General features: G+C 41.9%; 6 protein-coding genes across 11 annotated transcripts; 3 read left to right on the top strand and 3 right to left on the bottom strand.

Moving 5' to 3' along the window:
- Positions 1–3,000: 3,000 nt before the first annotated feature.
- On the bottom strand, positions 3,001–9,834 carry LOC308106753 (long-chain fatty acid transport protein 2). 2 transcript variants are annotated; one of them, XM_080458665.1, is made up of 11 exons: positions 9,073–9,641; positions 7,407–7,616; positions 7,109–7,267; positions 6,319–6,443; positions 4,842–5,036; positions 4,528–4,618; positions 4,231–4,429; positions 3,886–3,983; positions 3,614–3,744; positions 3,299–3,475; positions 3,001–3,223 (listed from the first exon to the last, which is right to left on the bottom strand). In XM_080458665.1, exons 1-10 carry the CDS (start codon positions 9,551–9,553, stop codon positions 3,299–3,301), a joined length of 1,866 nt encoding a protein of 621 aa, XP_080314791.1. In that variant the 5' UTR covers positions 9,554–9,641; the 3' UTR covers positions 3,001–3,223. The 2 variants fall into 2 exon arrangements, with proteins under 2 accessions (XP_080314791.1, XP_080314790.1); XM_080458664.1 differs by having other exon boundaries at positions 3,001–3,475; positions 9,073–9,834.
- Positions 9,835–16,704: 6,870 nt separating this feature from the next.
- Positions 16,705–22,174, top strand: gatm (glycine amidinotransferase (L-arginine:glycine amidinotransferase)). Of its 3 annotated transcripts, none has more exons than XM_080458436.1 (9): positions 16,705–16,929; positions 17,521–17,739; positions 17,839–18,034; positions 18,178–18,368; positions 18,540–18,677; positions 20,296–20,460; positions 20,550–20,613; positions 20,707–20,823; positions 20,983–22,174. In XM_080458436.1, exons 1-9 carry the CDS (start codon positions 16,861–16,863, stop codon positions 21,093–21,095), a joined length of 1,272 nt encoding a protein of 423 aa, XP_080314562.1. In that variant the 5' UTR covers positions 16,705–16,860; the 3' UTR covers positions 21,096–22,174. The 3 variants fall into 3 exon arrangements, with proteins under 3 accessions (XP_080314562.1, XP_080314564.1, XP_080314563.1); XM_080458438.1 differs by having other exon boundaries at positions 16,782–16,869; XM_080458437.1 differs by having other exon boundaries at positions 16,782–16,941.
- Positions 22,175–26,397: 4,223 nt separating this feature from the next.
- Positions 26,398–33,561, top strand: LOC308106661 (long-chain fatty acid transport protein 2-like). Its single transcript, XM_080458537.1, has 10 exons — positions 26,398–27,032; positions 30,473–30,682; positions 30,794–30,952; positions 31,169–31,293; positions 31,401–31,595; positions 31,796–31,886; positions 31,976–32,174; positions 32,623–32,720; positions 32,829–32,959; positions 33,043–33,561. Exons 1-10 carry the CDS (start codon positions 26,567–26,569, stop codon positions 33,214–33,216), a joined length of 1,848 nt encoding a protein of 615 aa, XP_080314663.1. The 5' UTR covers positions 26,398–26,566; the 3' UTR covers positions 33,217–33,561.
- Positions 33,562–33,770: 209 nt separating this feature from the next.
- hdc (histidine decarboxylase) lies at positions 33,771–38,149 on the bottom strand. Its single transcript, XM_080458561.1, has 12 exons — positions 38,051–38,149; positions 37,726–37,898; positions 37,490–37,603; positions 37,284–37,406; positions 37,053–37,190; positions 36,818–36,961; positions 36,092–36,158; positions 35,802–35,964; positions 35,424–35,514; positions 35,224–35,322; positions 34,989–35,090; positions 33,771–34,669 (listed from the first exon to the last, which is right to left on the bottom strand). The coding sequence occupies exons 1-12, from the start codon at positions 38,076–38,078 to the stop codon at positions 33,941–33,943; spliced, it is 1,971 nt and encodes a 656-aa protein (XP_080314687.1). The 5' UTR covers positions 38,079–38,149; the 3' UTR covers positions 33,771–33,940.
- A 10,847-nt stretch (positions 38,150–48,996) lies between these two features.
- usp8 (ubiquitin specific peptidase 8) lies at positions 48,997–59,549 on the top strand. 3 transcript variants are annotated; one of them, XM_080458245.1, is made up of 19 exons: positions 48,997–49,079; positions 49,755–49,920; positions 50,705–50,849; positions 50,975–51,060; positions 51,192–51,333; positions 51,695–51,737; positions 51,832–52,003; positions 52,132–52,294; positions 52,399–52,540; positions 53,002–53,288; positions 53,376–53,816; positions 54,285–54,359; positions 54,452–54,750; positions 55,189–55,410; positions 55,499–55,709; positions 56,850–57,086; positions 57,388–57,530; positions 57,656–57,788; positions 58,014–59,549. In XM_080458245.1, exons 2-19 carry the CDS (start codon positions 49,817–49,819, stop codon positions 58,170–58,172), a joined length of 3,204 nt encoding a protein of 1,067 aa, XP_080314371.1. In that variant the 5' UTR covers positions 48,997–49,079; positions 49,755–49,816; the 3' UTR covers positions 58,173–59,549. The 3 variants fall into 3 exon arrangements, with proteins under 3 accessions (XP_080314371.1, XP_080314372.1, XP_080314373.1); XM_080458246.1 differs by having other exon boundaries at positions 57,388–57,534; positions 58,014–59,365; XM_080458247.1 differs by having other exon boundaries at positions 57,388–57,542; positions 57,669–57,788; positions 58,014–59,365.
- On the bottom strand, positions 59,249–64,192 carry LOC308106476 (ubiquitin carboxyl-terminal hydrolase 2-like). The gene is made up of 7 exons (XM_080458248.1): positions 62,691–64,192; positions 61,763–61,969; positions 61,482–61,677; positions 61,170–61,385; positions 60,946–61,088; positions 60,170–60,305; positions 59,249–59,944 (listed from the first exon to the last, which is right to left on the bottom strand). Exons 1-7 carry the CDS (start codon positions 63,944–63,946, stop codon positions 59,756–59,758), a joined length of 2,343 nt encoding a protein of 780 aa, XP_080314374.1. The 5' UTR covers positions 63,947–64,192; the 3' UTR covers positions 59,249–59,755.
- Positions 64,193–69,200: the final 5,008 nt, after the last annotated feature.

Genomic DNA, 69,200 nt, shown 5'->3' with positions numbered 1-69,200 from the left:
AAATGAAGAAATATGTTTTAATTGCTGACAAAATGACCATAAAGTAATTTTAATCTTTAAAATATCTATAATCTCTCTTCCTTTTTTTTTTCTTTTTAATCATTGGAGTAATGAACAACAGCAGTGAGATAAAGTTGTATGTCAGACAATGAGGAAATATATATTTACTGTGCACTTCATGGTGTGAAGTGGTGAAATGGTGGTGGTGGGGGGGGATAGAAGTGTGACTCAACAGACTTCCCATCCCACCCAAGCCCCCGGCTCTTGCCTGGAGTGTTACCTAATGTTACAAGGAATCTTAATCCAGCAGCGGCTGTGCTGCTCTTACATAAACATGTGGAAATATGGTGCCAGTGCATGTTTTACAAAAGCAATGAAATAATGAATTATGATTGTTAAGATGCAGGGAGTTTCAGGTTCTTCCATGATGGCTTATATGGGCGTGTATTTTACACGACATGGCATCTTCTCTGAGTACACGTGATCTGTTTCATGACTTGCACTCTGCAAGGGACAATCTCATATTCCAAAATAGTCTGTTATATATTATTCATCACTTGTTCCCCATTGCATCGGGCAGTTTCACCGTTATGATCCGAAACTTATTACACGGTGACAATATTGCTTCGACGTGAGTGATTCATTCAAGAAGTGAGGACAAAACACATTTCAGCACATTTCATGTTTAAAGGGGTGAGTAAAAGTAAACACATTTATTATGAATTTCACACAAAAACTATGCTGAATACTCCTCGTAAAACAAAATAAGTCACGTTGTTGCCATCAAATACAATGAAGTTCTTAAAGTAAAGTGTTAATAATGGGATGTTTTATCTTTGGCTATATGAATAATTTATGATGCAATGTTCCCTCCGCTGACATATCAGCCTGGGTAATGTTTACAGACATAAAGGTTTTACAGTATATGTGGTGCAATCTGCAGTGCTGTTTATCAAACAGGGGGAAAAGCTCACTCCCTGTAGTCTGAATGATCCACCCACTGTCTGCTTCTTTATTCAACTAAATGTGAGTTATCTGTGGTGGGAAGGGATTTTTTTTTAACTATACTGAAGTACTGCACATATATTCTATAAGTATAGGGTATTTCACAAACTTTTTTTTGTGTTGTATCATTACTTTCAGTCATAACTATTAACTTTAACAGATGTACCTTTCATTTTCCACCATGGAGACAGCTTGGGGTCTCCCTTTCCTCTTGTTAATCACACATGTTTTTATCATTAATGGATTTGATCATCTAGAAAGCTGCTCTTAAACAAGTTAATCTGAAGCACGACATAAAAAGCAGGATATGTGTCGTACCTGTTTGAACTAAAGGATCCACTAGAGGGCAGCGCAGGATCTCGATAGAAAACACAATGAACCCAGTGGACCTCACTAAAGTGAAGACCCTGGAATAACACCAACATATTTAACCCAGCAGCGACTGCGACTAGTAGGTTTTCAAAAGCAACTTGCCACTGAATATTTTCACTAGCAACAACATTTTAATTATAATTATATTAACTGATTAAAGTTGATTGCTGTGTTACTATTTTTTAATTTTTTCAAAAAACAAGTATTGTACTAGCTATTTCAAATGATGCTTAGGCATCCGCAGGCCATCCGGATGAAGCCAGTTAGGGTTTTTATTCTGGCATACAAATATATAGTAACACTGGATGGTATTACTTTGATTTCTTTGCACTCTCGCTCCCTCAACCTTTCATCAGGATCTCAAACAGGAACTGAAACATTGCGGTCTGAGGCTCCTGCACCCCCCCCCCCCCCCCCCCCCCCCCCCCAAAGTCTGTTTTTAATGGATCCATGACTTTGTTATGACAATCTATTTGTTGCTTTTTGCTTGTGCCCCCCAAAACCTCATACCTTTGAGTAAACTTACCAGTGTCACCCCAGATGGATCACCAAATTTATCTGAAAAAAATGTCAGGCTGCTAAAAATAATTCCATAATAAAGTGAAAGAGCAAGGGGACGTGAGCAGTTCATTACATTTATGGAGGAAAGTGGTCAGGATCAGCAGGTCTTTCCCACTCTCTGATTAAAGTTTGGCCCAAATATGTCAATGAGCGTGCGAGCTCAAAGATTAGAAGGAGATTAGTGTTTGCTTTTGTTGTGGACGTGAAGCTCCTAGGAAAGGCTAGTTTGTGCACAACTTATCCATTTCCAGGGATGTATTCAAATCCAAGCTGACTTTATTATTGTTTGCCCATGTTCCCACTTTCCCATGTGGTCTGATCTAACAGACAAAAGCGTAAACAGTAGAAGTTAATGCTGGTTCACCAATCATGAGGGAAAATATTAGAATATTTTCAGTACCTTAATGAATGTCTTTTATTTTATTTTTATTTTTTTTTGCATTTTCTCAAACAGACCACACCGGGGACACAAACCCAGAGCTATACAGAGGTCCTGTAGTGGATCTCCAAGTAAATCTTTTACATCCACACTGCCTGACACACTTTAGAAATCTAGAATTTCAAAAAAAGCAAATTTTATATGGAAAAATATGAAACATGAGACTGAAACTTTTCCCAAGGATGGCTGGGGGTGACAGTCAGAGAAACTTTGAATCATTCTACTACTATATATACTTGTGGCTGAAAGTCACAGACTCAGCAGGCGGTTATACATGCTGACTTTTTGGATTCCCAACAGACTCACGGCTGATGCTTCATTTGTGACTGTCCTGTACAGTAATATTGTCTTTAACAAGTAACTATTTCTTTTTACTTTTAATTAAATCTGCTCCAACCTCAATCCTAAGACATTTCATGATGCTTGTCTGTACCTTTTATGCAAATGCTTCTTTTCCAGCAAGACACATTGTTGTGTTCTTAAAATAGTGATTGATGTGCCACCCCAAGAGAATCACGTTTCATCTCGGCCCCCCGCAACTGAACTTTTTGGCTCTCCCCAAGTCTCCCATCTTGTCACAAACATAGAGCCACTTTGTGAAATCAAAGAGACCGGACAGTGTCTAAAAAAAACTCCAGACATTTTATTTGCAGCTGAAACAACAGACCACGTTACAATTACAAACAGACAGACGCGATGTAAAAGAGAGAGCGCCCCCAAAGCAAGCTCTCTCTTTTACGTGGCGTCTGTTCGTTTTCGACGCAGCCCAGGTGAGCTGGATGTCAGCCGTCGAAGTGAACACATCAGCTAGTTCCTCTCGGGAAAGCCAAGACAAGAAGGGGGGACCTACACAATAATGAGTCAGTGGTCATAATGTTGCGGCTGAACCGTGTGAAAGCCCGTTGAACATCGGGAGCTCACTCATAGTTTCATGCTTCCCGACACGATGGCAGCGTGAACCTCGGCCGTCAGCGGTTTGTAGCGCCGCTCACGATCATCCAGGATGTAAAGTGGGTCCTGGACGAGTCCTGGATCAAAACTGTCCTCCACGAGCTTCATCTTCATCTGCTTGAAGGTCCCTGTCACCTCCACAGCGTTCTGGGTGGGAGGAGAGTACGCACACTTCTTATGCACGTCACAATACATGGCCACTGCCTTTTTTTTTTTTACAAGATGTTTGGATTTTACTCCTTAAATTTCACCCTGACTTCTCGCAAAAGTGCAAAGTGGAATCACCTGTATCCTTATGAAACGAGGCCGCGCGTATGAAGGCAGGTAACCAGCCACATGCTCATATAGTTTACTGCCGTCAAACTGGGTGTCTTTATTCACAGTGACAGCGGCCATCCCGATACGACCCTCATGTCCTACAATGCCAAAGAAAAAAAGAAAGAGAGTAACAGGTGAAGTACGTTACGACCATATGAATGTATTTTCGTAATGTTCTGCCATTTAGAAGTCATTCAACCCCCTTTGAAGTAAAAACATGCAGGGTGAATAATCATCACCTGGCACCTGGACTCCATACACGTTAGCTTCTTTGAGACAGCCGCTGATGGTCAAGATGTCAGACACCTCGGTCGTGGCCACATTCTCACCTTTCCATCTGTAGGCTCAAGCATTTTAATTAATAAACCAAAAGACTGAGCATGTATGGAAAAAAAAAAAAAAAAAACCTGACACAATAAACACGTCTGTATAAAGTCTGAATACAAAGGAGCTTTTTGTAGCAGTTACATTATCAATAGATAAATTTTCTATTAAATTTGTTAGAACTTTTTGATAGTTTATCACATTTTATTAAAAAGGACAATGACCTTTGTTGCAGTAAAATAAAAAATATAGTTCTGTACCTGAACGTGTCGCCTACACGATCCTGAAAGTAAATGAAGTTGTCTTCATCCATCCTCATCAAGTCTCCAGTGTTGAAGTACAGATCTCCTTTCCTGAGAACATTACGAAGTCTTTTCTTCTCTGTCTGCTCTTCATTTCGGACGTAGCCGACAAAAGGAGCGATATCTGTGATCTTCGACACCAGCAGGCCCGTCTCACCTCAAATAAAGAAACCAGGCTTTCTCTGAAACTCACAGTATTCAAGAAAAACAGCAGCAGCAAAAAAAATTAATAAAATCCAACTATTCATTCCTCACCTTTGGGAGCCTCCATGCAGAGTCCATGAGCATCTCGTATGGGTTCGTCCTGCTCTGTGTCGTACTTCACAAGAAGGTAGGGAAACAGCATCTGCAGGTGGGAATTAAAAGTATAAATCTTCACAACATGTTAAAATAATCTTGAAAAAAAAACCCACTGAATGCATGCCGTAAAATTCATATTCTCATCATTTAAAGCTACAGTGGCAAAAATCTCGTCTGATGTGCATTTAAATCACAAACCTGACGAAAAAATAACAGAAAGAGGAATGATGGATCGGGGATATATTGTTGCTGAATGAACACATTCTTACCCTGTGGAAAAAGTTGACTCGTCCAATTGCTCCTATTTTTCCGGCATAGTTGACAAATCCCACATTCCCCTCAGTGGAAGCATAAAACTCTCGGATCTCGATGTTTCCAAAGCGCCTGATAAACTCTCTCCATATCTCCGCTCTGACACCATTACCAATGGCCAGGCGCACGTTATGCTCCTTGTCATTGTCTTTCTGCGTCGTCATATGGGCACAGAAATGAATACAGATTACACTTTATTAATAAGTATAAGAACCATACATGGCTTAATATAAAAAAATATATATTTAATCAGTTCATCAAACCAGTTGCTTTTGCCATGAAAAGAAAAGAGTGAAAAAAGCAGATAAAACCAAAACTCTCATAGCCTGACATTTTTGTATTGGATCATTAAGAACATTCAATACAATACATGTGACCATGATATCATATAGTAGTACAGGAAGATTCGCTGCCAAGTTACTTGATATGGTCTTTCTGAGTGAAGGCCAGCATCTATTCCGAGAGGTGACCAGATAAAGACAAACCTCCTGTGGGGATTCATGTGAGGGGGTCATGCAGTAAAATGAGCCTGCACTTCATGTGATGCAATTAGATCCTCTGAATGGCATACCTAAGGGAAGAATGCTCACACCACTCCAAAATAAATAAATAAAGAAGAGGCACATCTTTTAAAGGAGCTCGAAACTCGGCAGCCACTGTGACACTTCAGAAATGTGAGTGAGATTTAAGCAGTTAAGAAGGCCACAGGTAGTGACGCACAAGGCTGGAACATGATAGTTGAGATTTAACGATTTCTATTTTGGTAAGCCAACTTTGTGAATGTACAGATTTGGAAAGTAATCCAGACTAGACTAGTCCAGATCTGGCTAAATAGTGGCCTGCTGCAGCCGGTTCACTGCTGCCTGTCCCTGCAGCTGTCCTGAGGTTAAACAGTTCAGGGTGGATACAAAGAGAGCACAGAAAACCCCTTTTGTGAGCAAAGCATCAAGTATTTTTGAATAAGGAAAAACTTATTGAACAACAATTTAAATAAAAAGTCATTAAAAAAAAAATAAAAAAAGCTCAACCAATTTATATCGATAACAACAACAACACACTGTTTACTCGTGATTTAGAACAGTATCTGAACTAAACACACATTATTTAACAAATATATTTTTGAATTATAGCTGAATTGCGTCCAAAATATCTACATTTTTCATTCAAGTTATTCCCGCCCCTGAGAAAAAAAATAAAAACAAACACACAAAAATAAAAATAAAAACCTGGGGAGGTCCCTTCCTCATTCCAACCCGTTAAGATTGTGTTTCACTTGAGCGTCACATGATCAGGACACGGCTGGGGAGTCTTTTCCCCAACACAGACCAATAAAAAACTCAATGAAGGAAAACGTTCCAGAAAGATGTGCACTGAAAGGCAGCAGGAGTTGGAGAAATGCAACGTTTCTGTTGGAAGCAGTAAGGAAAAGTTTACCTTTGGTGTACTGCAGAGGTAACGCATCACCTCCCCAATGTACTGAACGACAGTCACGTTGTGTTTCCTGCAGTCATCCCAAAATTGAGAGGCGGAGAATTTTCTTTTCAAGATAATAGTCGACCCTTAAACATAAAGCAAAGGACAACAAAAAGATGGTTACACTTTGATCACACACTGCACCTCCATCGACCTGTGAACGCACCGTTCCTGCAGGTTTCCCATTACAATTTGCACTTTGAACCGATTCAACTTAGTGCAAATTAACTCACTTCAAGGCTTTAATTTTTCCAGAGCTCGTGTCAACTGTCGGTCACGCCGGCCACATGCACTGCACCGCACTGCCTGCGCTGGTCAGGATTAGATAACTCTGAGTAAATGTGTTACTCAGGCTGTTTAACCCGATATATATACCAGTGGTGTGAACTTTACCCTATTTACTGAGAAGGGATCCGTGCAGATTACGGCTTCACCGTGACAAAAGGCCCTTTCACTAAACAGGAGGTGCAAGGGGATCACTAATGCAGTGGGCTTGCAGAGATGCAGGAGGAGCTCATTGGACAAGTTTGGCGGCAGGAGTCAGGAGTTCGGTCACTGGTGAATTATTCATGCTTTTTATAAGTCTAACAAATACAAACCTACATGTTGCCAATCCATTCATGCAGTACACGGTTGCTTTATTTCAGCTCAACTCCTTGTTATACCCCAGCAAGGGGCTAATCCCTATGTAAGGAATGTCACACAACCCTCACAAGCTTTTCAAAAACAAGCCACCTTGTTCTTGTCTCACCTGTTTCAATGGAGCCAATGAAGCCAACAATAAATCCGGCTGTGTGGTACAGAGGCAGGTTGAGATAAATGACATCATTCGTCTTTACACCATTTGAAGACAAAACAACCAGCGCAGTTAAGAGGCGGTTCTGGTTGACCACAGCTGCCTTGGGAAGACCTGAAACACACAATGGTTTAAAAAATAAATAAATGAATGAGAGCTTCGCTTGTTGTCGGTTTAGAATAGAGGCGTTGAATCCCGGTCATGGACGACCACTGTCCTGCACATTTTCAAAATCTTACAACTGCTCACACACCTGTGGTTCCTGACGTGTAAATATAAACCGCGGGACTTTTGAAGGTGATCTGAGATCTGAGGGATCGAGGATGAGGCGCGTCTGAGGCTTCGTCCACTTTGTCAGAGAAGCTCTCAATGCCCGGCGTGTCACATTGTTTGGACATGAGGAGGACGGTGACGCCCTGCTCCCTCAGCGAGGGCAGCACGTCCTCCACCGCTTCCTTTAATTCTGAAAAAAGAAAAGAGCACCCGTCAGCATTTTATCCAGGTTTTAGAAAAATGTCGAGACGATATTCGAGCATCTGAGCACAGTTTGCTGCGGGGTGATGAGAGGCATACACTCTTCCTCTGCTTCAGTAGTTTAACTGTCGGGGGGAGGGGGGGGGATAAAAAAGTATCTCCCATTTGTTTATCTTCTGTACTCCCTGATCAAACTCCGGGTCACGGAGTGCTGAGAGTGACCCCAACTGACCATGGTCCAAGGCAGGCTACACCCTGGACAGGTCACTCATCCATCAAAGGTCAGTTTAGAGTCACACGTTAGCCTCAAATGCATGTGTTTGACTGTGTGGGGGAAACTGCAGAGAAATAACACACAGGGAGAACATGCAGACTTCACAAAGATGTTGGACCCAAACTTGAAATGTTCTTGTTATGACGCAAAGTATGAACCACTGCACCACAGTGTACCATTTCATCTCCCCTGCGTAGCTGGAAAATAAAGGAAGAAATAGGTGTTATGAGTTATCAACGCACTAGCTTGCATACCAGTATAATCCGCTTGTATCGCTTTTACTCAGAACTGTTAATAACATGACCATATATGGGAGGATGCAACTGCAGGCACCAGTTTGCAACATTTATCCAGCTGACATCCAGCTTGTCTGAAGAAAGTACGATTGTGATGTCTAAAATTTCTCGGGACAGAACAGGAGATATAGTCAGTTTCGATAAAGACAACATGTGATATCCACACCATTTGTGCAGGGAGGGGTGAAAGAAATGCTTATAAACCAACGTTTTCGTGTACTCTGGGCTCTTGACCATTTGAAGCCTGATCCTCCAGGGCAGACTGGTGCTTGAGCCCGAGATCTCGTTTTATTCCATGTATTCTGCTTAAGGTAAATATCTGTGAAACTGTGTGATTAATTCCACTCTTGTTTCCTCATCAATAAAAGAACACATTAATGTCTGTTTTTCCTTCAAAAAAATAGACTAAAATGCATTTTAAAATTGAACTCCTCCAAGTGAGACATAGTGCTTTGAGTTTGCATGTCCTTCCTGTGCATGCAGGTTTTTCTTTCTTTTTTAAATTGTTTTTTTTAGGTAAACTCTCTTCCCAGTCCAAAAGCATCCATGTGAGGTTATTTGGTGGCTCTAAATTACCTGAGAATGTGTTTTTCTGTCTCCCTACTAACCCAGGGCTAAATTCCAGCAACCCTGAACCGAATAAAGAGATAAAGAATCTGCAAGGAAATAATTAAACTCGTTTAAACGCAAACATTGAGATGTGAGGTTAATAAAATGTAGTTATTACATGTTTACACAACATTACACTAGCTGTTGTTCCTTCGTGAATTTGAAGGTTTTCAGTACTTGAGTGATCTCATGGGGAAATTGATAAAAGTGTCATTGGCTTAACAGATGAGAAGGTTGAACTCTTTGACATCACCCATGCGCAATACCTGGAGCTGCTATCAACACTTTGGCCTTGCAGCAGTTGAAGCAGTGCAGCAGGGACTTTGTGCGGATGTTGTGATTGAGCAGCGCCACGGGGGAGCCCAGTTTGGCCAGAGCCAGCCAGGTGAACATGAAGGCGGGTTCGTTCCCCATGAAGAGGGCCACTGTGTCTCCAGCCTCGAACCCGGGCTGGCCCTGGAGCGCGTGAGCAATCTTGTTGCTCTTTTGATCGGCCTGGGTGTAGGTGTAGCTTCCCCCCTCGAACACAACGAACAGCCTGTCTGGATGCGCACTGGTCTGCTCCAGGAAACGATCCAAAACAAAGAAGAGAGGTCTCCTCCTGCGCCTCGACACGAACCGCACCAAAATACGCACCACGTCCCCGAAGTACAGGAGATCCAGCCACACATAAGGGCAAAACGTTTTGACTGCGAACGGTATGAGGAGGACACCAGCGAAAATCGCTGAAATTAAATACAACTCCATGGTCCGTTTCCTCTCAAAAAGTCTGTTAAAATAGTTGCAGCCCCTGTTGCTGCAAAATGGGGATCGCTGCAAATAAGTTTTTTTTTTTTTTTTTTTCCTCTCGTTTTTTTGCACAAGCGGGGCGGGGCATTGTGTCAAGAGAATGTGAAGTTCATGGGGAAAGAACATAGCAAAAAAAACAAACATTTGTAAAAGTGATCGTGGCAAGCTGTTTTTATAAGAGTTGTTGTGAATGAGAAGACAGCAAAGTGCAAGCTGGAGCTGCCCTCCACACACCAAGCCTGGCTGGAAGGAGAGAAGGAAACATGAGCCCAGTTTGTCCAGGGGTTAGTCAGGTTCAGCTGACGAAGGGTTAAACTACCCCGTAAGCAACCCCTCTGCTGCAGCTTGTCTGGGATCAGTTGGTGCAGGAGTTTATTCCAACGAAGCCCGGATTCACAAAACAAAGCTTAGGGCTCCATCCCCAGCGTCACACCGCGTGCCTGAAGCAGTGTGAGATGGTTTGGTGAAGAAAAACTTCTGTCTGTTATCAACAACAGCGAAGATCCTTTGAGGAGATGCATGATGTATACAAATATTTAAATATAAACATGATGAATGTAATGATGGAGATGGTTTCTCATGAGGTCAGAATTGGATGACCTAAACTTGAAGAATCTTGTTTTTGATTTTGTGGGGAACAAGGCTGGATCCGACATGTTGCCTCACCCTGTCCTTGCTGGAGCAAACCATGTGTTCAGGATCCATGAACTATGAACTTGATTTTATTGTACTAATCTAATCAGATGTTAAATATGGAAGTGTACGTTATCTCATATCTGAGTCGAATAAAAATAATCAATCTCTTAATGTTCTTGTTCATTGGAGTTTCCCCAAAAATCAGTTACCAATTCAGCCCGGAACATCGTCTACGTGTAGTTTAAAGCTCACCTTGGTGCAAATGACATTAAGTAGCCTGAAGTGTATAGAGTTTACCTCAGATATCTATCGTTTTATAGAGGTATAGATTTCATCACTCTTTGTTCCAAAGTGTATAAACTGATTGGTTTATCTTTGAATTGATTCTATAATGCACACATGGGCGTAGCTTTACCTCAGGGGTTGTAGTAGATATGCATGTGACACGACTGTGTGATTTATGCTCATTTATGTTTGTCCAGTTATTGTTGTGGTTGGTAGGAACTGCCATTTTGCAGGTGTAACTTGTATATTGTCAAGTCATTTAGTGTACAGCAGGTACAAGGTTACTTTATGAGTACCTGAGGGTAAACTTGTTTTATAAATTTTTTGTGATGCATTTGGCACATCTTAACAGATAAAGGCACACAATGAACCAGACAAGCAGGTAATTGGTAGGGGTGAAGCAAGACAGACAAGACCAATAAATAATTAAGATGAGATCATAAATAGATAAAAAAAAGAAACCAGAATGCAACGCAATAAAACCTTACAGAGATAAAAAGCATGTCACTAACATAAAGCAGGATAAGAACTTTCAATGAAGAGTCACGAAAATAAGTACAGCTAAAAATGGATAAATAGAATAAATACGATAAAGTGAAATGTCACTGGGTCTTATTCAGTTCAGTGATGGCGACAGGAACAAAGCTGTTGTTAAAATGCTTTATCCTGAACCACGGGACCAGGAACCTTCATCCAGAGGGGAGGAGCTGGAATTCGCCTCGTAGAGGATGGGAGTCACTATCAAGGCTTGATGAAGCCATCCTCTGTACCTGAACAGGGAGGCTGGAATAGACTGTGACATTAAGGTGTTTATGGAGAGAATGTAGGTTGCTGATGGGCCCTGTTGTTAAGTATTCTGTCAGGGTATTTATGCACAATGTTATTCATCTTTGTTTCCTCTAAAAAGTCAATGAGAGGAGGATTTTAGCCGGAAAATGAAAATAGCGTACTACAGTAGAATGTGTAATGAAATGAATGGATTTGAATGACATACATGAACATTTAATACACTACTTTTCTCCATAATTTAATTCAAACAGTAAAAATTCTAAAACGTATTACATGTAAATTCATCTTTTTGTTTTAATTTAAACAATTGGAACGTATGTTTCATTAAAATGAATCATTACATGATAGAATTAGATTATTTCTCAAGACCAGGTGTTATTAATTTTCACAATCAAAAGAGTTTTTTTTTTTAATCAATCAGATTTTAATTCTTATATTATCAATGTAAAAAAACAACAACGGACTAAACAGTTTCCTTTTTAATGATTCTATTGACATGAACTTTTTTCAATCCTCAGTGTTAAAGTGCAGCAGCTCTGAATAAAAATTCCCAAACACTGGCAGGCGGTTGGAATCAGGCTTGAAACGCCTGAACCCTGTTTACGTTTACAGTTATGCACACAGACTCAGACACAAGAAAACCCCGTCAAAAACACGAGAGAAAAGGAAGTCCACAACCTGCAACACAAGCTGATAGTAATGATGTTTTCATGTGGTTAACGTTCCTGCAGGTGGCACTATTTCCCTGAACTACTGCCAGAGCCTGCCACCTTTACTTAAAGGAGACATATCATGCTTTTAAATCCTTCCTTTTTACATATAAATCATACAGTTGTGGTCTATACAACGCGAAACTGCAATGCTTGGGTCTGAATTCCTCATTATTAGAGCTCCACAGGCCCCTTTTCAACCCCTTTTCTGATGTGCTTCTGAGAGCAACTCGTTTTGGGGCGGTCTCTTCAAATGCAAATGAGACACTTCATACCCCGCCTCCTCTCCAGGTTGCAGAGGTGACACTCGGTTCAACGTCACCCTGTTCGGCCATCTTTGTAGTTTGATAGAACAGATACAATTATCTAGCGGCGCAGAAACTTTATATTCACACATTATTTACAAAATGTCAACAACGGAAGATTTGTCCATCCAGCCATACATGTTGGAGCCAGAGTCGGACCCGGCGGAGCGAGATGAAAATGACGATGATGCACCTGAAGAACAACGTCTTCATATGGATGTAACGCAATGGTGTGTTACTATATTTACACTAACTTCTCCATCCATGCCCACTACTACAATACTGCGTGTATTACAACGACTATTTAACACAGAAGTTACATTATAATCTAAAACGAGCACACAGCGCTAACATATGAAGACGGTGCAACTGCTAATGCTAACAAAACAATGACAGGGACGTCTTATCATCACACTTTTTAGCGTTATATACAGCTTACCGAAGTGCTCTGTTCGTCGTCTCCATAGATAGAAGGAACTGACCGCTCAATCAGACGAAGTCTTTCAGCAAATCCTTCTTTATACTGGCGGAGGTTGCTGAAGCAGTCGTCCTTAAAGTGATTCGCGCACACAAAAATGACCTTACCCACAGATGTGGGTACATTTCTGTGAAAAATAAAACTCAACCAGGCACTTCGAAAAGGTTCTGATGCTGGGAGACGGTGTAACGAAGCTTGTGGGTTACTACATCCAACAACCGAACATTTCGACTTATCCTCTCGTAACTTCGGTTGGACTACAAAATCGCAGCGAGAAACAAAAATGGCGGATTGCTCGAAATGTCGATGTCCTAATTTGGCAGTTCCGCTGAGAATACTGTGACGTCATTGTTCAAAAAACGTAATAGAGAATAGAAAAATCGAAACCGATCGCAAAATATGACCAAAACAGAATATAAAGATATCAACGGAGCACCTGAAGAGACTACTTTGAACTTTTCTGTACTTCTAAACACTCTAAATATACAACAAAATGCATTTAAGGGCTAAAAAAGTGGATTTAGCATGATATGTCCCCTTTAAAAACAGACTTTGGATGCAGTATTTACTCCCCAAACGGAATATCTGATCAAAAACCATTTAATTTAGTTTCAAATGATATTTCTGACTCCATGACAGCAATTTGTACAACACGAGTAAAACCTGAGTTTCAATAAGGTAAATTGTTTTTTTGTCTGTTTGTTTTTTATGAAGCTTGGAGAAATTAAATGCTGTTTAAGGTTTTGTCTTATACTACCTTGGGACATGTCATGATACAAAATAATACTTTACAATGTATTTTTGATCTATTGAGTTATGAGAAATTATATCTATATTAAAAGGTGTAAAAAGACTGTCTAAGCTTGTTGAACACACAAAGGTGACCTCTTTCGCTGACTTTCTTGTGTGAATATTTGAATGAATCCCAGTGTCCAACTCTCTTCATTCAATTGTTCTTTTCAATGCAACCGAAGTTTTAGCCTTTAGTCTTTGGATGCTCGTTTTTAATCACATGATCTGATTTGTTCATGTTTTCACATTTTAGCGCTGGGTTTGATGTGGCGCTGTCGTTTTTCTTTATTTTTTAAATAGAACAAAAAATAGATAAACACATGAATGCTTCAGTTTTGCGACCAATTGAGCACAGGACTTACGAGGATTGATGCAGACTTTAAACCCAAACACGACGTGTGTAGTTGTTGGAGCAGTCATTCCGTTTGTTCCAAAGTTTATTGTGGAGGGATGTTTATTGGTTTTACCAGTGTGCAGAGAGCTTACACACGCAGCGATAATGGGAGAATGGAATGTCAGCTGACCCAGAATTCTGCCCGGCCATTCGTCCATCTTCTATACCATTTTATCCATCTCGGGGTCATGGGGCGCTGACCCCTGAACCCATCTCAGCTGACAGGACAAACAGGGAGGGATAGCCAATCGCACACATTCCCATCCAGGCATTCACACCAACAGGCGATTTAGAACACCCAATTGGCCACAAACACATTTTTCGGGGGGGGGACTGTGAAAGTACCCAGAGAGAAAACGTGCATATGCACAGGGAGAACATGCAACCTAGTCCTTTTTTTAAACTAACTTACAAGTGTTCAAGTGTTTGATTGATTCACAATAGGTCTGATGAAGCATTTTAGTTTCTGATAAAGCCAGAGACAAAATCAATATTATCAATTGCCTCAGCTTAAAAAAAAAAGTCAAACACTGATGACTTGATTCTGAAATAAATCTTAGTTCTTGTGAACAATTTGATTTCCCCAATTGCTGAAAATGTGGGCCTTTTGTGTTTTTATAAGTAGTTTTTTTCCCCTCCCCTCTGGAACCGGAGTGATGGTGAACAGCTGTTTGGCACAGATGCTTTCTCAAACTCATTGACACTGGAGCTGCAGAGGCCATGCTGTGACGCCTTTCTGTGCAGATAACACCTCTTAATGACACGTGTACCAACTTTGGCACTGGATCTACCTTGAATGGTTTTTTTTATCAGTGAACTTTATGAGCCCCAGGTCCCATCATTACTTCACTATGTAATTGAAAGAGTCACTCTATGTGATCTTCCCGCCAAATGACTCATGTTTATATTCTACCTCTTCAAACTCAAATTTTAAATTACTTATTGGGTTAAAACGCTCATTGCACAGTAATTTCTCAGTATTTATGTTGGTGTGCTGTTTGTTTTTTGTTTTTATTTCATTTGTAGATCTTTTAAATGTAGGCATTACTTAATGGGGTCTGCCAGACAGCTTACGGTGACAGATGGTGATGAAATGTAGGGGTCTGACTGACAGTTGTCAACAAGAGAGTGTTGATGAGCTCTGGAGTCAAACAACTGGGCGGTAGACTGCTTGCAGGCATTAAATGTATATTACAGCTGATACATGCGAATACATGCAAAACTTGTGTTTGTTCACAACAAAAAAACTTGTGACACTATAGAGACAAGGGCTTTGATTTGAGTCACAGCTTCCAGTCAGACACATACACTAAAAGTTTGAGACAAACTAAAAGCTGTGTTGGAAACGACAAACATTCCCATTTATCTTTGATTAAATAACTGAAATATTGTTTGCTGTCTGTCTTACTTTTTGTGTTTGGTGGGCGTATGTGACTGAAGTAGAATATCACAATGAAGGAACTTTAAATAAGTGTTAAATATGCTGCACATTTCAGATGCCACCACTTTTCTGTTGACCCAATAAAGTTAGAGCTGTTTAAATAGATAAGGTGGGTAAAAGGCCCAGACAAGATGGAAATGTACAAGTGCCCCAGATATCTACAGTTAGAAATACATTAGATAACGTATACATTCTTGTTTGTTTAATTTTCAACAGAACCAAAGTGTGAGTACATAAAACGTAATGTTAATAACTCATCATCAGTGTGACATTGTCAGAGAGCCTGCAGAGATTTCTGGAGGTTTTTGCTCTGTGTGACCCAACTTTCTCTTCATGTATCTGTACAGAATCTTCTGTACGCCCTTGTGATCATCACGTGACGAATATTGATAAGGTATTAAAATGAATAATCACCAGCCCCTCGTAAGTGTCTTTGCACGCGTTAATGAAGATACTGGTGGGAGTTCATAGTATTTTTCGACTCATATCAGGCAGAAATAGTTTCAGAGGGCAAAGTAATATCAGCGACCATTGAAGTCTGTGGGTTGTGAAACCCTTGTGAGCACAGTCCAGCAAAGCATATGGCGTCACACCGTGCACATGGCTGTCTCTATCTCCTTGATTATGTCATGATTTTAACTCCTTTCTGTGGTTTTCTGATGGATTGTGAAATGACTTAATCTCAGGGTTAAACACTGCAGAAAGTCTTCCATCAAAGCATGAAGACGTGACAGTAACTCAAAAGGAGCTTTGGTGGTGCATGTTTGAATTCATTTTATATGCTTTTCTATTCAGCAAAGAACAGGGCGGTACAGAGAATGAGATTTGAAAAAAAGTTTTCAGACTGTATGAACACATAAATAAATAAATCCATAAAATCATTGAATGTTTCAGTCGACTAGTTTTCATTTCTGCAGCAGCAAAGAACATACAGGAGTGAATTGTTTTCCAAATTAGCTTCCCTAAATGGTATTTGCAGAAAGAACAACCCTCCCAAGTGATTCATTAAATTTTTTAAAAAATTGTGTTATTATTATTATTATTATTAGTAATAATAATAATAATAATAATAATAATAATAATAATAATAATAATAATAATAATAATAATAATAATAATAATAATAATAAACCACTAGGTGAAATCAAATGTGCCATTCATACCATAGATGTGCAGATGTTGTCCTTGGAAACTGAACTGTGCTGGCCTACTTGATAAGAATTTGCTGGCATAAGGGATTGAGTTTCAGAAATGCTTTTTTCTCAAGTCACGTTGCTCCACAACACGAAGGCGACCAATGGTGTTTGAGGCACGTCGGCGCGCACCTATAAATCCGCTGCGGGCTGAGGCGTCTTCATTGCTGAGCAAGCCGAGAGTCGGACCCTGCGCTGCAGCCGCTTGATTTCACTTGACACACTCACTATTACATTGGACAATGCTGCGAGTAAGATGTCTGAGAGGAGGTAGCAGAGGGGCCGAGGCTGCCCATCTGATCGGAGCCATGGTTGGTATCACGGTGGTTTCATGTCTTATCTTTTCTATCTCTTTATCTATTCATTTATTTATATTCATGATATTTCAGAAACAACTCTTCCTTTTTGTTTTTTGGGGGGGTTTAAAAGAAGAAAAAAAATGCAGATGTGAATAAAGAAAACGTTGTCTTCACTCGTTTGCAGCTGAGAAGATTAGAAATTTCTAGATTTATTTCTTGCAAAATGCAAAAGATTTCCGAGGGGGGGTGAAAAATCCAATTCATCGGGGGGGAAAAAGAAAGAAGAAAAGAAACACACACACCTTAATTGCAAAGATTAAGCGAAAAAAAAAAAAAAGCTTAGCTGTTTGGTGGAGGGGGCTTCTTCTTCTTTTTTGGTCCATAAGTGACCTGATTACTGTCATGTAATCTTAATCTATACAATCTCTAATTTCACTTCATGTAAAAAAAAAAAAAAAAAAATCATACAAATTCTATACAGCAACCTATAGTCTAAATCCTTGATCAAATCTTGATCACTGTAAAAAAATAAATCAATTTAAACCTACTTTTCCAGCACAAAACTGCCATTTGTGTATTAAAGGTAACTTTCTCCCTCCTCAGCTTGGTCGGTCAGTCACTGGCTGGGTGCAGAGGGCTTTTGAGAGCTCTTCCAGTGCAGCAGCTGCACAGACCCGTCATGCAGTTGAAGAGGAACATGTTACTGAGCCAGCGCAGCAGGAATGCCCTGTGTGCAGCCACAATGAATGGGACCTTCTTGAGGAGGTGATTGTGGGCCGAGCTGAAAATGCCCGTGTGCCTCCGTTCTCTGTGGAAGTGAAAGTAAGTCAAGTTTTGTCCCACGCACAGTTTGAAAGTCACATAAAAATGATTAACTGTGAGAACTATCAGACTGACTGCGGGTTGTCATGTTGCAAACAGGCTAACACATATGAGAAGCAATGGGGCTTCTTCCAGAAGTATGGGGGTCATTCTTTTCCTGCGGACCACTTGAAAAAAGCTGTTGCTGAGATTGATGAAATGTGCAATATTCTGCATCATGAAGGTGTCACAGTGAGGAGGCCAGAGCCCATCGACTGGTCTCTGCAGTACACAACTCCCGACTTTACATCATCAGGTAAAATGCAGAAGATGCACCAGTTGTTCAACGTTTGCTCTGTAAAATCTTATCATCTGTGTCTGATGATGGTGAGAACAGCAAATTTGCGTCTCGTGAAATATTCTCCACGACATACTTCTGCATCGTTGAATCTTTTGCAGGCCTGTATTCGGCCATGCCTCGAGACATCCTCATGGTTGTGGGAAATGAGATTATTGAGGCTCCGATGGCCTGGAGGGCTCGTTTCTTTGAGTACCGAGCCTACAGACCTCTGATCAAGGAGTACTTCAGAAAAGGTGCCAAATGGACCACTGCTCCAAAACCCACCATGGCTGATGCCTTGTATGATCAGGTGAGGCTATTTCTTATTAGAACAATTTAATTCACCAGTTTACATTTACTTTAATCTAACAGTTACACCTTCATTAAAAGGCCTTGTGTGGGTTGTTTATGTGAGCAGCGAGTACTTTGCCCTTTGCAGTTTATTATGCAGATCTGTATGAATCATTGTTTCGTCATTCAGGACTACCCCATACGCACAGTGGAGGACAGGCACAAGCTGGCTGCCGAGGGGAAGTTTGTGACCACAGAGTATGAGCCCTGCTTTGATGCTGCAGATTTTATCCGAGCTGGGACGGACCTGTTCGTCCAGAGGAGTCAGGTATGGAAACTGCAGAGACGTTCTCAGTCGCTGATAAGATGAAGCCATAAATAACATGCTGTAGATATGAAAACGCGTCACACCTTTTTGAGAGTTCATGCTGTGTTTCCACATGGTTAATACTTTCTCAACGCCAACAAGAAAAGAATGTATTGAATATTTTGGCAAATTTGTCAAAAATGTAAAACTGAACTAATCAAAGTGTCAAAAGCCTGGACTTCATGATTTGGCACCAACTGGGGCTTTAATTATTTTATAACGGGCCCAACAAGTGGTTGTCATCCTTGAATATGCTTTTGGTTTTCCTCTTGCTGGCACGACTGAGAATCCAAATATGGCCCATCCCTGAACATTCAACAAATGGTTCATGAGAGTGGCTCCTCTTCACAAGCTTTGTCACATCAACACTTCAATGAAGCCGTCTGTTTGTTCTTGAGCACAACTGCAGGTTTGGTTCTATTGACACAAGAACAAACAAAGTAATCCTGATTCACACAGATTTTATTGGACATTGTAGCAAAACTGTTCACTTTTGGCTTAGTAGGACCAGATATTTACCCCTAGATTGTCTGAACGGTCATTTAGGAATCATTTTGATGAGTTCCAATTTGTCATGCACCTTTGGTGATTTTTGTTTCTACCGTTTGAAAGTTCACATATCTTTGGCAGTGAACTTTGGATTTCTCGCCACCACCGATCACTTGGTTTATGACTACCTGCCTGACAGAATGACTCATCGATCCTCACAGCTTTATCTGACTTCAAGCAAATCAATGAATATGTTATCTATTTGTGGTCGTGCATGATGAAGGCAGCGGCAATCGCAAAACCTTTGAATGCTTCAGAAACGTTTTTCAGTGGTTGTTCACTCTGACAGACCGTACAAGCTGTAACACCGTAGCTATTTATAGGGCACTCAATGAAATGCAGTTTTAGGCAAAAGAATATTTTAGAAAGTATACAATTGATGAAAATGACTTTTTTTTTTTACATTTTCTGTAATTTGCTGATGAATTGTTACTGGATTAACTGAACTCTTTCCCCACCTGCAAACTGTTGACGAGCACAGTTGAGCAATGTAATTTGCAAAAAAAGTACAAAAACTGACTCAACATGGGTGAATGTTAAAAAGATTACATGGTGCTACTTTTACTAGTTTATGTGCATATGCAAATGATCAAATACGAGGGCAGCACTTTTTTTTAACCAGAATTATATGAACATGTATTTTGTGACCGTAGTACGATCAATGGCATTCATTGATTTACTTTGAAAAAGTTTGAAATCAAATTTAAAAAAGATTGAAAAGGTTTTAGTTTGAAAAATGAGGTTGGAAAGGATTGGCGCATTCCTTTCCGAATCGTCTTCAATGGATTCACTCAGTAAAGTCGAGTTAAATCAAGTTAAAGTCTTTAAACTTGAGGACTTTAAAGATCATTGCCAAAATCATGATGCACCAACAACGCTGATTAAAACACAGGATCTGACTTATATGAATAAGATAGTTCATGTTTTTCATGTCAGCACATTTGCTGTACTGCAGAATTCAACAGTTTACGAATGAAATTGCAGCAGTGATTCATCATCCAGACCTTTGACTCCATAACGTTGTTCATAGGTTACAAACTACATGGGAATCGAGTGGATGCGCCGTCATCTGGGCCCCAACTACAAGGTTCACATCATCTCATTCAGGGACCCAAACCCAATGCACATTGATGCCACTTTCAACATCATTGGGCCGGGTTTGGTTTTGTCAAACCCCGATCGTCCATGTCACCAGGTATGACGTGATAGCATATTGTCATTCCTTTCATTTTGAAGGCAAACCCACAGTGCATTGATGTTCTTGCTCTTTGTCCCCCGCCTCAGATTGAGATGTTCAAGAAGGCTGGCTGGACTATTGTGAAGCCTCCAGTACCTCTGATTCCGGACGGTGAGTTCTCAAACAGAAACTTCTCTGACATATGAAAGCGATATATCTTTATCTATTTAAAATTGGACTTAAAAAAATACACTTTGTTCTCAGACCACCCACTGTGGATGTCCTCCAAATGGCTGTCCATGAACGTCCTCATGCTCGATGAGAAACGTGTCATGGTTGAGGCCAATGAAACCACCATTCAGAAAATGTTTGAAAACCTTGGTGAGTCAATGATACTCCAGCGTTTCCCCCCTTTCATCTCAAATAATTAGGATAATCTCTTGAATTAGTCATTTTAGCACAAGATGTTTTGATTCCAGGTTCGCATGACTTTGGAGTTTTATGCGGTTTGATGATGTGCATATGTGCTTTTTCATGCAGGTATCAAGACCATAAAGGTGAGCATTCGTCATGCCAACTCCTTGGGTGGTGGCTTCCACTGCTGGACAACCGATGTCCGCCGCCGTGGTACCCTGCAGTCCTACTTCCATTAGCCTTGCCAGAAATAGGCAGTTTCTATTGAGCTTTGAAAATTAAAGCCTCAGTCTGGGGTCGTAAGCCAACTGTAATGAACCACTTTCGCTGTCAATCCGTCAACGGCAAACACGCTGCTAAATGAGAAGCAAAACCTTCTGCAATCATCCAAAACTGCAATTTGGTCTTGTGTGATGCAACTCAAAAGCAAACTAAAAGAATGTTTTCAAATCTGTGAGGAAATTTTGAAAAAAAATGATGCAACTTAATCATTACAGGTAGTACCCCACCCCCACCTTCCCACCCCTTATTTTCTTTTTTTCCTGGTATGCTTCTTTTTGTCCTAAGTAAACTTTTGTGGATTGTTTTGACTTGACATCGCTGTACATCACAGTGCCTTTGCAAACAGCTTTGTTCAGAGATAAATAGTATGCTCAATAGCAACAATTGGACACCTTCCTTTAATCAATAACCTCAATATTGACTGCATTTCTGGCCTGGCTTATACACGCTGTTGGCTTTGACATCTGAAAGCCATAGCGTTGAGGACAAGGTACAATTTGGTATGTGAATGTCATCCAACTAGGGAACAGGAGGATGGAGGCTACCTCCTCATGAAAACTCAAAAACCACAATATGTTTGTTTTCCAAAATACTTTTTATATTTCAAGGAATGTATAAAACTGTTATGTAGGTCACTGAACAATCTTAACTTTTTATAATTAGCTTACTATTGTGTAAAGATTACAATCGATTGAGTACAAAAGGTTCTGTTTATATTTTTCATAGTCTTTATTGGATTTCCCAACAATTAGTGTTTTTATATATTTACTTCAAAAGTATGCGATCCATATCAGATATTGTATACCTTTTTGCCTCTGTTATATTGTTCTCGTGCAAATCTGGGCCAGTTTTATGCTACTAGTCATTCTCACCGAACTGCTTTGCTGCTTTTGTGTGCAAAAAAATGTCTTAAGAGTGCATGAAGTTTTCTGGTTTTTTTATTCCTTTGCTGGAGACAAAGTGGAATAAACAAGTCTGACTGTCTTGATGCCAATTAAAACAATTATTTCAAGGGACGTTGTCGCTTGACACATGGGATGTTTCGTATTATTGACGTGTAATTAAATGGGATTAAAAAATAAAGTCCTTTTGTGTGCAGAGCTAACGCATACAACAAGATCAGACGGATCTTCTTTTTCACTATATGCAAATCTAAATGCATGCTCTCTTTAGGCAGAAGTAGTACCAATGCTTGTGTAGAAAAAGTGTTTGGAAAAAAGTACTGATTCAACTTGTTTACTTTAATAGTAAAAGAAAAGCCCTGCGCTTTTCCTGAAATACACACAAGTAAGTTTGTTTTTTTTAATTTATTGATAAGCAATGTCTTTTTTTTATTTTTTTAATTAAGACCCTTTTGCTGTTGGTGGCAATCCATTGTTATTGCAGATAATAGACAAATAAATCACAAGTGATTCCATTAAAAAAATAAAATCACCGAAACAGAATAAGAAAATCTGGTATTTGACCATATATAATGTTACTTTAGAATTTGTCACCTTCTGCTGTGTTAATATAACTTTAACTGTAACTTCCTCACAGGAGTTAAAACAAATAACGAGCCAGTTTTTAGGATTATAAGGAAGACAAAGTGAATTAAAACAGGATTAAAAAAAGTAAACACTATCTGAATTTGCCAGAACATAACTGATATATATATATGGTCAACAGTGACACCTATTGGATTTAAAAAGTACAAACCCACAAATCCCCCAGATGAGTGTAATTTATATTTAAAGAAACTACAATGGAACAATAACACACTTATCTTAAGGGACTGGCACACTATATGCTAAAACAGAGAACCCAAACTATATGAGGAAAACATACTGCAACAACTTCCAACATGCAATGAACACTCTGTAAACAAACCGTGGACATGTAATCAAAGTAGATATACTTCCTTTTCTCACTTTGGCCGTGCAGAAAGAGCTATACAGCGAATCACAAGACCACCTGCAGGGAGAATTCAGGGATCAATTCTCAAGTAAATAGAACTGGTGTCCTGTCCTCTGTCACAATACCCTGTAACACCCCGCCCCACCCCTACTTTAAATGATAATGGTGGGAGTAAAAATATTACGATGGCAAAGAAAAGGAACAAATGTGCATCTCGGAATTGGAGTCCCGTGTCCTGTTTTTCACCGGCCATAAGGGAAGGGAGTTAACTCCGAAGCTTGGGACAGCTTTGGCCCTGGAGGGAAGTTGGTCTCTACTGCATCTCCCCACCAGGGTCTGGAGACCGGAGCAGGAAAGGTTAACATGGATACATTGGTAGGTGAGGAGGCAGATCTTGTAATGCATTCCAGCAGAGAGGGGGAACCCAAGGAGGTATTTCATTGTTGGTGATGCCATAGAGGAGTGATTTGCAGTAATCCACCCTGGAGGTACGGTAGAGTATTGCATCTACATAAAAAAAAAAAAATTACTTCTTTTTTTTTATTTTTTATTACATAATTATCTCATAATTCCGAGATAATGATGTAATTAATTCTCTTATAGTTATGAGATAATTCTGAGATAATGAATTACATAATTATCTCATAATTATGAGGAAAAACATTATTATAAAAAATCCGGCTGTTATTTTTAATTTATGAGATAACGGTTTTCTAAAAAAAAGAAAGAAATTTGTTGTTTTTCAGAATTTTACTAAATAGAATTGTTTTTCTGAATTTATGAGATTATCTCATAATTATGATAAATAATTATTAGATAATTATGTCATAAATTCAAAAAAAAACAACAGATTTTTTCTCATAATGATGAGATAATCATCTCATCAATTCAGAAAAACAAAGAACATTCTTATTTTTTCATGTGAATGCAATACGCTTCTGTATGGAGGAGACCAGGGTATGGACAAGCTTCTCAGCATCAGGCAGAGTGAGTGATGGGTGGAGGGTTGCAATATTTTGGAGGTGGTAGAAAGAATGTTTGGCAATATGATTTCACAATGTTTAACCACAAACCTTTTTTTTTTCTTTTTCCTTTTTATATCAGTTACATACAATTGTGTGCTGCCACAACATAGTTGTTTGTTTGTTTTCTTTTTCTTTTCTTTTCTTTTTGATGTTAATGCAAATGTCCATGCGGGATGAGAATACAGTGAAGAATCAAACTTCACTGAAAAACACAAATTTCTGCATCACATTTTAAGTTAACTTGTTTGTTGTTGTTTTTTAACTTAGGGATAAGTAAGAAAGTACAGATTCTGAAACCTACAAAAGTAAACTCTACACATTAATTCTCAGCTTGTTTCTTTACCCCTGTTTTTCCCTTTTCTATGGGATCACAAACATATCTAACTTATTTTTTGGGGATAACAGTGGAAATTGGTCAATTATTGCTCAGCACAATATAGCATTTCGCTGTTCCGCTGATGATTCGCAGTGTTTACCAGTGTTCCCAAACAGACCAGGCGCCCTTCAACCCCTAACTGACTGCATCACAGACGTCAAGCTGTGGCTGGGAAAACATTCCTCCACTTGAATGAGGACAAAACAGAGTACATTTCATTTGGTGAAAATGTCCCTATGTATTCTGATTCTTTGTCCTCAGAGGCGGCGTGTTCAGCAAGGAACTCCAAACTTTATTTTCCATTGCAACACACTTCACGGAACACTTCCCTTTTTTCTCTTTTTATAACAAGCCAGGGCACGCGCTATGTCACAACAAAACGACTTCTCTCGAATTTGTTCACGTTTACAGTATAGTGTATTGTTCTCAGCACAGGTGTCTGTGTGGTTTCATTACAAAAAGAAGCGACAGCGCCCTCACGTGGCCGGGCATACTAACTACATCGCAGTCAGTGCGTCCGCTGCTGCAGTCTCACACTCCTTTTTTCAAATGGATTAGGTGTTGTGACATGAAACAACCTTTCATGTGTGTAACGGGGCCTAATGAGACAGTGAGTTTGACAATAGAATAGGTACAGAGAACAATTGTAATACATGCCACAGACCAGTGGTGGACTGTTTGACCAAGGGGTCATATTGCAACAGGTTATCTGAAGATATGTAAGAGTTGATGCCAATAATTACAAATAATAACTTGACAAGCTAATTGAATAGATGAGATTTAAGCTTATTCAATCATAATATGTGCAGGATTTGAATCTCTGCCCCAATCTGTCTGCCTGTCCTCACATTTTCTCTACTCCCTCACCCCAACTGGAATAGCAGAACGTTTTTCCTTTCCACGATTGCTTATGCTTACTCATGTGGATCTGTGGGGTTTCTCTTTGTAAAAAGCACCTGTGTGACTGTGTTGCATTTGGTGATATATAAATAAAGTTGAATTGAATTTGAATTCAGTTTGATCATTTCCCCCTTAATAAGCATCTAGTTTATTTGTAGTTTGTTTGTGGCATAAAGTGGCTTGTATCTGAAATGTGGCAGACTGGTTGACAAAATTAACTGAATGGACTTCGGTGTTCTGCAGATTCTTCTGCAGGTTCTGGAAGGTTTTTTTTTGTTGTTGTTTTTATAAGCACATGGCATTCCACCCAGTGTTCTTCTCTTTCATCTGTAACATTTCTACACACAACCTGAGATAATTACACTTGGGACATGAGGTACACACACACACACACACACACACACACACACACACACACACACACACACACACACACACACACACACACACACACACACACACACTTATGACAAGGCGACTGTGAGAAGGAAAACTTTGCAGAACCAGGATCTGAGGTTATGGCTTTCTGCTATTCCGGTTGGGGTTAGAGGATAGAAGGAGAGAAAAGGAGAGGGCAGACAGACAAACCAGAGAGAGAGAGAGAGAGAGAGAGAGAGAGAGAGAGAGAGAGAGAGAGAGAGAGAGAGAGAGAGAGAGAGAGAGAGAGATTACAGGAGATAAGGAGATAAGAGAAACTTTACTGTCTGCCCCGAGCGGTGTTTCTTAAACAAGACCCCAAACAATAAAATACAACCTGGGCACAGGTTGTATTTTATTTTATGATTAAAGGAATTTGAAATGGTACATATTTCCAGATGGCCGATTCGCGCTCTCCAATCAGCGTGCAGAATGCAGCCCCCGGACCCGCCCACTGCCCCTTGGACCTCCTTGGACCCCAGAGAGGGACTTTATGATCTGGACCTTATCCGGAAACACAATAAAACCCATAAACCTTGGCGATCTTGTCAAAATTCCAATCATTGAATGAACAATGAAGTCATGCCCCCCACCGAGACCACTACCTCCCCCCCGATTCATACGTCATCCTTCACCTGGTGGGCCGGTCGGGACTCGGGACAGAGGTGGAGCATCAACAACTTGTTGATGCTCCGACAATGAAAGAAAAAAAAAAAAGTGGTTCAAAGTTCAAGGTTGGGCACTTTAACACAAACCTGGATGTTTTAGAACTAAGACCAGCGGCTGCACCGAGAGACGAGCCTCCGACAAAACAATGGCTGCACTGATGATTATTTTGTTCACCCTTTTGGCAGTCTTGCCTCTCATGCTTTACTTGAGAAACCCTTATTTTTTACAGGATCTGAATTACGCAATCGCCGCGCTTCGCATCGGCGTACGTCTGAGCAAAATCCAAAAGAAGTTCTACGGTGTCTTGGACTGTTTTCTGGACAAAGTTGCGAGCCAGCCTCAGAAGAAGTTCCTGGTGTTTGAAGGGAGCTCCTTCACGTACAGCCAGGCCGACAGAGAGAGCAACAAGGTGGCCCGGGCGCTGTCCGGCTGCCTGCAGAAGGGCAACACGGTGGCCCTGCTGCTGGGGAACGAGCCCCTGTTCGTCTGGCTCTGGCTGGCCGCGGCCAAGCTGGGATGCACCGCCGCCCTCATCAACTGTAACCTCCGGTCCAAGTCCCTGCTGCACTGCTTCTCCTGCTGCGACGCCAAAGTCCTGGTGGCGGGGGCGGGTGAGTCCCGTGTTGTGCCCAAAAGTGACACATCACTGACACAATTCAGTTCCTCACAAACTGGGTCAGTTTAATTTAATTTAATTTAATTTAATTTAATTTAATTTAATTTAATTTAATTTAATTTTATTTAATTTAATTTTATTAAATTTTATTAAATTTTATTAAATTTTATTAAATTTTATTTTATTTTATTTTATTTTATTTTATTTTATTTTATAGATCATATATATCATAGTAGAAATTTTTTTTTTTGTATTTGTACCTTATATGTTTGCTAAATGGATTGCACTTACCACCGCCTGATCAGTCTCCAAAGTGCTTTAAATTGTTCATCACATTCACCCATTCACACACATATTCACAAACTAATTTAGGCGGCTGCAATTTGAGGTGCTCAATTCATCCATTGTTAGCAGTTTTGGGGTTCAGTGTCTTGCTCAAGGACACTTTGGCATGTGGACAGATAGGGAATCAAACCTGAAAACTTTGGATTGAGACCAACCGAGCCACCGCCATATGCATCCGGATATATTATGTATAGGTCCGATGAAGGGAGGTGGTGCAGTGCTTAGTGTTCTCGCCTCACGGTGAGACGGTTTGTTTTGGGTTCAAATACCAACGGGGGCCTTGTGCGTGCAGGTTTCCTCCGGGTACTCATGGTTCCTCCCACAATCCAAAAATATGCATGTGAGATTAATTGGTGACCCTAAATTGCCCCTCGGTGTGAATGTGTGTGTCGTTTTCGGTCTCTGTGTGTTTTGCCCTGTGATAGACTGGCGACCCGGAGACAGCTGGGATTGGCTCCAGCAACCCCGAACATATAGTGGCATAGGGGATGGATGGTTTAGAGTAGAAAGACGATCACAATCATACACCAGTAGAGGCGGCAGCCATGCAAGACGCTCAGTCCATCCATTTGAGAGTGGCTGTGTCTTGGTTCAGTGCCTTTGATCAAGACAAACGTGGACATGTGGAATCAAACCTGCAACCTTCCGATTGAGAGATGACCCGGTCTACCAACCGAGCCACAGCCATATGCGTAATACCTCAAGGGACTGGATATTTTCCCTGCTGCTTATGTTGTTTCTGCACACTGCATTACGCCCCCACCCCTTGCTGTTTGAAGTGTTAAATCAGACAAACAAATGCATGTATGTTTTTCTTGTAGGACCTATTTTTTTACTGTCGTAAAGTTAGGTGACCCCACTCCCACCATAGCCTTTACTATTAAAAAACTGAAGTAACTTCATAATACATTTTATGTGAAGAACACTTTCTTTATTGCATGTTGGATCAATGAATGGTGAACGGTTTCACAGAGATGGATTCAGCTGTAATTTAGTCCATTGCTTCTATGAAGCCATAACTTTCCTAGTAGTCCTTTTTCAATTTCCATTTTAAATTGTTTTGTTTGCGGGGGGGGGGGGGGGGGGGGGGGCATCATTTTTCATTTTTTTTTCCAACATGCCCATCAGCAAACAAATGGGCCAAACAAATCAAACTCAATAGATCATTGTTGGTAACCCAAAATTCTATTCCTTCTACCATTCAACTGACATCCCAAAATATTTTTTCAGTTGAATAATATTAAGAGGTAGGTCATGGGTCTTTAACCTTTGAAATTTTCCCATATTTTGGGTGAAGTCTTTTAAAGGGGAAAAAACAAAGAAGACAGCTTTTATTGCAAAAAACTTCAATTTTCTAATGGGGCAGCTTAACAATAAAAGCTTACTTAGGAAATACATAGCAGATTGTTCAGTTCAGTGTACAAAACTCCTATATTATATTAAATGAATTGTCTTACTCTTGCATACTATTGCAATCAAATTGCTACGAATTCTGAGTCATACAGTGTGTTTACGACATTTGTCGGGAATTGGAAACTTTCTGCTCACGAAATGGGCGGATTATGTGAAAATAGATAAAACTTCATGAGTGATGAGCCACCTCGAAATCTGAAGATATTAACCTGAAATTTCACGCACGTCATCAGAATGGCAAAAGGAATACATTTGGGGGGTACCGTCATCAATATCAGTAACTTTGTTTTTTTTTGGGGGGGGGGGGGGGGGGGGGGGGGGTTGATATTTTAAAACTTTTAACTTTTGTTTTAACTTTTAAAACAAAACGAACAGACGGGAACTTTGTGATACGGAATTAATAATAGTATTGCCACATACATTGATTAGATATTTAAGACTATCTATGATTCCATTCTCGCCCCCTCAGTCAGGAATCACTGGTTTGGTAAGTGACCCCCCCCCCCTGTGTTCTATTCTGTCCCTGTTGGGTTGCGTCTTCATGCTTCATTTCCCATGACAGGCATTTACTTTGACCGCGAATTATGCTGGCGTTCAGTATGTTGAAACACCTTAACGACCGCAGTTTTATGAAATACCATGTAGTCCATCACAGGATGAAACCTTTACCACCCGTGGGCGAGTCAAAAATTTAGCTGAAAGGCATGTTTATGGACTTTTAGGAGAAAACCAGAATAAACTCTTCAAATGCAAACTTTTTGCAGAAAGACCCGAAGCCCTGACTCGAACCCTGGATATTTTCACTGTGAGGTGAGAGTGCTGGGTCCCTGGTTTGAGTCCAAGCTCGGGTCGCTTTCTGTTTTGGAGTTTGCTTTGTTTGCCTGTACACCGACAATGTTTCCTTGTTTTATAGCAATGACAATAAAGTTTTCTGATTTCTAACAGTTCTGCAACATGTACTTGAGGTTAATCAGCAACTTTAAAATTGCCATTGGGGGTTTGCGCTCTGATGGACTGGCAACCAGTCCAGGGTTTACTCTGGTTTGCCCAATGTCATTTGGAGCCTCGTTGTGATACCGATTTGTATAAAGCTGTGTACAAGATCGTCAAGTCAAGACCTTTATTCTTCACGAGCAAAATTATACACAATAAAATATGCAAATTATGGAAATGAATGAAATAAATAAAAGTGTCAAATTGTGCAAGAAAGTTTATATACAGGCCGAAATTAGACCACTTGTCTGTTGTTAAAATGAAAAAACATCCATCCTCCAGTTCTGCAAGAATAATGAGATCACTATTCAAATAGAAACACAGTGTGAAAAACTCTAAGGAGACATTTCTTAATCGTTTTTGCTCAGTGAAAATAGGCCATGAAAACACAATTAAAAAAAAAGTGTCTCAGTATTGTACATTTATTATTAGAAACCACAATTAGCCCACCACAAGGTCATCACCCTAAATAATATTGAGTTCCATGTTTTAAGTATATTATTGATTCTTACAAGGAACTGTAGTTAAACTTTAAATGTTTTTCGTCTACAGAAAGGAGCACTTTTACTTTTTTTAAGTTGTCTTTTATTTGGCTCTGTCCTACTCGTCCTTCACATCCCAGTTTATGGCCATTGCTCTGACCTCCATTAAGGTCTGACCAGTTTTCTGATGTCTCCCTCTCAGACATGCAAGGAGCCGTGGAGGACGTGCTGCCCACTTTAAAGGAGAAGGGAATCCGAGTGTTTATCCTCACTGAACGCTGCGATGTGGAGGGCATTGAAAGCCTCTCTGACAAAATCAAGAACGCCTCAGATCAACCGCTTTCCCCTCAGCTGAGGGAAAATCTGACTATTAAGAGTCCTGCATTGTACATCTACACCTCTGGAACCACAGGTAATCTGACGTGTTTGTCTGTCTTCGTAATTTGCTCATAAAGAGGATTGAGCGTCAGAAGTCAACATTATCCTGCAACATATGTCTCTAATGGCTTCTCTTTCCTTTCAGGTCTACCCAAGGCAGCTGTAATTACCCATGAGAGGATGTGGATGGCAACCTTTCTTCTATGTATTGCTGGTGTACGCTCAGATGATGTCATTTACATTTACCTGCCACTCTACCACACTGCTGGTTTTCTGATGGGACTCACTGGAGCCATAAACAGTGGTAATACATGAAAAGCCACAACTGAAAGCCCAAATGTATCCTGGCGATAACCCAGAGTTTATGAAAGGTTAAAGTAACAAGTATATGACCTCAAAGAACAGGCTGCGTTGTTTGTGTTTAAACGTCCTCAAGGTCAATGTTCAAAGTTCACAACACTTCCTGAGCTGTTGCTGCCAACAGGTGTACTTGCTGAAACATCTGTCCCTTTATTTCTAGGCCTCACTGTAGTTTTGAGACGTAAATTCTCTGCCTCCAACTTCTGGGACGATTGCAGAAAGCACAATGTGACTGTCATTCAATACATTGGAGAGATCATGCGCTATCTCTGTAACACACCGCAGGTAAAAATCAGTGTAAAGTCATATTTCTATCAATATATTTGTCACTATACGTTTGTCAGCAGCTCATCTTCAACACAATGTCGCGTGTTATTTTACCTCTGTTAAAGAGAGACAATGACAGGGATCATAAAGTTCGGCTGGCTGTGGGGAACGGCATCAGGACAGACACGTGGACCGAATTCTTGCAGAGATTTGGGGACATTCGTATCTGTGAATGCTATGGAGCGACGGAAGCAAACGTTGGCTTTATCAACTACGTCGGAAAAGTCGGGGCCATCGGCAGGGTGCATGTTCTCCACAAAGTAAGAGGAGGATAAAATGACTTTTAACATCTGTCGAGTTTTCTCAAGCAATTTCGCAACATTACAACAGATGATTGATGAGTTTCAAATGTTCAATACTGATGTATCTTGTTCATGGTTGTGAGGCGCTGGGGCCAATCCCAGTGAATTACATGTGAGGAAAAGTAATGTCCTCGACTTTTTCCTAAATTGTTTTGCAGACCGCTACTCCATATGCCCTCATCAGGTATGACACTGAGAAAGAGGAACCAGTCAGAGACTCCAAAGGGTTTTGCATTGAAGTCCCAGTGGGTGAGCCGGTCCCCTCCACAATTTCAGGTCCCGTCCTGAACTTGACGCTCCTGCTAAAACTTAGTGGTGTCGGTTGCTTTGACTCGTAGGAGAGACGGGTTTGCTTGTAGGGAAGATCTCAGCGAGATCGCAGTTCACCGGCTATGCCAAAAATAAGCAGCAGACGGAGAAGAAGAAGCTGCGGGACGTGTTTGCGAAGGGAGACGTGCACTTTAACAGTGGCGACCTGCTCCGGATCGACAAGGAGGGATTCGTATACTTCCAGGATCGCATTGGAGACACTTTCAGGTCAGTGCATGAACTTTTGCAAGCAGGCAAACATTGAACACAAGCGTGCTGAAAAAAACATTTTGTCGATTAGATAACCATATTGATTGCGTCACACAGCCTCGCTTGATCAAATGCTTGTAACTTTGTGTGTGGATGTTGCTCAAATACTTTCTAATGCTGTTATTGAAAAATAATCCTGGCTGCATTTACTTTAGTTTTGAAAAATACAACTGATTCCATCACTTGGAAAATTTATTTAAGATGCAAGAAAAACAATACTTTTGATTAAAAATAACATTAATTACCTATAATTTGTGTATAGTTTCTGATTTTAGTGTTTGCAGACACTGCCATGCATGGTTGAATAGTTGAAAGATTAATTTGATTCTTGTCTAATAAATGATCCATTGCGTGGACAAAACACTGCCGTTAAGTTATTTACGTTGTGTTTTCTGATCTAATACAGGTGGAAAGGAGAAAATGTGGCAACCACGGAGGTGGCTGACCATTTGGTCACTCTGGACTTTGTGGAGGAGGCTCATGTCTATGGTGTGAAAGTGCCAGGTGGTTCTTCCATTTATTACAACTTACAAGTTGTTTGACTTTGATTTGTACTAAAAAAAACAAACTCTTGGACTTCCATGTAATCCAGTTCTTTTTTTTTTAACCTAGGTCACGAAGGCAGAATTGGAATGGCAGCGTTGAAGCTGAAAGAAAAGACAGACTTTGATGGAAAGGCTACATATCAGTACGTCAAAAACTACCTGCCGAGCTATGCAAGACCACGCTTCATTCGCATACAGGTAAGAAAAATCGTGTTGAGTGTAAACATTGCCCAAGTAATCTACCATGATTAATCATGAAACAACCATTTCTTTGTCCTCAGGATGAACTGGCAGTGACCGGGACATACAAACCAATGAAGTTGCAGCTGGCAGTGGAGGGCTTCGACCCTGCAGTCATCAAACGTCCATTATTCTTCTTACAGGACAGTCAGGGATACGTACCCATGACTCAGGAGATCTTCAACTCCATCACAGTGGGATCACTCAGGCTCTGAACGAGTTACATGATTATTGCTGGATTGTCAAATGGTTTTGGCAGATTGAGATTAAAGATTGTTATGGAACGTCTTGTTTGTGTCTCATTAACTATGATGTGCAAGTTCACAGTCTGTGTTTCAAGGATTGCCTGTGTCAGCACTTTTGGAACCTATGTGCCACTTTTTGTATCCTTGTCTGGAGTGCAGGAAGAACGTGGATCTTTCTCAAAACAATTCAGCTTTTAAGAAAGCATTCTGTGACTTCATTGTTAGACAAACTCCTGGACAGGTTATACTGGGAAATTGTCTCTTCCTGCAAGATGAATAAAATGTAATAAAATTGTCTTAAACTTTTCAAATCCTCTCAGTCTGATTTCTGTGTATTGTGTCTCCTTGAGGTATTTTTTTTTTTTTTTTTTACCAAGAAATTCTCCTGACGGAGATGCAGAATGCTGAGAAATAATCCTGAAATAATTGCTTGAATTTTTTTCTCTTTTTTCTTTTTTTTCCTTTTTTTTTTCCTTTCTTAAAAACTTTTCAATTGCTTGAATTTTAATAAAACCAGAAAATTTAAACGTTTTAGCCAATAGTCTCATTTATTTAGCATTTTGATTATTTGACAAAAATAAAAGAATACAGTTTTAAGAGCACAAAATCAAATATCATTGATTCATCAAGAGCTGACGGTTCTGGCACACAGCTCTCGCCGATCCACGGAGCTGTGTGGCGATTGCTTTCAGGATCACTGCAGGAGTTTAGGGGCGGCTGCATTTTCCACTGGAGTGGGAGAGGGAGCAGCATTGGCTCCAGGAGAAGGACACATACAGTTCATTCTTCGGCAGGTGGAGGAGAAGTGTTTCTGAGCCGCCAGAGCGCAGCACTGATTGCAGAAGCTTGGCACGCTGTAGAACTTTTTCAGGACCTGTTTTCCCAGCAGATTGGAAGGAATCTCAGTTTTCTTCGCCTTGGGAGAAATTCCTGTCACCTGAGACGTGGGGAGACCTCCAGCAGTCTCTCTGAGACTGGAACTCTTCTTGAAGTCGTAGTCGGACCGTGGAGAGAAGTAGTTGTGAGGCAGAGGATCACTGTTGCAGCTGAGAGAGCGCATCGGCCTCCTGGATGGATTCCAGGCTTTGTCAATCCATAGGTCCATTTGAACCTTGTCCAAACTGGCCACAGTGTCCTCCTTCTCATCTGACCTGGAGTCTGAGTTCAGGGTTTCCTCAGCTCCTATCACTTTATCTTCCCCTAGTTTTAGCTCCTCAGAGTTCAAACCCTCCGTCTCGGCCAGAAGAGCAGCAGCTGTTTTAGAGATGAAGCTCCAGTCCTTGAGAATGTCATCAGCAGTTGTAAACTGCGAGGTCACTGTAAATCGGATGATGCGTTTGGTGTGGATTTCTGCAGGAATCAGGTACACGGTGCCTGACCGGGTCAGTCTCCTCAAGAGCTCCTGGGTTGAAGCATTTCCTGCCTACAGTAGGAAAAATGACATAAAACATTATTTAATATGACAGGCCTGGAAAGCTGCATGGCTTCCAAGCAAAAAAAAACCAAAACAACAATTTCAGTGGCCTTGAGTCTTTAGCGAGCATAAATATTAAATATAACTCAGCCCTTTGCCTACGTTTGATAAAAGTTGACCTCATTCAGGAAAATTACCTTTGGACGAAGTGTGACGGGGACTTATGTTCGTCTCACTAATAATTAGCCAGCAAAAGGCTGGTTGCTTCATTTACATGGGGAATGGGATGAATACAGACATTTTATTGGTGCAAAATCATGCAACATACTTTCAGACAGAAGACAACCAGGCCCAGGTGACTCTCTGCAGGAACCTCAAAATTGAGGTCTCTCTTTATGTGAGACTCCAGGAGCTTTGCCATCTCAATCCCCTGAAGAAAAAAAAGAAAAGAAGAAGAAACAATAAGTATAAAGCTTAAAAGAAAGACCACGCTATACACATGTTGTTGGACAGCAGTTGATAGAGGATAACCAAAGGAGAGAATAAAAGTAGATTTCTCCTACATGTCGGATATGAGCCTGCAGGTTTTTCAGGCCAAAGGCGCGCATGACAAACCAGAGTTTCAGAGACCGGAAACGCCGACTGAGGGGAATTTGCCAGTGCTGAACAACAGAAAACAGGCGTGTTACTACAATAAACGAGTCAGCAGTAAAATTTAATTATTGACTTGAGAATGAGGATGAGGATGATGATGGGATCTTACCATGAAGTCAGTGGCTGCCTGTGAGTTTTCATGTCTGAGGTAAATGGGATCCACACTGAAAGTCTGTTGAAGTTTATATTTATCCTTTACCCTGAGAAAACCAAAGTAAAGCGGATTTACATCCAAAAACTCATTTCTTACGTTGGCATTTGATGAATTGTTTTTAAATGCACCTTCAATTCCAAACATAATAGGTTTTCAGAATTTAGAAAAATGTGTTTCAGGCCCCCCTTTTCATTCAAGCAGTGTCGTTCGTTTCATAAGTCCCTCTAGAAGTGTGTTCACGTAATTTAAGGTGATTGATTGTGATTTCCTTTTGATACTCAGTGAACATTTTGGGTGGCTGAGGTAGAATAAAGCTGATCTAGTCTGACTCACCAGAAAGCTGTGCAGTCAAAATGCACCATCATCCACTTGGAAGGATTAAAAACAAAAGAGTCTGAAAATTCAATGCCCTGCAGGGACCAGCGGAGCTCCGGGCAGAAATAAGCTGAGCCTGCGTACGCAGCGTCAACATGGAGCCACAGTCCCTCTTCTTCACCTGTGAACAGGTACACATAAAAGGTTAGATTTTTAGCTCGCTCTTTGTGTCAGGTGTAGAAGACAACATTGAGGTTCACAGTGTTAAAGATAACAAGATATTTGACATCAAAGCTTCCATGACGCACACACGGGTCCCAGTTCAGACAGCTTGTCGAAAGCACACACTCCCGTTGTTCCCAAAGTTGAACAAAGCTGAAGAGGAAGGAAACAAAATCTCAGATGGAATACAACACTGAGTACAAATCATGAAATATTGTGATATTTTCACATATCTCACTTTGATCATGTCCCATGCATATGAAATGGACATTAGTGTGAGACAGAGCATTTCACTGTTGTGCTGCTTCTAGATCTGTCTGTCATCTCAATATGACAAGATTCATCATTTCTTACAACATTCTTTGGTCCAATCACATTTTCCCTAAACAATAACAAATTACTTTTCATTTCCGAATGAACTCATATGAGAAAATGAATTGCTCTGCATCTCATCGAAACATGATGAAGACCAGTGACAGTCACCACCTGGTAACCCGCAGCAGCCAGCAAACCACATTCTGAAAGCAAACGTTATTTGAAAATGTAAGGAGTAATGATGCTCGTTGTAATATGTGTTTTGGTACTGATTGTCTAAAAGGATGTCATTACTGATGAACCGTGCAGCTGTAATCATTTAACAATGCTGCAATGAGGAGTGTTTCATATCACTCAGTGCCTCTGCAGTCGCTCTCACTTTCAAAAAGGACATGGCCATTTCATCTCTCGTATGCAAACATTTGAGATTTGCAGACATCAGCGTCACTCCCCACTGCTCCATGCCGTCCACCCACTTTGAAATGTGAAATACATACCAGAAAAGGAACCAGTCCCCTCTTTCGGTCTTCTCGTATGGCTTGTCTCAAAGTGTCTCCTCTCAGAGACCAATGCTCATCAGAGGGAAGAAACCTGATCTTCACCAACGAGATCAGCCCTGCCTTCTCAACTGAGGAGTGAGCCTGTAAAAGCCGTGACGCAACAAATTGCTCCTCTCAGTTTAGTTTGTCAAACCCACATAAAGTAGACAGCACAAGAAGTGATGGGCCTGACTTGATCAGAGGCGTAGGCCACAAGTCTTGAATTCAAGACGGAGTCATCCATGTCCTGGTCGAGTTCGGCTTTCAGCTGCAGAATTTTATCTTTCCGGGCCGCCAGCAGAGCGACCAGCGTGCTCTCGCTGACCGTAGACTGGTTGTCAGGTTAAAACGGAAATATAATAAGCTTCTTCAACAGGGGATAATAGCACAGTGAAAAGATTTAAAACTAAAACGATTTGCAAACCTGCAGTATCCCTCCACCTCTGCTGTCGGGATGATGATGCAGGAAGAAAGAAGGGAGTCCCAGTGCTTTACACAACCAGTCCATCACATTCATTTCCAGCTCTGTACACGCTGGGCTGGAAGCCTGTTGAAAACCACAATGCAGCATAATAATCATATCCGCAGAAATATTGGGGGGGGGGGGGGGGGGGGGGGTGTCTGTCTTACCCAAGTGAATCCAACACAATTTATAGCATCAGCCAGCATGTCCCCGAGCATAGAGGGCCATGAAGTCAGACTCGGGTAATATGCATGCATGTGAGGACTCTGCCAGTGAACCACCTGGGCAAAAAAAATTACGTGTTCATGGCTTCCTATCCATTAAAAAAAAAAAAAAAAGCATTCTTATTCAATAGAATTAGAAAGCACAATTTGAAATTGCACAGGAAATAGTATGAACTTACTCCTGGCATGATGACTCTCTCTATGTCATCGAAGATGTTCTCCCAGCCCTCCGGCTCCATCGGCGCACTGTCAGGAAGAAGCTCCTTCATGTAGCCTGGCTTTACATCTGGAATGACCCTCCTCTCCCTGATGGAGCCCAGGTACTTTGTGATGTAGTCCACCAGCTCCTTACCTAATCAACAACACGCACTATTATGGCTGGAAATAACATCTATTCATTTATGTACATTACCAAACTAATTTCAATTGCATTAAACGTCACATGAAACGGTAAAAAAATTTTTTTATAAAAAAATGGGTAACTTGAAAAGATCCCATGGTTACCTCTGCGATTGTATTCCTCTGCCTGCATGTTGAGAGATGAAACCTCCTCCAGATAATTCTAGGTGTGTAACAGGTCCTGCAGTGCTGCTTTGTGAGCCCCACAGCAGAGATCACAGAACTAAATAGAGCTCATTGTAAAGAACACGCCCCAGATACGAGATGACGCATTAACCTGATCAAACAACACTTTTACATTTGTTCTAAACATTTACCTTTCCCCTGTGATGGTGAATTACATGTCTATACTGTCAGGTGGTGTGCAGATGGACCCAAGCACAAACTCGGAGTTGGATATGATGAAAGGAAAGATGGCTGCCGAGGTGCAGACACACAGTGTGGCTGGTCCTGTGGGTTTGCTGAAGAAGTCATCCAAAGAGCAAAAAAGATCATGGATTGTGCTATCAACGCCTTGCTCTATCGTATGAATAACTCTCTATCTTCTGTTGAGTTCAACATGTCCAAGAAATAGGGGCAATCAAACCTAGTGTCCAGCCAGATGGATTCAGCACATGCTCTTCTCAAGAGTACTGGACTATGGCCATGCCAGGTCACCCCCAGGTAAACAGGAACAGGCTGTCACAGGTAGACCTCTCCTGGATGTCTTTAATCGTTTGCTGATACTTCTCTGGGCTGGTGATGGTGAACGAAATCCTGGGTCTCAACCTTTAAATGGATTAGCCACACAGCTGGCTGGATCACCTCCAGTGCAAACTGGGCCTCCAACTCCGCTAGTGGGGCTAACACCACTACCAGCTCGGCCTCCACTTCTACTAGCTGGGCAAACACCTCTGCAAACTGGGCTAATTCCACGGCCAACTGGGCTTTCATCTCTGCTTGCTGGACCACCACCTCTGCTGGCTGGGCCTCCACCTCTGCTAACTGGGTTTTTATCTCTGCTGCCTGGGCCTCCACCTTCGCTGCCTGGACCTCCGCCTCTGCTGCCAAAGGGACTCTTCGGCGGTCACTTGACCATCAGAAGCCTTGTATCAAAAGCTGATCAGCTGAAGCATCTAATAACAAACTTAAATCTGGACTTTCTATGTACTTCGTAAACCTGGCTAAAACAGTCGACCCCGGAGCACATCTTTACATTTCCTGTATATCAGCATTTCAGACGAGACAGGCCCCAGGGACAAGGGGTTGGGGTGTTGATCCATGTAAAACGGGGCTTTAAATGTGAACATGTCCAATTTAAAACTGTGGGCAACCTAGAATATGTCACTGTGAAACTAATCCTGTCCCAAGTTTTTGCAGTTTTTTATTATTAGACTTTATAGACCACCAACTGCAAGTGAACTTATAGGTATCTTAAGAGGATGCAACAACAAAGAGGTCATTCTAATGGGTGACTTCAACCTTAACTGGGAAGACAAGGAGGAAAGGAAAAAACTTAAAGCCATCACTGATAAATATACTCCAGAGAACTTGTTAATGGCCCAACCAGGATTGCTAAAAAATCTACAACACAAATTTGATCTTATGTTTACCAACAAACCTTAAAAAATAACAAAATGTTATAACGGTTTAACTGGCTTGTCAAATCATTATTTAACTCTGATTGCAAGAAAATTTACTAAAATGAGATTCAAAAACAGGTCACATCAAAATAATTACTTCTATTTTATACCTTCAAGTAATAAAATTTTAGTGGATCATGAATTAAATAACACAAATTGGGATATTATATTCTGAGAATGTGGAAGTAGCCTCTCAATCATTTACTGCCAAACTCAAGTCTCTCATAGAAAATTTCTCTGTAAAATTGAAAAAACGAGGTTCTAAACCCAATTTGCCATGGTTTAACAATAATCTTTGGCAACAAATGAAAAAGAGGGACGCAGCCCTAAAAAAGGCTCCAAAAACTAAACGAGATACAGATTGGCTGATGTATACAAGCTGTAGGAATAAAGCTACTAAAGAAATGAAAATATCAAAATCACAGTTCTACCTTAAACTACTAAATGAGGCAAAAGGTAATAGTAAAGAAATTTGGAAAAAATATCAATCACCTCAATGGAAGAGTAAACCATCATTCTAAAGACCTCAAGCTCCAATTAGAGGAGCTTGGTATGCATCTCTGTGTGTTAAATATCCATCCATTTTCTCCCACTTATCCGTTTCCGGGTCACTGGGATGGCAGTCTGAGCACTGTCACCCAGATCACATTGCACCGATTAAGAACCTTCCCGTGGGCTCACCACGGGAAGGTGGCGCCCGGCGTGGGACATGAACCCTCTACCTTGAGATTGCGACTCTCATGCTCTACCAACTCAGCTAGCCGGGGGTGTGTTAAACATTGTCCTGTGAATGTCTTTGTGTATGAATTGTCTTTTACTTGCCACGGGACTGCAGATGCGAATTAGCCTCCGGCTAAATCTGGTACGATACATCAAATGGCAACATTCATTTTCAAATTGTACATTGCCCCTTTTAAATAAATGAAAATGAAAAATAAATAAAAACCACAGTTTATTGTAGAAAATGTCCAGGAAACACAAAACCACAGGGAATCAGGAACGACGGGCAGCAAGATGACAAGAGGAGCGACATGTTGACAAGAGGAGCGACATGTTGACAAGAGGAGGGACATGTTGACAAGAGGAGGGACATGTTGACAAGAGGAGGGACATGTTGACAAGAGGAGCGACATGTTGACAAGAGGAGCGACATGTTGCCAAGTGGAGCGACATGTTGACAAGAGGAGTGACATGTTGACAAGAGGAGCGACATGTTGCCAAGTGGAGCGACATGTTGACAAGTGGAGCGACATGTTGACAAGAGGAGTGACATGTTGCCAAGTGGAGCGACATGTTGGCAAGAGGAGCGACATGTTGCCAAGTGGAGCGACATGTTGACAAGAGGAGTGACATGTTGCCAAGAGGAGTGACATGTTGCCAAGACGAGCCGACAAAGACAACAGAGGGGTTTAAATACACAGGGAAAGTGTCATAATGATGGGAGCACACAGAGTGAGAAGATCAATAGGAAACTTGAGGTGAGACACACAGGGGCAGACACAAAGACTTGACAGTACTCCCCCTTCAAGGGCTGGCACCTGACAGACCAAAGACAAGAGACCTGGGGGTGAACGAGGAAGCTGGGGAACTCTGGACCTGGGGGCAACAGGGACTCAGAACAGAAGGCACTTGTGCCAAAGGGAACTCGGAACTGACAGGACTGGAACTGACGGGACAGGAACCCAGGGAACTCAGGGGAACACAGCAACCTAGGGAACTGGGGGGTGGGACAAAGGAACCTATGGAATTGGAGGAGGGACACAGGACCCTAAGGAACTTGGGGAACCACAGGAACATGGTGGGGGGGGGGGGGGGGGGGGGGGGGGGGGGGGGGGCAGGAACCAGGAACCAGCTGCTCATGAGGACTAGGGGAAGGCCAGCCGGGGAGACATTGGCCCCTGACCTCCGGTGTCAGGCGAGCCCACCATCAAGTCCACCTGGGGATCTCGACCGCTCTCAAGACTGCTGTGGATCCTGCCCGGGCCCGAAAGAATTCTTCTCCTCCTGGAGAAGCAGGGAGGTAGCTGTCGCCATCCTGGGCCCCCCAGTGGAGAGGCAGACAGGCCGGATGAGCCCGGGCCACACAGGAACCAACAAGACAGGAACAGGTCACAGGGACGCCGGCCGGACCGGAACAGGCCGGGAATGGCTTCTTGCTTCTGGTTGAGTCCGCTGGGTCCATGATTGGTCGGCTCGTTCTGTCAGGTGGTGTGCGGATGGACCCAAGCTCAGACTCACAGAGTTCCATAAAAACCAGAGTTTATTGTAGAAAATGTCCAGGGAACACAAAAAACCACAGGGAATCATGAAAGACGGGCGACAAGATGACAAGAGGAGCGACATGTTGACCAGAGGAGCTGACAAAGACAACAGAGGGAGGCGGGTTTAAATACACAAAATACCCCCACAAAAAAAAAAAAGAATCCAGGGTAAAGTGAAAAACATAAACAGGAACAGGATGTCACTTTCCTCGACTGCATCAATCATCCTGAAGCTCTGCATGAGTCTTTATTTCAGCTCAATCATGAGAATCCAGTCGTAAAGCGTTTTAACTTTATATGACTTCATCATGGTCGGGCCATTAAGTTCCTTGAAAGAACCGATGCAGATCACCAGAACGGCTTAATCTGGCAAATTTCCTGAGCTTTGTGTGACTTTGTGACTTTGTTATTGCTGTGGACATATTTTCTCGCTTGAATGAGCTGAATATAAAGCTTTTGGGAGGAAATCACTTTGGGCTCAACATGTATCCAAACCCCTGCTTGTTTGGCACGAACTACGTGTGTGAGAACGTCAACAAACCCATCACAGGTCAAAGTTCACTGGTTTAATCATCTCAAGAATTGCCACAACAAAACAAACTCCATAACTTTGATGTGCTTGCTAAAAAGGGAGATGAATAACACTTTTCCCACTGAAATGGAATATAAGTTTCTTTCCCAAAAAAAAAAAAAATCAAAGTACGGAAACCTTTCAGCGAATGGCTTTTTACATATTATTTGCATAAAGTACACAATCTCTCCATCTATTTGCTCCTTGGCTCGGCCCAAAGAGTTTGTTGATCAGCAAATAATGTGGTAAACTACAAAATTGTACACATAAACAGATATTGTAAATGACACCTCTACCAACAGGATTAATTGTCGACAAGGAGTTGTGTGCCGCCGCCGTAGACTACGGGTCTTGGTCAAAACACATAGTGTAACTTCAGTCTGAACTTTCTCCCACTGTGGGGCTAATAAAGCAACCTCTCATCTTATCTCATAGGTGAATGGATTGTTATGTAACCTTTGGATAGAGGAAGAATGAAGCTTGCTAAAGAATTCCAACTTGAAATGAAGAAGAAAAAAAAAGAATACATTTAAGATGTATGGTTCTTTATTCATTTAATTGTGTCTGAATAAATAATAATAAATGTAATAAATAAATGACAAATAATATTAAACGTCTCTTCCAAAAATCAATTGCAATCCAAGATTAAGACAGGTCACTTCAGGAAAGACCAGCAAACGTCCAGTAAAATGTGAATGGTTGATTAGCTCATGTGTGTCTGTTGATCCTTTTACACTGTGACAAGAGCTGAAGCAGCACCTGGACCATTCACACCCCCATGATGTTTACTGTGCATTGTGTTTGACATGGGATAGCTTTCATGAGGCCCTTTTAAGAAACCATCGTTGGCTTTTCATCTAAATACCACTCAACTAAACAAAGAGAGACTATGACAAAAGGGAAACAAATCATTGAAAGCAGCAGAACGCCAGCAGGTGTTTATCTGAGTCATTTGAAACCTGTATCACTGTTCCTTTGTATTGAAACTGCAGGGTTATTGCTATTTAAGGGAGGTAATGGAAACGTACCAATTGAATTGATTGTTTTTCATAGAGATGGGTTCATGTCTTTTCAACTTGTAAGTGAGTTTCTTCATCCTGGGAATGTCCTTAATTATTGTCACTTAGTTTTTATAAAGAATTTCACTGCATTTTCTGCTCTGGGTTCAGACATTATAAATAGAAATTTCAACGTGCTCTTCCTTAAAACACGTGGCACTGATGATGGATTTACTGGAGGAAGGGCAAGTTTGTTTATTTAATCTAACTATACATCCGACTTTAAGCATGGCCAGAGACCTTTGAGGCCAAAAGGTAAATGCAGGTTTAACCAGTAACATGCTAATGGTGGCTGTGTGTTTGGAAAAGCACAAATTCTAAAGAAGCCATCTCCCGGAAATCAAATTTTTCCATGTTGAAACATGTTTATTGGTGCTGGACCTCAGTTGAAACCTGCCTGAAAAACTGGAGTTTGAAAGAGTCCGAGATTTTGTTTTTTATTTGGGCTCTTTGTTCAAACCAGAATCACACATTAGGGCGTGGCCCCCAAAAATGGGACACTTTGCTTGTGTTCCTGTGTTGTTGTCAACACAGGAGGTTGATATCATAAACCATGGTTGATCATACACCCACCTCTGTTCCACCACCCTGCCTTGCCCACCACCCGAAGTTACTGGCTTAGCCTGCCGTGGCGCCGCCATTACTGACCAGTTGTGAGAAACATGTCTAAACGTTGCTCACACGTCAGTGGCTCTTATGCAGGTTGCTAAAATCAACACGAACGTATTCTCAGTGTCCCTGCATCTGTGGACAAAATGTTCCTGCGACTATCCCAGCCGCTCTTCATGTCTCTGCTCTACATTTGTAATGTTTCACTAATTCGGGATGACACCAGGACTAATATCCACGTTGAGCCTTATGTGATGCACAAATGTCCCCCGTATTTCATTTTAAATCTCTGGGGTGCATTGTTCTGCAACATGGATGTTTGTAGACACTTTCATTATGTTTCTTTTTTTTATTATTTCTATTTTTCATGTCCGAACATAGAACATCTCCGAAACACAGTGCTACAATATCCATGATTGACAGTCCCTGTGGCCAATCAACACACGCCTAACAGCCGTACCAGTCATGTACTCCTTCGAGATTTAGTTGCGAAAGAAAAAGGGTCAGAACCCTTTTACCTTGATATTAAGTTCATTTTTTTTTGCAATTGTTATAAGTGTTTATTTTAAGTTGAAACAATGGGTCCATCCGAATTGTCCCTCCTGACTCCTTAACTATCGACTTCTCCTTCACCCCGGAAGTGTTTTGTGTGGCGGCCATGATAAGGACTGTCCGAATTCTCAATAAGCTCAGGAAAGGAGGCTCGTTGCTTCCTTTAGAGCCTCCTTTAGCTTAGGAACCACTGATGCGTCCTTTCGCAAAGGAGGCGAGCTCAGGCTGTCCCACAATTCCTTGCGGCAACAACATTTCAAGGGACCCGCTCATCCGGGTGTTAAGGGAAACTCACAATGTCGGAAAAAGGGAGCAGATCATGTAAATTACCAAAGCAATAATCTGCCTTGAACAACATTTAATCATCTAAAACCTAAATGCGCTTTTTGTAGTCCACTTTCGGTAACTTATTGTTCTTTCCCCACCACAGCAGACGTCACTAACTTGTGCCGCCATGGCATTATTAGGACGTCACTAACTGAAAGTGCTGTCCGACTGCCACACTAACTACTTCAGGAAGCCTCCTAACACCTTTCCTTAACCCCGTGACGTCATCCATGGGGTTAGGGTAAAGTCGATAGTTAAGGAGTTAGGAGGGACAATTCGGACGTACCCAATAATAGTGCTTATGCTTTTACTTTGAAACAACTCACAATGTGTCGGAAAGCGGAAGTAACTCTCATAACTCGGAGAAATACCGCAAGAAACGTATGCTCTCTAAAAGGTGAAAAGTTCAATTTAAGGTGCAGTTTTTTGGTTGCTTACAGTTCATTAGGACCCGGTTGATAAGGGAACGAAGTTGGTATCGAGTTTGTTAAGTAAACGTGTATGGGAGTATCACGGACTTTATGTTTATCTGCTTTGTGTTACAGTAACTTTTTCACCCACTGGAGTGCTGTTGCACTTCAGTAAAGCCAAGTTCAGCAGGCGATTTCAAGATGTAATGTGAAGTAAAAGGTAATTTATTCATGGTACAGATATGGTTTAAAAAGGACAAAGTTTAAAGGATTTGTAAATATACATGGGAATTATATATCAATAGCACTCAAGGTAGAGCTTGTCAAAGGTTAATAGTATAAGGCAATTAATTTAAGGTAATAAATATGGTAACAGGTTAAAGGTATAAACATGCTGTTAAGAGTTGCTAAATGTATGTTTCTGTTTACACTGCAGCTCTTACTGTGTTTTCACAAACAAGGCTCAATAAAGGTTGTTGTGAGGTCATGTGCACCTCCGCTGTGGTAAATAGATCTTCTGCGCATGCTTGAGTAACAAACATGGCGGCCCCCATGGACTCCCGGTCCGTATTCTACTTTTATAGTCCATATTGGTATTTTCTAGTTGAGGCTCACCCCTGATGGCATCCAATTTGTCATCTGTCCATACAAACGTTGGTTACTCTCGGTTGGTTTTTCTCGCATTTATAGCGTATTGTTCTCTGCACACGTGTACATGTGGTTTCATTACAAAAACAAGCAATAGTGCCCCCTCAAGGCCCGGCATGAGAACTACATTGGTGTCAGTGTGTCTCCTCCCGCAGTGTAAATGGAACATTTTTCTTTAAAGGTGATGTCACTTGAAATGTTGTTGTGTAAACAGGGCCTGTGTCAGGTCAATAAGTCCTCCTGTGAAAGCAGCTGTATTCTAAAACACGTGGCACTTACAACCTAATTGTGTAACCTGGTTTACAAGCTGTTCCTGGTTGAAGTAACAAGTGTGGTTGTTTTTTTTTACTTGGTTAACTAATGATACACGTCTGACACTAAGCATGTGCAGAGAACTTTGATTCCAAAAGGCAAAGGGAAGTTTAACCAGTACCATGCTAATGGTGGCTGTGTGTTTCTGAAGCACAGATTTAAGTGCTGTGCGATATGGAGCACAATACAGTGTGACTATTGTGCTCCTTGTGTGCGTTCACGTCTGACGGTCTGAGCCTGATGAAAGCAGGTTTATCCATTATTGTGCAATTTAGGCCTAATCGCTGGCCTGTGACATCAAAGTCAAAGTGCTTCATGTTGGAGCTCATTCTGTTGCTTTTATTCGAATAAGCTGAGCAAAACGCCATCTTGACATCATCCTATGACAAAGGAAACAGTGGGATTGATGATTCAAAATGAAAAATACATTAAGCCGCAGCTGGAATCACAACGTTAACTGAGTATACAGGACATAGTACAAGGAGTGCAAATATGCGGTGCTGTTAAAATAACTAAAAAGAAACACAACTGGTTTTAAAGAATTACACATGACAGGTTTGGTGATGCAACTTTAAAAATATTTGTTTCTGTAAAACTCTCAAGAAGATGAAAATAAATGCATATAAGATTATACATATATTTCTCAGAGGCGTGAAAATAATTCGAAGTATAGTGCAGGTTAAAATGACTCCTGTCTTTTGTTTGAGAAGAGCATGTAAAAACAGAGGATATGTAATAGCTGAATTATGTTCATTTCGTCATTTTTAAACATATATTACGGCAGATGACGCACTGAGGAAGGCTGCAGACGCAGCCAAGACATGTCAGCAAGGTAAAGAACATTCCTGCATTCAACTTGTCATTAAAAAAGAATCCATAAAATATAGACGATATGTAGATTACAAACTGCTGAAAAAATACTCAGTCATGTGCGATGAGCCCTGCATCCTGAATCAAAAGAAGATTATTTAAAAAAAAAAAAACTGAGTAAAGACTTAAGTGGAACTTCTCTTTATGTTTTCTCCTGACATACAGAACTATAAGAATATAGGAGAATACATCTGCTACTTAGCGGTTACTTTCTCAAAACATTAAAAACCATTGTGTTTCGTCCCTGCCTTCTATTTCCAGTGAATGCTTCTAATTGATGACATTACATCAACATGAATATAAATATGAAAAACTGCTTGAACATCAGTGCTGTACACAGAAAAATAATAATATAGCAAGTTGTAATGTCTATGTTCAAACTATAAGTAACTCTGAGTCTTATCAACACCTCGCTTAAATAATTCCCTATCTCTTAAGGCTTGGGGTCAAATAATCGCCTGAAGGTTGATTCGAAAGATGATATAAGTATCATATAAAGGCTGGCACACACTACAGGACAATTGGGCTGATCTTAGTCCCGATCTCTAGTCGTCCGAGTGGGCGGGACAATCCGTGCACCAATCAGGGATATTGTAAAAATAGGCTATTTTCCAAGAGATCTGATTGGTCGGTAGACGGTCCCTTCTTCTCTGCTCCAGAGTTAAACATCAGATTACCGGGGTGATTTGTCCCGGTAACAAGTGAATCTGCTTTGCAGTACGGAAATCCCAGGGTTAATCCTGAAGTTACCTCGAGATAAGAAAATCCTGAGTCGTAACATAGGCCCAAGGTGGATTTGTGGCAACATGTTTGTTTACATGTACAGGCCGTGTTTTACACTGAAGTCGGATATATAGATCTATATATATATATATATTTTTATAAAAGTCTTTGGTGCAGAGCCTGATTCTCTGCTGAAGAAACCACACACTATCAGATCAGAAGAGGAAGATCTTGTGCGATTTGTCTTTTGTGATCATCAAGCGTGTGGTGTCTAAATCTGTGAAGATTTTAAAACTCCTGTAAGCCAGGCTTAAGTCAGCAAAATTCACACATGTCCCTAAGTCATTTATTTCTGTTATGTTACATAACTGACTGGCATAGTTATTAGTGCATCAATTGTCATCTTTTGTTTTAACGTTGTGGGGTGAAATAATAAATAAATAGTATGCAATCAAAGTTGTTTTGTGTCTACTGACAAATTTGAAAAAAAAAATAAGTAGGTGGTTATTTCAGCAAGGAATCAATAATAAGTGTACATTTTTGTAAATAACATCCATCCATCCATTTTCTCCCGCTTATCCGTTTTACGGGTTGCGGGGGTGTCAGTCTGAGCACTGTCACCCAGATCACATTGCACCGATTAAGAACCTTTCCTGCGGGTGGTGAGCCCACGGGAAGGTAAATAACATTATTTATACATATCAATTTGCTCTGTGCCATAATAACATAATCCCTGGCATATTTCCAATAACTACCAGCATTATCATGCAAGAATGTAAAAGAAATGGTCATTATTTCTATATTACTGTTGTTTTTTATATTAATTATTATTATTGTTATTCATACTCTTTTATTACTGTCCACTTGCTGCTGCAAAATGCATTGATGGGGTTCAAAATGTACATATATGCTTATATTAGTGGGTGCATTATAAAGAGTTTAACCAACTCGAGGATTCAGTAGTTCAGTTTTTGCAGGTCTTTTGCACCCACGTTGTTTACTTGAAATGAGTGTTGTAATTCACACTTTGTACCACTGAGGGCGGTAATGACCCCGGCAGCTGTTTGTCAACCCACATTAAAACCGTAGAAGTACAAAGAGGCGGAAGAAGAGATCAAGAGTCAGCTGTCAAAAAAAAGTAGCTAAAGTGAAAGCAACGGATCAAAAAGAGGTACTTTAAAAATCACCCGTGTCATATCAAACAATGTGGCGTAGATATCCGCTGGTACGACGCTCGGAGGACGTAGTCCTCCTGTTGAATGTGACGATCGCTGTGTGCACTCGACTTGACTGCTGCTAACTGCGTGAGCTCGAAGCTAACGTGGCTAACTGGAAGCTAACCAGGAAGAAAACATCCGAGTTAACGCTCATCCAGCTCATCTCGTTTTATACTGAGCGAGCGGCGAGTTCGTGCTTTACACAGAATGAAGTCTGCTTAGTTGTCCGTGAACCTCCCGGCAATCGTGCAGCTCCTGTAGACGGTGTTAGCTAACGCTAACCGCAAAACTATTTATTGTTGTTGCGTGAATTCTGGGGAAAGCCAACTGCAGCCAGAAGGAAATAACGTTGGGAACAGGAATAACAAAGCGTTGCGACAGCTAAAAGTTACCCACATGTCAACACTTTAGCTTAACGGTGTCCAATTGTTCATTTCTATGCCCGTTGACAGATAATATAAAGTGAAACTTGTGTTTGTGTGTCGTTAAGCTGCTCAGAAGAGTCATCTATCGCTTGAATGTCAGCAGATGATCTGTGTAATTGGTTCAGACTCGATTGTTGTTTTTGTTTTTGTTTTGTAAAACACAGTCGACGTGTGTTGTTTACTTCTACAAACATGTTTGCCTAGAGATGTCCAGAGCTGGTATGCAACAGTGACTGGAGCTCTGACTGGGAAAACCAACCGCGAAGATGCCTGCAGTGTCCACCGGGGTCAAAGATCTCTACCTGTCCACTTCTCTGGGCGAGCTCAACAAAAAGGCTGAAATCAGGGCCGACAAGACGAGCACCAGAAGGTAACTCCCAACTTTCATGTTCACCTGAAGGATATAAAGTGCTACTAATTCAAAGTATGTTTGAGATCGAGTATGTACGCTGCCGATTAGTGTGTTTGTTTGGATTCTATGAATAGTTTTCTTAATAGTCAGAGACGCACTGTAGTTTGAAAAGTGTTTCCAGTACAAAGGATGTCATATATGTATTTTATTTTATTTTTTCACATTTCTAATGTTGCCTAAAGAAAGACATTCATTTCACTGATTATGTGATATTTCGACAATCGTGTGTGCAATCTGGTATTGATATGAACTTGAGTGTGTTTCCACTTCATCCTATTTATCTTCTATACCACTTTATCCTGTGCCGGGTCGTGGGGTGCTGGGGTCAGATAATTATGGATCAAGGCAAAAAAGAATGTATTTACGTGTTTTCTTAAAAAATGACCCGTTAATAGAATGTGTGAATAATCCAATAATAGAAAACATACAAAGAAGCTCCAAATATTAAACCGCGTCAAATGTCTGATGACTCGTCCTGCACGTTACTTTTGCATCCAATTGCAATGCTTGATTTATTTTGTACATTTGTAAAGTGTGATGTGATGCAGTTGCTCTGCCACAAATCTTTTTAGAAAAGTCTGAGCTAGAGCCAAATATAACACAGGTGAGTTGTTGCACCATTTAGGAGAGAAGACATTTAAAAGGGTCCACAAGCAAACTTTAATATATGGTCAGTACAAACATATCTTGATGGCACTTGTTTTCTTTTTTTTTTTAATATGTATATATTCTTTGTTTGCAGCTATGTTCAGAGTGCCTCCAAAATCTTCAAGGCTGCAGAGGAGTGTCGCCTGGACAGAGATGAGGAGAAAGCTTATGTGCTGTACATGAAGTATTTAACAGTATATGACATCATCAAGAAAAGACCGGACTTCAAGCCTCAAGCGGTACAGTTAGCTTTTGTAAAGCGGTCTGTAGTTATGATGGCATTTATATCACTATAATACAGACCTAATGTTCATCTGCGCACTAGTATGAAGTGATCATCGTTGACTCTTGTGTTCCAATATAGGAGTATTTCCTTTCCTTGCTTGGCCCTGCCAGTTTTAAGAAAGCCATTGAAGAAGCCGAGAAGCTGTCTGAAAGCCTTAAACTCAGGTCAGAGGGTTTGATTTTCTGAAATTGTATATTCTTCCTTAAAACATGAACTGCCTAACGTGCTATCTAAGTGCATTTATCGTAGTTTTTTTGGGGGGTTTTTTTGCCGCTGATGTTTATATTTTGAGCAGGTATGAGGAAGTTGAGGTTCGAAAAAAACTTGAGGAGAAGGAGAGACAAGAGGAGAAGAAGAGAAGAGAGGAAATGACAGAGAAAGATGCTGGTCGGGGTTCTCCAAAAGCTTTAACTGCAAACAAGAAAGACAGCAAAAAGGTAGAGATTTAAAAAATCCTCCTAATTTTATTTCGATATCTTTTTTTTAACTAAGTTCAAAATATCGTTTGATGCCAAACTCACTTTAGCCTGTTTACACACTTTTTGTATTTTGCCCGGGTCAAAACAAATGTATGAACAAGCTTCTTATGAAACAAAAAATAAACGTATTTAATGAAAGCTTTCAACCCTTTTCTAAAAAGAAAATCTAGAATAATGGCTGACAATCAAGTTTTGATAATACATAATACTACCAACACACGCAGCTTAATGATTAGTGAGTACATGAGTGACACAGTCATGTCAGGCAACTGTGGTATAAATAATCAACAGGAGTGCTTTCCTGTTCTGTGTGTGTCAGGTAAAAGGAGAACAGAATGATCTGAAGAATGTAATTTCAAAAGGTAAGATGTGATAAACTCATGAGTTTAACATCGTTATGTTTTGTCCCATGATGGATTTTATATTCGTGATACTGTTGGTTTATTGTTTCGACAGCCCCGCAGCCAGCTGGTGGAATCACAGCAGAGAAACTGTTCCACATGATGGTGGACCAGACAATTACAACGATTGTCATGGATGCCCGCAGCCTCCGAGACTTTGAGGAGTCTCGCATGCACGTTCCCACCCAGAACTGCATCAGCGTGCCTGAAGAGGCTATTCGCCCGGGGTGAGAGCCAGCGCTTCATACCCGCTTGTTCATTGTGAAATCGCACGTCTACTCTTCAGCTTCTTGGAGAATAGAATGAATAAAACTGTACGGGATATTAAAAGATGCCTAAATCTGACCCTTTTCAGAATGACTGTGAATCAAATCGAGGAAAAGCTGCCAGACTCGTCCAAAGATCAGTGGAAGCGACGGGGATTTGCGGATTATATTGTGCTGCTCGACTGGTTCAGTTCTGTCACTGATCTTAAATTAGGCACCACCTTGCAGAGCCTCAAAGACGCTCTCTTCAAGGTGTGTCTTTGCACATCGTTTAGGCTTCTGTGCGCTGGTATGCGTGATAATAATCACGACAGCATATTTTCCTTGTGAAGTAACCAAGTTTGCACTCTTCGCAGTGGGACAGCATGACCATCCTGCGCAGTGAGCCCCTGGTGCTTGAGGGGGGCTACGAGAACTGGCTCTTGTTTTACCCCATGTACACGACCAATGCTAAAGTCCGACCCCCCAGACAGACTATTATCAACACCCTCCCTCAGTGTGAGTATCACGAGCACGACATGTCGTAAAGTTCTCTTTTCAGGGAATCATTGACCTTACACCTCGTGTGTGTGTGTGTGTGTGTGTGTGTGTGTGTGTGTGTGTGTGTGTGTGTGTGTGTGTGTGTGAGTGTGTGTGAGTGTGTGTGTGTGTGTGTGTGTGTGTGTGTGTGTGTGTGTGTGTGTGTGTGTGTGTGTGTGTGTGTGTGTGTGTGTGTGTGTGTGTGTGTGTGTGTGTGTGTGTGTGTGTGTGTGTGTGTGTGTGTGTGTGTGTGTGTGTGTGTGTGTGTGTGTGTGTGTGTGTGTGTGTGTGTGTGTGTGTGTGTGTGTGTGTGTGTGTGCCACACTGATGTAGAACAGCATGCGCTCGTATTAAACTTGCATGACTCATCAACTGGAGCTCAAATTTCAATCGGATGTATTGATTTTTTTTTTTTCCTCTTTCTTTAATTATGTGAGCAGTAGACTTCAGCTATCCATCCCTCGAGGAACCAAAGCCTCCCGCCCCTCCTCAGCCGGAGCCCGAGGTGCCACCTGAGCCTCAAGAGCCATCAGCTCCTGTGCTGCTGAACGGCGTCACACCAGCCGAGCCTCCCACGTCTAAAACCTCCTTCATTGCCGATAAGCTGCCAGACACTGTTGATTCCACAACCGTCGTCTCCTCTGATTCTGGGTTCGACGTTAATAAAAGAGCCCCCGCTACCGGTGCGTCCAGCCAGTCACCCGCAGCATCCAAGGCCTTGCCGCAGGTATTGTATCCACCCTCGATGCTTAATAAGCCCCTCAAACTGTTGCAAATGGAAGTGCGTCTGAACATGGCTGTTCTCTTCTCCCAGTTTGATCGAACCAAGAAACCCTTGAGCCGGGTGCCAGATGAACCTAAACCCAGTCAGAACGGCTCCGCCAAGGACTCCACTGTCAACGGGCCTTCTGTTCCTGACCGCGCCGTCAAACCGCCCTTTACCTCCAGCTCGTCTCTGTCGAAAGAAGAACAAGGCCAGATACACTCTGAGTCGAGGCAAGAGCAGGAAAAACGGCTCCTGGAGGAGAAGGAGCAGAAAGAGAAGGCGCTAGAAAGAGAGGACGCTGAAAAGAAGAACAATGAAGAGGAGGAGAAAGGGCATCAGGAGAGGAAAAGACTTGAAAGGCAGAAGGCGGAAGAAAAGGAGGACAAAGCGAGCAGGACGTGGGACGAGAAGGAGAGGAACTCCGACACGCCCTCAAAGAGTATGTCGCTGGATTCTCCCGCTCCCAATCATATCGTCAGTGAAATTAAGGCGAGTACCGTGACCTGTCTGGGTCCATCACTGGGAGTTTGCTCCATTTTTTGCTAAAAGATTTTTTATTTGGGAAGTTTTGGAAAAATGAACACAGTCTGGCAGGTTTTCACAGAAAAACTAAACTGGCAGTTTGATATTGACGTAATGATAAAATGATACTTCAATAAGAAAGTCGTGTTTGACATATTTTCAGTTCAAGGTTTTATACTATTTTTAAAGTGTGGGACATTTTCAAAAAAATATACATTTCCCATTCGATTCCCTTAGTCATCATCAAAGTGACGAGATTATGAAGGTTTCTCTTTTTCTTTGGCCAATGAGTCAAGTGGAAATATCTTTTTATTTAATGCCGCACCCGATGGGCGGCTTTCAGTCAGAAAACCAACTTGTGAATGATTTTAGGAGTTTTGACTATAGAAGCTGTTATTTCTGGGGAGTAAAGGGAGCGTGTGTTCATATTGACAGAAGGAGCCACTGACCAGAGCCAGGAGCGAGGAGATGGGTCGGAGTGTGCCCGGCCTCCCGGATGGTTGGATGAAGGTACGCTTTATTAACCCTTGAAACGTGCTGAGTCTGCAGTTAAAATGTGTGTATTTTAACAGCGATCCATTTTTTTCTTTTCTTGTCACCAGTTCCTCGACACAGTGACGGGAACGTACCGATACTACCATTCCCCGACCAACCGTGTCCACCTGTACCCCCCCGAGGTCACCATCCCTCAGACTCCTCCCTCCACACCGCCAACGGTCAAACCCAAACCAGCACGTCCAGCCGAGCCAGACGCAAGCCGCGAACGTGAGCGGGAACAGTCCAAACTGAAACGCTCCTACTCCTCCCCCGACATCAGTAAGGATCTGAGAGAAGAGGCCCAGAAGAAGGCCACGCCCCCCAACACCACTGCGGTCATACCCACCATCAACAGAGAAACCAAGTAAGCGCCATGCTGAGTCAATATTTCTGCTGAACAGTGAACGGACTCGACTCTGTCGATTGACTTTACTTGCCTCATAAAATAGTTATGGTTTCAGCATTTTGCTCGCTCGTGAAATCTGAGGAAGAAGCTAGAACATAGTCACAGCTATTGCAATGATTACGGTATCTTTAGTGTTGGGATCAAATAGATCCTGCAATTGGATTTTTCCATTAGAGCTGGTTTTAAGTTTAAGATGCCGAGCTGCGAACAGATCTCGAGTCGTAAAACAAACTTTTAATCCGAGTTATTTCCACCGTGTTTCAGTTATGTGGAGACACTGCCCTTCCTCTTGTTTAAGCACATTTCACTATTAGAACTCACAATAAGACAACAATGTAAACGGGTTGTTGTAATTGTGTCTGTGACGTTCTGTTATTGTGCTCCTCTCTTCCTCAGACCTCCCATCGCTAAAGTTTATTCTAAAGTGGAGATTGTTCGACCTTCCGCAGCCAAACTCCGCAACCTGAACCCTGTATTTGGAGGTCTGGGTGCATCTCTGACCGGCCTCCGTAACCTGGGCAACACTTGTTACATGAACTCTATTTTACAATGTCTTTGCAACACTCCTGCCATGGCTGAATACTTCAACAATAACTACTACCTGGAGGACATCAACAGGTCCGGCGCCTTTATAAATTGACTACTGTACGGTGATCAATTGCGTGTGTACTGTAACGGCTTTGTATTTTTTCTCTCTCTCCGTCAGATACAATATTCTCGGCCATAAAGGGGAGGTGGCAGAGGAGTTCGGTGAGATCATGAAAGCTTTGTGGGCAGGTCTGTACAAATGCATCAGCGCGCGGGACTTCAAGATCACCATCGGCAAAATCAACGAGCAGTTCGCTGGCTACGACCAGCAGGACTCCCAGGAGCTGCTGCTCTTCCTCATGGACGGGCTTCATGAGGACCTCAACAAGGTAGAGCGCACGCCTTTCTTCATACCTGCAACACGACCACCACCACGCGAGAGTACTACAAGTGTTTCATTGAAAGTAAACCATGAATTCATTGAGGTCTAATATTAAATATTGAGTACATAGACTTTTTTTAAAGTGAATATTTCTTTAAACGATAGCTTTCTAAGGCTTGCCTTGTGCTTTCCCTGTTTGGTGTTTCACGTTTGGCTGTTAACAACAAAACAACTAGTCTTTTCATCATTTTTTTCTTCTTTCTGTTTTTTTTTTTTTTTTTCGCTGGGTTTCATTTTGATGGCAAAGTAGAGAGTAAGTAAATAGCTGTGTGTCCTTGATCCTCCGACAGCGGTGTGAGTGTGATGTGTGTGCATCTGTCTGGTCTGATGCTCCGTCAGAACCTCTATGCATGTAGACCCAAGACATGCTCGTTGCCTGTATCGACTATTTTCTTTTTCTTTATCCGCTTTACGGGCTGTTCATGTTCATTTGAATGGGGGAAAGGACTGGATGAATCTCTAAGCTAAGCCACAAATATTAGGTAGGGGTTGTTTTTTTTTTTTTTTGCAACTGTTCAGATTTAAAACTTGGCAAAGCACGATATTTACAACAAAAAGTATTTGCAATAAAGATCTGGAGCTCCTAGAGAAGATTTGATGACAAATGTCTCCACCTGGAGTTGAGTTGCAGTATTACAACCACCTCATCACACGAGGCGACTTCGCGTTAAGAAAGTTATTAGCTTGCATTTCTCATGACGTACTCTCCATCTCATCAAGTCCCTTTTGTGTGATGTTCAAACCTGTTGACCATCAGGCTGGCCCTGTCCTCCTCCACTTCTCTATGCAACAGTGGATTATTCAGTTCTAGTAATTGATAAAAGATATGTTAGCAAGACTTAATCTGCCACTCATATCTTCCCTGCTCATCATACTGAGAACTGTTCTGGCTAAGCTGCATGCTAATGATGCTAAAAGAGTTGAAAGGTGTCATACAGAAAGAGATTCCCAGTAAATTGTGGTCAAATTGATGCGGTAGTCAGTATCTGCCAGCAAGCTTTAGTGGGACCATGAAAAGAGTTGCTGCCGAACTAAATTTGGGAGTTGTTCATTTGTAACAAGACGTTGTTTTCTCATCTGTATTCAGGCGGACAACAGGAAGCGGTACAAGGAGGAGGAGAATGACCATCTGGATGATCAAACCGCCGCCGACGTGGCCTGGAGCAAACACAAGCTGCTTAATGAGTCCATCATCGTGGCACTGTTCCAGGGCCAGTTCAAGTCCACCGTGCAGTGTTTGACCTGCCACCGCAAGTCGCGAACGTTCGAGACCTTTATGTACCTGTCGCTGCCTCTGGCCTCCACCAGCAAGTGCTCCCTGCAGGTGGGTCAGATGGAAGCTGACGTCCGTCACAGGGCAAACAAACACACTTATATTTACCCCTCTGGGAAATTTAGGGTCACCAGCTACCCTTAAATGCTTTTCAGCCTGGAACAAGGGTCTCTTTTGCCTAATAACAAACCTTTCCTCTTAGTCTGCAGTTTCATTCAGAGCATTTATCATTCATTACAGTTGAAGACGGTGAAAAATAATTTTTGTCCATATAAGTATAGAAACAAGTTTGATCATTACTGTTTTTGACAACATACAAAATATGACCCGAGTGTTTTCCGTTTCTCGGCAGGACTGTTTACGTCTGTTCTCCAAAGAAGAGAGACTGACCGACAACAACAAAGTGTTCTGCCGACACTGCAAAGCCCACCGAGATTCCACCAAGAAACTGGAGATCTGGAAAGTCCCACCCATTCTCCTCGTCCATTTAAAACGGTTTGTAAGCATGTTTGTGTCCAGGCAGTCTTATGCATTCCATAATTAGATGAACAAAATAAGATTTTCTTCTTTTTTTTAAAAAAAAAGAAAAAACCCACACGGTACTTTAATGATTTCTGCAGGTTTTCCTACGAGGGCAGGTGGAAGCAAAAGCTCCAGACGTCAGTGGACTTCCCCCTGGACTGTCTGGACCTGGCTCAGTACGTCATAGGACCCAGACAGACCTTGAAGAGATACAACCTGTACGGAGTGTCTGTGAGTACAAGTGAACTGAATACCTTGTCCAGTGTTTGCTTTATTTTGTTTTGTTGTTGGATTTTTGCAGAAAAGAAATAAAAAAAAAAAGAATTCAGCTGTTCTCTGCCTGCTGAAGTGCTTCTGTCACAGATGTTTTTGTGTGAGCGTGGTTTTCTGTCTCACTGCACTGACAAAATTAAATTCCCTCTTGTTTTTTTGTTTTTCTTTTCTTCTCGCCGCTAGAATCACTATGGAGGTTTGGACGGCGGACACTACACTGCCTACTGTAAGAACGCCCTCAAGCAGCGCTGGTACAAGTTTGACGACCACGAGGTGTCCGAGATCTCCACCTCGTCCGTCAAGTCGTCCGCCGCCTACATCCTGTTTTACTCCACCCTGTGACGGTGCTGCCGGACACGGAGAGAATGCCACGCCAGAGCAGCGATGCCTAGAGGTTGTATTTTCTTTTTCAAGCCACAGCTCAGAGGACTTGCTGTGCACGTAGTTGCGGGTAAGGCAGCCGTTGGACGTGCACGAGGGGACACGCTCGAGCAGGGAGGCGGCGGCGGCGAGGTTCCCCCGGATGCCTCCGACCGGTGAGAGGTGCCGGCACACAGTGCAATGCTTCAGCTGGGAGAACCTATAGCTGTTAAAACATGCCGTCTCTTCATATTAACTGATCATTTAGGGACTTTAATCTAACTCCCAAACCTTGGTTGTCTTGTAGAGCTAACATCAGGTTCAGACGCTGTTCACTCTCATTTCCGTGCCACTCGGTGTAAACGGCAGTACTGCGGAACTGCTCCTCGGCTTTCTTGTCCTGTGCATCCACAGGAATAACGGTTAGACGGCATGTCTATAACTTACCAATGCTGATGTTGCACATTCAAACATGTAAATACTTTTGAGGGCAAGTTGTTTTTCTGTTAAGTGACCAAAATGTTTTTTTTTTTTTATTATTTTCTTCTCAGAAGTAGCAGGCATCATAAATATCATCATCAACATGACAAACCTTGTAGTTTTGGGGTTTAACTTTCTGATGTTTCATATACGAAGGCGCGAGACAGACTGTGAGTGAGTTTAAATTCTTCACGGAGGAGAAGAAGACATTTAGATTGTTGCTTGTTCATATTAGCCACATTGTTGCACTTAGACAATATGCAATTTAAGTTGTTCATGTAGAACACATGGTTTAACTTTAATAATCACCTCTGAATGCTTTACAACAATGCAGACGCCGCGAACTCGTCCGTCTTGCTCGGTCCAGCCGGTGACATAAAATCCTACCTGCTGCTGTCGTGTTCATTCTCTGTTGAACTTATAAAAGTCTTTTACATCAGTATAATCAAGCATTACCACTATTTAGGGGACACACTTTTGGGATATGTTAACATCCTCCGTGGCTGGAATGTTGATTCTTTTTATTTTTGTGTTCGGCACTGGGACGGACATTATGAAGACATGAGACATTGGCCCTCTTCACTTCCATGAATGCATTAGTGTCAAAGTCTGCTGACTGAATAACGAGAGCAAGCACAAAGTTAAGACATTTTTATTTCTTTTTTTTTTCCCATGAATGGACCAGAGGTAGGAATTGGAGGGATTTGACTCTACATTCTGAGTACAGTTTTTTTTCCTGCCATGAGATCATTATCCATTTTCTTTTCACTTATATATGTGTTGATTTTTATTTCTTAACGCTCAGAAGGAAAATTTGTTTGAGATATAGCGATTATATTAACCTCGTACGACTATTTATTAAAACTGCTTCAAAATAGTATTTGTGTTTGTGGATTGAGTGTTTCCTGATGTTTTAATGTGATTATACACACTTTGTCACACCTCATCACAAGACTTTGAATTTTATTCTTACTAGTGGAAACAAACATTGACTGGACTTGATCCCTGAATGAAGACATAAATGAGGGAAGCAGCTGTGGGAGGTGATGAGGCCTGGAAAGACTTTGGCCGGCTCACTGAGGAGCTCACAGTCCGTGGATCTTTGGTTTTTGGAAGGGCTTGCGGCTGTAGAGCAGCATGTAGGCGTTTGGTGATTGCACAAGACTGTCCTGAACCTCTCTGACCGTCGAGTCATCGAAACAGTGCCACGCCCGAGCCGGGGCGTTAAGGCACAGCGCTGTGTAGTGACCCATGTTCAGGTGGCCGATATGGTTCTAGAGAAAGAAGGACATATGATCGGGTGGGACAGATAAGAAAGATAAGACATCAGTGCCTTCTTCCACACACAAAGAAAAACATAAACTCCATATAGAAAGACTCAATGTGGCCCCATCAATAAATTATCCGGTGAATACAATCACAATCAAATAAAATAAAGTACAAAGAAAACTGATGAGCCGTTATCCAATCTGTTGCTTTCTTTCTTTGTTGTCACTTACCACAACAGCGTAGAGGTGGTATGAGGAATACGAGTCGTTCTGCACTGAGCTGGACACAAACGGACTGAGATCCAGCTTCATGGAGAAAACGACGTTGGTCCTCAGCTTCACCTGACTCCTCCCTCTGCAGCCAAACCTGCTTAAAAGAAAGAAATTGATTTAAATGGATCACATTGGTTTAGGGAAGATTTGACAGATTGAGTAATCGCATCACCAGCACTTTGATTTCCAGGTTATTGAACTGTAATGGGACTTTATAATAGAATATCCAGCTTATGTTGGTGAATAAAAAAATACGTTATTGAACTGATACATTCAGATGGATCTAATTCAAACTGAAGCTTTGTTATCCCGTATTAATTTGTACGTTACTTGAACTCACAGTTAAGGCAACTATAAATGAATCAACTTTAAGCAAACTTTTATTGTTCAATATCTTCTGCATGTCTGCCCACAGTGCAGCACTAAGAAACTGATCAGGAGAGAAGGTAATATTATTTGATATGTAAATGTTTTACACATTTAATGAGAAAATAAAAGAGTAGGATTAAACCACCATGAACTTAAATCTCCTTAATGTTGTTTTCACTTGAAAATCTGTAGATGAAGTGCCCACAACCAGCTGCGACACTAATTAGACCTGTCGGTGATTTTTTTCTCTCTCAATATTTCATTAAATAGGTGCGATGCTTTCATTCATAGCAGCTAAAGATTCGTCAAAGAAACATGAACCTTTACTTGAACGTGTTATCGCAGCTTTTCTAATTTTTACCCACCGCTTCAGATGCAAAGTGAGAATCTCGGGAGGTTTATCCAAGCAGGTGAGGACGGCTGTTTCTCTCCTCAGCCCACACACCGAACACAACATCTGCTCTCCCCCCGTCAGGACAGTCTGCTCGAAGAAGAGCGACAGGCAGTCCTGCAGCACACAGAACCCCAGTGAGGAAGCGCAGGAGCAGCCGTACCTAAAGCACAGTGTGCGGAAGCTTTGAAAGCGGACCTGAATGGAGCACTTTATGATGTCTGTGGGTATTGGCAGCGACAGCACGGTGAAGGTCTGCGCGCTGTGGCCCTGGTGACTGCAGTGCATGCAGAGGGTCATGTAGCTCAGTCGGCCCTCGAACAGATGCGAAACGATGGTGGGCTCGCCGGCACAGTTCTTACTGCGTTCCTGCTTCGGCTGTCGCGTCGTCGAGCGCGTCTGGCGCTTTGCAACCTTGCAAAGAAATGGAAAGGGTTCAAAATGTATGGCTACAGAGAGGCACAGGCCAAACGTGTCTCCAGGATGGAGAGTGGGGGGTGGGGCCCTGACCTTTTTGAGGTCATCATGGAAGGCGTTGAGGAGAAAGAGCAGCAGCTCCTGGGCGTCTTGCTGGGTGAAGTTGTTGAACTGCGGCAGGATGGAGCACAGCACAGACCGGGCCTCCACGGGGGCACAGCTGGAGATCCTTCCCAGCCACATCTGCTCCAGCAGGCGGACCAACACCTCAGCGACACGGCACTTTGACCTACACGTGCAGAGGCGAAGCCACTTTGGATGACCCGACTTGTCAACGCTGAGGTGAGTCATAAACACATACGGGGCGGCCTTACTTTGCCAGCTCTTTGCGTGTCTCCTGGCTGAGGAGGTGCTCCACCAGGGGCACCGTCGAGCACAGACACTGTAACACTGCGTTCAGGTAGCAGGAGTTGCCGGAGTTGATTAAACCACACACCCCCGGCTTGTTCTGCTGCCTCACTGCGGAGCTGCAGCTGTGTTTCTCGCTTTCTCTCCGCTGACCAGCACTGCTGTTATTTGTCCTAAAAAAAAAAAAAACGCAACCTCCAGAAGTTAAAAGTATCATCCTATGCAATGCAGTGCAGTGTGTCTTAATAAACAGTGAAAGCATCGACGATGAAAATATGAACTGTATGGCCATTCCAGTTTCCTCCCACAGTCTAAAAACATGCTTTTAATGTTAATTGACATCTCAAACTGTTATGAGTGTGTGTGACTGTCTCTGTGTTTGCTCTACGATGGACTGAGGGTCTGTCCAGGGTGGGCCCTGATTTGCCCATAAGCATAAGGAGCTGCTTATGAGCTGCTTTTTTTTTTTTTTTATCAAACCTACCATGTTTGCATTTTTTACTTTTAGATTAGAACATTTCAAAACTGATCATGTAATAACTAAACTGTGACTGCTGATATCAGTTATGGATCAAAAGTATCCATTTAATACTGATTAGACTTCTGCTAACTGGTAATGAACAATGTCGTACTCTTTTCAACCTGCAATATGGACATAATGTTTGCTGCACAATTTAATGTTTTCAACATAAAACATGATTAAAACTTCAACAGTGAAAGACAATTCAATGACCTATAGTGTAAATGAACTCATCCCGTTAGATTATCAGATCAGATGTATTCGAAAATAGAAAATATCATAAGCATCTTTGCTTGCTTTTGTTTTTTTTTGTTTTTTTTTAAACATGTTTCTTTTAGTTCCCAGATTGCAGAAGCTCTGAGAGTGAGACGAACCTTTGCTTGGTGAGGTTTGTTGAGCCCGTCCCTTCATATGAGCAGCTGTTGAGTCGTGGCAGGACGGGCACTGGGACGCTGCTGTCCGCCACTAGCTGAGAGACCAGAGTCCTGGTGAACTCTGTCAGGTGGACCTTCCGGCCTGAGCCCTGGCTCTGCAGAGCGTGAAGCACAAATGTGTTGATGCAGATCACGTGCAGGGTCGCCCAGATCCCCGGGAGAAACCCGTCGGCCACCGATCCTTTCAGGTCCGACTGAGGAAACAGGGCAGGTCCAGTCCAGCCCTGCAGGAGGGCGACAAGCTGAGGTGTTGAGGCCTTAGAGGGTCGCTGGTGCTGATGCGGTGACGCCGCAGGAGATGAGGCTGATGCTGAGCTCATGAGTGGCCTCTTGACGGCCGGAACAAAGTTAATATTCACCCCTAATCCGGAGAAGATGTCTGAGAGCTGGCCCTCCATCCAGGCAGAGCTGTCGAGCTGCACCAGGTACCTGTGGCTGCAGAAAGGCCTCAGCAGATGCGCGACCACCTGCTCCACCACCGGCTTCCTGCTCTGCCTCTGGAGCTGTTCTGGACTGTACAGATACATGTTGCAGATGAAGCCGGAGCTCAGGTCCCAGAGGAGGACGAGACAGAGGGAGCAAGATGCGCTCTGGTAGGAGAGTGTGTATTTCTTCACAGCTAAGTTGGGACCGGGTGTGTGTAGGGCCTGGTAGCGTCTGGTCAAGTGGCCACAGAAAGCAGAGAGCGTGTCCAGCTTGTCTCTGTCCTCCGATCTGGTCAGAGAGAGGAGGCTTGTCTGGATGCTGTTTCTCTTCAGGACACCCTGCTGTCCGTCCAGTTTCTGAGTGAGCTCGGAGGCGAAGCTGCAGTCCTCCCCCACCAACAGGCCGCTCTGAAGGACCACAGAGAACCATGATAAGGCCTCTGCATACTCCTCCTCTGACAGGTCAGCGCTCTGCTCCTTGTTCTGGCTGTGTGGCGGCCAGTTTGCCCCTGCCTTCACGCCGGCCGCTCTCCTGATGAGCTCCCGGACAGCATCTCTATCAAACACCTCCAGCAGAAGCTCCCTGGCTGTGTAGTAAACCTGGACGGTCGGGCTGGTTGGATTCTTGGTGAGCGGTTTCACTTTTCTGGACTTGAAGATGTTTGGCAAGCAAAGGTTGTCCCTCTGGGCGTCTCCATGCAGCTCATCCACTAGGTGGCACTCCTCTGACGTCCAGGTGCATTCTTTCACCGACAAAGCCCTGGCCTTCATGTTAATCTATGTGCATAGTCCAAGAAAAAGAAAAGAAACATCTCAATATAGCAATGAGCTCTACCCCAACAGAGACCGCTGATCTCAGAACACTACGGCAGAAGAGAGAAGTCACAAAAAGCATCGCCGTGAGCCGGACGTCCCTCCTTCAGCCTCTTTAGTTTGATAGCAAAATGGGACAATGGGCCAAGGCAGAGCCCTCAAGCTGTTACTTCCATCCTGTGGCGTGTTTGACAAACTGAATGTGCTCTACACATGCACACGCCTGCTCTCAGGTGAAACACACTCATGAGAATCTGTAGTTGCGTCAAAACACTGGGGACCCACAGTAGCCAGACAACGGCGTCTTGGTAACGTGAAAACATAACACTTTGATCGCAGCGCAGCTCTCATGACGTGTCTTTTGTCCTCTTGTGATTGACTTCGGGGCTCAGCTTGACATTTAGCAAACCATTGGGAATCCAAGCACTGCTGCTTTTCTTCACAATGACACGATGGCTGTCAAATGTTTTATTACCGAGCGCACTGATTAGACTGGGAAGTGCATTTTTGTGGGCCTTTATGAGAATGTTTCCTTTAATTATGTTTTATTTCTTACAACTGATCTGTGCTCACTGCGTTTGCACTTATTGGACAGCGGGAGACTCATTAATACAAAGGCTGTGACGACCTACAGCTCCCACCCACTGAGCTTCATTAACAACACAAGGTAGACTGCAACCACCATTAGTGTTCACAAATGTTTATTTTATTTTTTTTATTTACATTGCTTATTTTTCATATTGCAAATTTGCTTTAAGAATCAATTTTTTAATTTTTATTTATTTATTTTTATTTCAGAACATGTACAAAAAATGTAATATATTGAATAACAATAAAAATAAATAAAAATAAATAAGAGACTCATCCAAATGAGTAATCCAGAGATCACTCGACACACACTCCAATTTCTTTCTATCGAATAAACTTACACAATGTGAGAAACTTATGCAACCAAGGAGAGATTTATTGTTTCTATTGACATGCTTTACAGTCACGATGACACTGCTACAGATAGATTGCAAGCTTGTATATACACAAAAGTATCAGTGACGGACTTTACTGAGGTCTTGAGTGCTGAGGATGACAGATCTATTCCCGCTATCACCTGTGATGGCGTTCGATTACAACGAACCATGCTGACTGGCATATCTCACTGTTGGCGTATGGCCTCCTACCTCGGCGCTCACTCCGACAGACGCAGTGTGACATCTGAGAGGCCCGGTCATGCACACACAACAATGGGACTTGATGTTTCACATGATGTTGTTTGCTGCATCATGCAGTAAGTGAATCTGGACAATTGGATATAAGGTCGAGTTGCAAATGTCGATAAAGGAAAACGTCAACTTATTTCTTCTGATGACTTTTCTATGCAACATGATGCATTGGAGCCACACGGTGTCGTAGTGGTTAGCATCTCGCCTCATAGTCAGAATGTTCCTGATTCAAGCCAGAGTCGAGTTTCTGGGGCCTTCCTGTGTATTTTTGGTTTCCTCCGCATGCATTTGTGGTTGGTTGGTGTTTCTATGGAGATAACCGTGGCCTTTACCGTGTGCGTCTGTTTCTCAGATGGACTGGTGACCTGCCCAGGATGCACCTGGTCTTCGTCCGTAGTCTGATGTGATCCTCTCCAGTGCATCGCGGGCCTGAACTGGAAAGTCGTATAGAAGGTGGAGTTGTGTGGATATAAATGTGGTGTTTATGTCAAGTGGTTTCTGGCAGTAACAGTCTGGGAGGTGGAGGAACCCTCTACTGGTGTGAAAAAGCAGACTAATTTCATGATTGAGGCAATCAAACACTTCCATTCACTTCACTTGTGTTCACACTGTGTCAATAGCGACATAGCCCTCTTTTGGCATTTTGACAAAGCTGAGAAGTGGAAGAAACAATCCAACAAGAGTGAGAATTGGTGGCTGTGAAGAAGAAAAAACTCTGTCTTACCTCTTAGGAAAACCTGCAGAACCAGACTGGCAGGATGGTGGCTGCTACAGACTGCTGGGAGACCTTCTTTACTGCAGTCCTCAGCCTCCAGTCATCATTGCACGTTATTTACATCGTGTCTTTCTCCTGTCGTCACTCGCCCTGTACCTTCCCCCAGGATCTCTGGCTGTGAAACAGGAAGTTCCTGATCCGTCCCCCGTCAGGTTTCTGTTTAAACCTGATGTTAGATGTTTGTTTCCGTCCTATTCTGTCTTGCTGTGACAGAACAAAATTATAACACGTGGATTTTCCAGCAGACACAATAAGAAACGAGAATAAAAGTATGGCTTCACCCTCATTTCACCGCAGCAAGACAAGCTCAGCTGCTTTTCCTTTACAGACTCAACTAGAACTGTACATCCAGAGGTGCAGGTGTGAGCTTGATTTATTCATTTTTTTCTCCCACCTTCTGGTTTCCACTGCATAAGCACAGGTGATAAAGCAACTGTTTCACAGAAGTCCTTAAATCAAATCTACATGCTTTCATCAGTTTTAGTCTCACAGCTTCAGTTTCAACTTACAGCACCGGGTGTTTTAAATAAAAATAGGTTTTTCCTCAATTTATTTGGTTTTAATTCTCTCTTTTGGGATTTAAAAATTGTATTGGCCTGGCTTCTCTTCCTGTATCCCCGGGGTTTACGCAATGGATTTTACTCACGGGGCCACATGAAACATCAGGACTACTGTGGAGAGTCAAGTCACATAAGCTCTAATGATCTTTACATGGTTTTGGACCAACGTTAACCTGCGTCAGTGTAGTTCTTGTGTTTCTTTGCACAATAATGATGACTCATATTGAAATCTTTAAACAGATATAGGAGACTGTTTACCCACAAGTCTAAACTATGACCTTCAGAATGAAAGCGAATATATTGCATGCACCGCACTCTTTAATTGTAATTTGATTCATAATTCCTCATCAACACAAGAAAAGAGCTGCATGCGACAGGAGGGCTCTAGAATGTTCAGGTCTGCTGTTCTCTACAGACAAGACAGTTAGGAAGTTTCTAATGGTGAAATAACACTCCCTGAAAGCTTGTCGCCTACTGGAATCAAAACCTGCACAACTGAACAAGAATATAATGAAGTTTTAAAGGCTGTTGAGAAGTAATTTTGTGGATGATTCACGCAGAGATTATAGTGCACATGTGGAACCATGGGGGCCTTTTCTCATTGTGCGTTTCTGTTGCTGATGAGTTGGGAAAGCAAGTATGTGCACAAATGGTAAAAACTCCTCGTCATTTTTGAATCATCTGTTTTCCACAGTGAACGTGTCGTACTTGCTGCAGCACCAGGGTGTCATGGAAATACTCTGCTTCCTGTCATTGGGGCTGGCAGGATCATACATCTGCCTGCAGGGCTCTGAAAGCTCTCTTGCATAAAATCAAATCCACTTTCAAGCTGAAAAATATGTTAATGCGATAATATCAAAGGGCATCTTCTCTCCTCCAGCGACACCTTTGAGCTCCGTCTCATCTAAAACTCATTCATTCATTCTCAGAAGTATAATCAAGTGTCTGCTGTTCCAGGATGTATTTTAGTGTGAAGAGGCCGGTCCATGTCACCCACACAATGGATAAGAAAAGGACAAAGGAAGGGATTTTATTTCATGTGGGAGTCCAAAGCAACACGTGAAGGCCAGAGTTCGTTGTGTGAAACCACTCAAATTTATTTTCCTAAAAAAACAAAACAAATACTGTAGGTGAGCGACGGTAGTTTCCTCCAGATGTTCTGTTTATGGAACAGATTCTGCAAACACAAACCACTGGAAGCTACAATCCCTGTACACTTTGCTTTTCCTGTAAACATCCCGTCCTCAACAAAACGTCTACTAAATGGAGCGTTTGACCTGAACTTAGGAGCGACTTACAAGTCTATAAAATACGGTATTTATTTAATTCATCCGTCTTTGACATTTGTGATTTTTTTTTTATCATTCTACATGCGAGGTATTGAACTCATTTTATCTCAATTTATCTACAATATGAATCCTTCTCTGAACCGGGGGCCCATTTTAGCCCACAAGCCACATGTTTCACACGCCTGCTCGACATGTTGAAGTGACAGGTAATGTTTAGTGATTTGCATTTGTGCTCACCGTGATAGAATTCCTAGGGCTTTTTTTTTGGGGGGGGGGGGGGACATTCTTCTTATACATGCGCAGGTTTTCTTTCAGGTTTCCTCAAACAGTCCAGAAACTTGTACGTGAGGTTACTTGATGATTATAATTTGTCCATAATTGTTGAATGTAAATATCTGTGGTATTTGCCCTGTTATGGACTTATGACCCGTCTAAATCTGGAATTTAAAAATTGCAAAAAAATACTGAACTGGCTTCAGGGTTAATGATACTTCAATTCCAAGGAAAAGTATTTTTAATTGTTGGGGTGAATTTATAGTGTGGCCAAGACATGACACCATGTTTCTTTTCTTTTATGGAATAAATGACTGTTGGTGGATGACAGCACCACCGTCTGTCTGCCAAAGGAAATCTAATTCAATTGCATGAATGGAAAACGGCTTCTCATTCTTAACTTGACTCCGAGGTTGTTGTTTTTTTTTTTTAGGTTCAATGGAAACATTGAAGCAAAGTCGTATCAAGCACAGTTAAATGATATAAATATGTCAGTGAAGGCAAAATACATTGCTTACAATGCTTATTATCTTTAGGGTAATAACCACTGAAACGTTGCTTGATGTGTGCAGTGCGACTGACAACACACTGCAGGGACTTAGTATAATGACATCCTGTCACATGCGGAGGTCTTTACACAACCGTTGATTATATTCATCAGGCGCACAAGCACCTATTTGCATCATCGGTGAAGTCGAATTTAGTTCTGTAGAATCAGCAAAGTCTTAAGTTTCTATGCATCAGCAGAGCTGATGCTTTGCTTTTAACTGTGTTCTTTTCAAATGAAGGCACACTCACGGTGTGCTCTCTTATGAAATAAGAAAACAACCTGTCATCATCTTCCTGCTGCTGTAGAGATCAGCATGTTCACGAATGTATGGGGACTGCCGACGTATAGAAATAAATAGGCAAATTACAGTGCTTGTCACACAAGTGTGCGTAACTGCATATCTAATTATAGTTGTATTGTCTCCTGGGAGGTTTGTGGGAAAATACATTATGCTAAACTGCTGCTAGAAAGTACACATGCTATATGTTCTATTTGACTGTCTGGATTTATAAATCATTGAACTGAAATGTTTCTGTGTTAGGATTTCC

Source organism: Lipophrys pholis (genome assembly GCF_963383615.2).
Source record: "Lipophrys pholis genome assembly, chromosome: 2".
Lineage (NCBI taxonomy): Eukaryota > Metazoa > Chordata > Actinopteri > Blenniiformes > Blenniidae > Lipophrys > Lipophrys pholis.
The sequence above is the reverse complement of the archived record's forward strand: the minus strand, read 5'-3'. Positions and strand labels throughout refer to the sequence as shown.

Coding starts and splice junctions, on each gene's coding strand:
- LOC308106476 (XM_080458248.1), bottom strand. CDS start 63,946: ATGAAGGCCAGGGCTTTGTCGGTGAAAGAATGCACCTGGACGTCAGAG. Junction 61,386..61,481: donor TCCATGATGACCTCAAAAAG/GTCAGGGCCCCA, acceptor TTTCTTTGCAAG/GTTGCAAAGCGCCAGACGCG. Junction 59,945..60,169: donor ACCACCTCTACGCTGTTGTG/GTAAGTGACAAC, acceptor TTCTTTCTCTAG/AACCATATCGGCCACCTGAA.
- LOC308106661 (XM_080458537.1), top strand. CDS start 26,567: ATGGCTGCACTGATGATTATTTTGTTCACCCTTTTGGCAGTCTTGCCT. Junction 27,033..30,472: donor AGTCCTGGTGGCGGGGGCGG/GTGAGTCCCGTG, acceptor TCTCCCTCTCAG/ACATGCAAGGAGCCGTGGAG. Junction 32,175..32,622: donor CGCATTGGAGACACTTTCAG/GTCAGTGCATGA, acceptor GATCTAATACAG/GTGGAAAGGAGAAAATGTGG.
- usp8 (XM_080458245.1), top strand. CDS start 49,817: ATGCCTGCAGTGTCCACCGGGGTCAAAGATCTCTACCTGTCCACTTCT. Junction 52,541..53,001: donor TATCAACACCCTCCCTCAGT/GTGAGTATCACG, acceptor TTATGTGAGCAG/TAGACTTCAGCTATCCATCC. Junction 57,789..58,013: donor ACAACCTGTACGGAGTGTCT/GTGAGTACAAGT, acceptor TCTCGCCGCTAG/AATCACTATGGAGGTTTGGA.
- gatm (XM_080458437.1), top strand. CDS start 16,861: ATGCTGCGAGTAAGATGTCTGAGAGGAGGTAGCAGAGGGGCCGAGGCT. Junction 18,678..20,295: donor TGTTCGTCCAGAGGAGTCAG/GTATGGAAACTG, acceptor CGTTGTTCATAG/GTTACAAACTACATGGGAAT. Junction 20,824..20,982: donor GAAAATGTTTGAAAACCTTG/GTGAGTCAATGA, acceptor TTTTTCATGCAG/GTATCAAGACCATAAAGGTG.
- LOC308106753 (XM_080458664.1), bottom strand. CDS start 9,739: ATGTTTGTTTTTTTTGCTATGTTCTTTCCCCATGAACTTCACATTCTC. Junction 7,617..9,072: donor AGTGTTGATAGCAGCTCCAG/GTATTGCGCATG, acceptor TTCTTTTTTCAG/AATTAAAGGAAGCGGTGGAG. Junction 6,444..7,108: donor CATTGGCTCCATTGAAACAG/GTGAGACAAGAA, acceptor TTTATGTTTAAG/GGTCGACTATTATCTTGAAA.
- hdc (XM_080458561.1), bottom strand. CDS start 38,078: ATGCAGGCAGAGGAATACAATCGCAGAG. Junction 37,899..38,050: donor AGAGGAATACAATCGCAGAG/GTAACCATGGGA, acceptor GTTGTTGATTAG/GTAAGGAGCTGGTGGACTAC. Junction 37,407..37,489: donor ATTGTGTTGGATTCACTTGG/GTAAGACAGACA, acceptor GGTTTTCAACAG/GCTTCCAGCCCAGCGTGTAC.